The 60,948-nt window shown below is 38.5% G+C and overlaps 4 protein-coding genes, 2 long non-coding RNA genes, 1 other non-coding gene and 2 pseudogenes across 25 annotated transcripts; 3 read left to right on the plus strand and 6 right to left on the minus strand.

Moving 5' to 3' along the window:
• The first annotated feature begins 6,327 nt into the window (after nucleotides 1-6,327).
• Nucleotides 6,328-8,538, plus strand: LOC112168671 (receptor-like protein 2). Its single transcript, XM_024305617.1, has one exon. It carries the CDS (start codon nucleotides 6,328-6,330, stop codon nucleotides 8,536-8,538), a length of 2,211 nt encoding a protein of 736 aa, XP_024161385.1.
• A 361-nt stretch (nucleotides 8,539-8,899) lies between these two features.
• Nucleotides 8,900-10,346, minus strand: LOC112168687 (B3 domain-containing protein LOC_Os12g40080). Its single transcript, XM_024305618.1, has 2 exons — nucleotides 10,065-10,346; nucleotides 8,900-9,175 (listed from the first exon to the last, which is right to left on the minus strand). The coding sequence occupies exons 1-2, from the start codon at nucleotides 10,344-10,346 to the stop codon at nucleotides 8,900-8,902; spliced, it is 558 nt and encodes a 185-aa protein (XP_024161386.1).
• Nucleotides 10,347-23,563: 13,217 nt separating this feature from the next.
• On the minus strand, nucleotides 23,564-28,213 carry LOC112181653 (signal peptidase complex subunit 3B). 19 transcript variants are annotated; one of them, XR_005804776.1, is made up of 5 exons: nucleotides 27,410-28,213; nucleotides 27,050-27,097; nucleotides 25,300-25,383; nucleotides 24,890-24,966; nucleotides 23,564-24,779 (listed from the first exon to the last, which is right to left on the minus strand). XR_005804776.1 is itself a non-coding variant. In XM_040512773.1 (5 exons), exons 1-4 carry the CDS (start codon nucleotides 27,608-27,610, stop codon nucleotides 24,964-24,966), a joined length of 336 nt encoding a protein of 111 aa, XP_040368707.1. In that variant the 5' UTR covers nucleotides 27,611-28,213; the 3' UTR covers nucleotides 23,564-24,727; nucleotides 24,927-24,963. The 19 variants fall into 19 exon arrangements, 9 of the variants coding, with proteins under 9 accessions (XP_040368707.1, XP_040368706.1, XP_024175799.2 ...); XR_005804777.1 differs by having other exon boundaries at nucleotides 23,564-24,727; nucleotides 24,869-24,966; XR_005804775.1 differs by having other exon boundaries at nucleotides 24,869-24,966.
• Nucleotides 28,214-29,083: 870 nt separating this feature from the next.
• On the minus strand, nucleotides 29,084-29,485 carry LOC112192663. Its single transcript, XR_002933569.2, has 3 exons — nucleotides 29,434-29,485; nucleotides 29,241-29,345; nucleotides 29,084-29,143 (listed from the first exon to the last, which is right to left on the minus strand). It is a non-coding gene; the product is annotated as an uncharacterized LOC112192663 (long non-coding RNA).
• A 2,311-nt stretch (nucleotides 29,486-31,796) lies between these two features.
• On the minus strand, nucleotides 31,797-32,574 carry LOC112189274. The gene is made up of 3 exons (XR_002931808.2): nucleotides 32,479-32,574; nucleotides 32,046-32,320; nucleotides 31,797-31,935 (listed from the first exon to the last, which is right to left on the minus strand). It is a non-coding gene; the product is annotated as an uncharacterized LOC112189274 (long non-coding RNA).
• Nucleotides 32,575-36,157: 3,583 nt separating this feature from the next.
• Nucleotides 36,158-37,118, plus strand: LOC112168717 (annotated as a pseudogene).
• A 908-nt stretch (nucleotides 37,119-38,026) lies between these two features.
• On the plus strand, nucleotides 38,027-39,849 carry LOC112168723 (probable LRR receptor-like serine/threonine-protein kinase At3g47570). Its single transcript, XM_040507199.1, has 3 exons — nucleotides 38,027-38,058; nucleotides 38,476-39,206; nucleotides 39,377-39,849. The coding sequence occupies exons 1-3, from the start codon at nucleotides 38,027-38,029 to the stop codon at nucleotides 39,847-39,849; spliced, it is 1,236 nt and encodes a 411-aa protein (XP_040363133.1).
• A 13,806-nt stretch (nucleotides 39,850-53,655) lies between these two features.
• On the minus strand, nucleotides 53,656-55,507 carry LOC112168734 (annotated as a pseudogene).
• Nucleotides 55,508-56,973: 1,466 nt separating this feature from the next.
• LOC112177506 lies at nucleotides 56,974-58,664 on the minus strand (the record flags this gene model as incomplete). Its single annotated transcript, XR_005800702.1, has 3 exons — nucleotides 56,974-57,454; nucleotides 57,582-57,710; nucleotides 58,389-58,664. It is a non-coding gene; the product is annotated as an uncharacterized LOC112177506 (transcript).
• Nucleotides 58,665-60,948: the final 2,284 nt, after the last annotated feature.

The following is a 60,948-nucleotide window of genomic DNA, read 5'->3' on the forward strand; positions in this document are numbered from 1 at the left end:
TGGTGGGGATCTTGTAAGGGGTGAAAAAAAAATTAAATTAAGAGAATCAATATCAGGAATAAATATATGTCAGATGGACGAATAACATCAAATAGAATCACCACATGTACCATGGTCCGGGACCATATAACAATTTTCTTGTTTGGTGTGACTACTCTTATGTGGTTAAGGCTAAGACTTTTAAGGTGCAAGGCCAATGTGTATATCCACTCTTGGTATAACTCTATGTTGTAGGAAGCTTCTCAAAATTCATTGCTTTTGCATAAGTTAAGTACGTGTTAATATCTCCTTTGGTGGCTTGCATTCATTTGCTCTGTATATTTCCTTACAGTCAATCTTAGTAAGAAGAATGCACACAAAAGTGTCATGTTCTATAAGGAACCTGTAATGTAGCACTAGTTAAGCATGGTTGCAAGTCAATTGCAAAAGAAGAAATGTGAAGCAATGGAAGAAAAGATCATGGAGCAATTGCAAGAGATGCAATGTGAGTGCAAAAATTGGGTCAAGAAGTGTGAAATGTTGTATCAAGAAAATGAGAGATGGAAGAAACTGTTAGACTTTGTTTTGTTATAAAAGTCTATAATATAACATATTTTATTTACGTGTACTCTATATATTGGTATATATTAATTAGTCCAGCAGTGGTGAGAGGCCAGGGTTTCACTAATATCAAAAGGAGATTACAATGTATTTAACATTCAAACCCAATTCCCAATTAAACATGAATACACTCACAGAAAGAGAAACACCAAATAGAAAAATGATAACCTTAGATATATATTGTTGCTCACAAGAACAAAAGCAACAAACCAAAGGTAATCTTTCTATAGAACCCGAAACTGTGGCTACTTCTTTTCTCTCATACCTTTTTTGGTGACAGAAAGTATATATTTATATGTGCATGAGGCCGGAAAACTCTAAAACCTAAGAGGATTAGGTTAATTATATGGACTTGGTCCAAAAGATTATTTATGGGCTTATTAATTTAAGCCACAAACCAACAATCTCCACCTTAGCTTAAATTAACCAAAATCTTCTCCAAATGTCTTTTCCATCAAACCCCGAAGGGTACTAACTATGACTAGCAATCAAGCCCAAGCAAAGCTTGAACTTGCAAACATGAACCAGCATGATCAAAATTAGATGACCCTGATGAAGAGACTGAATTTCTCATACAAAGCAACATTGTAGAACCGAAGTTGCTTCTCTTCAATATCACTGACAAAAACAAGCACCTCCTGAGTAGGCTGAATAAAAGTGTAGTCTGACACTTTCTCTTAAGCTTGAACAAGCTCCACTTACTTACTAACACCGTGGCCTGAACCTGCATCAATAGACTCTCCTTCAAATAGCATGGCATACTCTTCAAAGTTCATAACTTGGCCGATTACAAATTTGGGTTACTTAGACTGGACACACCACAAGTCATAATTATTCACCCCATATATATGCAAGTCCATGGAATACAAATTTTTCCTTCCACTCAAGTTTACCATCACTCAAATGAGCACCAACGAGACAACTAATATCAGAATAATAAGCATGATCGAGTACCAAATTGTACCTTAATTGGAGTCTTCATACAAAATGCGGATGATGGAGACCAATCAACCAAGTAACAAGAACTAATAGATTTAGCACCGAAGTCTTTAGACTTATCCAAGTTTCTGTATAAGGGACCCACAAATATGTTATGCGATTTTTCTATATGATGTCTTCAAAGCAGTGTTGTGTCTCACTATCCAATCTTCACATAATTGATCAACCCTCAACAAATACATTTGTACGAAAATCTAAATATGGACTTGATGAAGAGGCAACTAATGGAGCACCAATAATTGTGCTACCCTGAAGTACATAGAGTTATGACAAATCAACTTTCCCTGAATCACAACAAGAGCGCACCTTTACTAACTCTTAAACTCCACCTTAAGATAATACTTATAGCCTTGTGAGTCAAGAGTACCCAAAGATATCAGATTGTTTTTCAAATCTGGGACAATGCCTAACCTTTGTCAAAGTCTTGATAATTTCATCGTGCATCTTAATTCGAATTGTTCCAATCCCCATTATTTTATTAGGAGTATTATCCCCCTTAAAGACATACCTTCCATCTAAAAAGTATCAAACCAGTCTCTATTGAAGCACATATGGTGCGAGCAAGCTGAATCAAGCAACCAAGCATTAACAGAAGAATCACCAGCAGATAAGGCAAAAGCAAAAGTAGACTTATTATCTGCATAATTCACATTATCACCAGAAAATTTTTAAGAAGGCTTACCTTTATCATCAATTTTCACATCCGTACTTCTCAAATAAGATATAAGCTTATTAAACTCATCAATATGGCTTTAAATAGGTGTACCTTCAGACATACGAAAAGTGTATAGTCGCTACTTCAAATATAGTCGAGTGGTCAGGGATTTGGTCATATATAATTTCTCTAGCTTTAGCCACAATTCAGGGGCAGTCGTCTCATTGACAACTTCACGCAAAACGTCATCAGATAGACATAACAAAATTGCAATGTGCGCTCGTTCTAACATGTCTCATTTTTCTTCTTCTAACAAAGTAGTTGGTAAAACATTTACACCTTTCAGCACCTTTAATTAATAACTCTTGCTGAACTAACATGCCTCGCATCTTCAAACACCAAAGATTGAAATCATTCCTCCCATAAAATTTATCAATCTCATATTTCATCGAAGAAACAGACTTCATTATTGAATCCAAAATCACAGCTCAAATTACCAACCCAAAAAAAAAAAAAATCAGCAAATCAGTGATTAGCTCCAAATCAAATAGCCCCAGGCGTAGCCTGAGCTCTGATACCACTTGCTGTGCGGAAGCGTCAAACATGTATGAAATATAAAAAATATGAAAAAGATAAATTAATAGAAAAATCCAGAAGACCAAGGATTTACGTGGTTTACCCCAAAATCAAAGGGTTACAACCATGGGCAGAAACGGTGAAAGGATTCCACTAATATCAAAAGAATATTACAAGGTGTTTAACACGGGAATAAAGTCATAGAAAGAGAAACACCAAATAGAGAAACGACTATGTATTGTTTAGGGTTAAGTATAATTCCTGAAAACAAAAAAAAAAGATGGGAGAGAGCGAGAGCTCCTCTTCCGTGCTGAACCCTAGTGCCGGCGCTGATAGGTGGCTCCTCTGGAGGCTTCATACGCCTCTTTTCCAGCGTCCGCTCAAGCGCACGAGCCTCCCCTTCCATGACTGCAAGCTGCTCATCTTTCGACCGAATTTTCTTCCAACGGTGAGTGATCTAATAGGATGGGTTTTCTTTGCCCTATGGCTTCAGGTCTTGGGCGGTTTGAGGCTATGGGATCCCGGCGGTAAGCTGCTGATCCTAGTCGGCGATTGGTGGAAGAGAGGTCGGATGCAGGCATGATGGGGATTGATGTTGCTGGGTTTCACTTGGATCTGGTTCAAGTGGCGACATCAACATCGGCTAAGGCTGGCTTCTGCGTCCTTGCACAGTGACGGCTGGGCTTTAATTTGGTGGCTGATTTGGTTGCATATTGGTGGCCTGCGTTGACTGCCCAGAGTAATCTGGGTGTTCCTAGTAGGCTGGTGTTGGGCTCACACCAATATGTTGGACAAAACTTTCCCATGGGTTTGGATTTGGGACCCGGGTGACCCTTTGCCAGACTCTATGTTATGTTGGATTATCCCTCTGAGTGTGTTGCGGTTATTTTCAGGTGGATCGAGCTGATAGGAGCAAAAATATGCAAAGTTAATAGCGTTAATCTCTATACTTTCTTTGTTAGTTTAGTGTATTTTCTAGTTATTTACTTTATTTATTTGTTTTATAGATATCTTAGAGCAAAGAAGGAGAAAAGAAGTAAAAGAGGGACTAAAAGGCAAAATTGGCAAATCTGCCTGTGAAGATCAGTCAACTTCAACATATCACTGAGACCAGCTCACAATGATCCATAGGATGATTTTTATATTGATGGAAAGCCTCGGATGTCTAGTTTCCAGATCTTTTTACGGTTTATCAATATCATTTTTCTAGAGGAAGTTATGGCCGATTTTGTACAAAAAGGTCAGGCTGCAGGAGAATCTGAGGTTTGACGGGAATTTAGGTTTTGAAGCCCAAATCACACCGAGAAGCCCGAGGACGAGTTTGTGCTTCATATTCTGACTTATGATGGACAAATGGCACGATGTTTATGGTTGGAATAAGTCATCAAGTTCAAGAGCCAATAGGAAAACTCCACCTAAGCACGTGAACTCTAATTATTTTAGGTTTTGGATTTCCTACACAACAAGAAAGATGAAGGCAACCTCTAAGCATATAAAAGGAGATCAATCTGCAGCAGCTCTCTCTCTCTCTCTCTCTCCCCTTCTTTAGTTAGTTTTATTTCTTCTATGTTTAACTAAGTTTTTATTAGTTAGGGGGCTGCTTGAAGCCCCTAGACATGAACTACAAGATTATTTGACTTTTGATTTTATTTTCTTTTAATCCAAGATGAGACTTTTGTTTACTACTTTTCCCATTGATGAATGCTTGCTTGTATACTTTGAGTGCATGCTTAGTATGCATGTTAGGATTCTACCGCTTTGATTGTTTGATGTCTAGATCAATAGTTGGATTCCTCAAACCTTCTAGAGAAGCAATTGTTAGTTTTCACTATCAAGTAAACTAAGTCCTAGGTTTAGCAAGGCGCTAAATTTATTGCGATGCCTAGTGATGTCTCAAACTCTTTTAGACCTTAATGATCTCTGCATGTGTAATGTAATAAGCGTACCTTTAGGTTGCATTGTTTGGGAATAGTCTAGGTGTAGAGCACTTCCTGCCTAGCGTACGAAGTAAGAAAGGGTAATAGGTTGTGTTCAAGCGTACCAAGCCAACCTGAGCATCTTCATCTAGATTAATTGAATTAGGATTGAACAAATTATCTTGTGTGTGATTGTCCAGGGCGGATGCATCTTCCCTAACCATCGTCATCATATTGTTTTCAAACCATCTTAAAACCAGTTTTGTTATTTTCAGCTTCTGTACTTTATATTTTCGTATTTGTTTAGAATAGTAAATCAATTCCAATAATCACCAAATTTTGTATGCTGGATGCGCTGTGTGTCTAGTACGTTACTGTAAATTTTCATATTTTTCTGAATAGTTTAGATTAGGTTTTTAATTAGATTTCGACTGCTGTTCACTAGAAACAGTGGTCACTTTTGTGACGTTGTTCTGAGTAGTTATAACCATAGTCCTCTGCGGGAAAGACCCTTGTTTACCCTTGCTACAATTGACAATCTTAAGTGTGAATAAGGAAAATCAATAGCTTATAAATTTAGCTATCACGAGCCTTCCTAGATTCTATAAAAAGTCTCTGCATAGTCACGCTGTGAGTACCACAATTGCGTGCATTGGCGAGTAGTGTTCTTTATATATGCTGGGTCGAGCTTAGGTTAATTTGATTGGCCTGCTGGTCTTCTGCATGCCCGGATCGCAAATTCTGATTGTTGGGTCTACAATTTTCAAGGTCATGACAATGGTTCCGTTGTTGGTAATTGTCTTGAGGATGATGAGGATTTACCTTCTGAATTTGCTAGTTTTTCTAGAAAAGTTTCAGAGCAGAGTTTTATTGTATAAGAACAACCGGTTGATGTAGTACATCTTCTAGTTTGTTCTATCTTAGCTCTAGCACCTAGGCGTTTCTTGCCTTTGTACTTTGTATGCTCCCCATTGAGATGCTCTCTTAAGCGATTTCAATTGCTAATTCAATGAAGTTTTCTTTCAAAAAAAAAAAAAAACGACTACCTCAAACATATATTGTTGCTCACAAGAACAAAAGCAACAAACGAAAATGTAATCTTTCTATAGAACCCGAAATTGCGGCTACTTCTTTTCTTTTACACCTTAATTTGTGACAGAAAACATATATTTATATGTGCATGAGGAAAACTCCAAAACCTAATAGGATTAGGTTAATTATGTGGGCTTAGTCCAAAAGATAATTGATGGGCTTCTTAATTTATTAATTTCAGCAACAAACCAACAAGTCAACGTGGATAAGCTTGCAATAATTTTCCACAAATGTACCTTTCATCATCTTTGATCCTTTCTTCCTATTTGCTATTGAAGATTTGTTGATATGGTCAAGATATGGTTAACTTGCAATTTACGTTTGTGCATGTGGTGAATCCTCTATTATTGCAAAGCAAGCATCAGTTTGTGTTTTTCTACAGCTGCTAGTTCACTTCGTTTCTATAATTCGATACACAGTTCTTCCCTTCAGAAATTCAACAAGAATTTTTCTCAAAAGAAAAGAAGAAAAGAAATTCAACAAGCTAGAATGATGCCATTACAACCTAACTATCTTACTCCTTATGCCATCATCTTCATCTTTTTCATCTCATCTGTCGATTGTAGAAGCACTGCATGCAACAAACTGGATCAAGATTCTCTATGGTCCTCTTTCAACATGCCCTCTTCTCCTTTAAACTGGTCGTCGGATGATTGCTGTCAATGGGAGGGCATCACTTGTGATATGAGTGGTCGGGTGGCCCGTGTATCGTTGCCCTCCAAAGGCCTCAAAGGATATATACTTTCCTCTTCATCACTACGAAATCTCACACATCTCACCCACCTGAATCTCTCCCACAATTCACTTACTGGTTCACTAGATCAAACTGGTTTCTTCTTGTCATTGAGTCATCTTGAAATCCTAGATTTGAGCTACAACTTTCTTTCTGGAGAGCTACCATCTTCTCTATCATCTGTTAATATTCGGATGCTTGATTTGTCCAGCAATCACTTCCATGGTGCAATTCCATCTTCATTCTTCCAACAAGCTTGGAACTTGACTAGTTTTAACGTCAGCAATAATATGTTCACCGGGTCTATCCCATCCTCTATTTGTACCCGTTCTTATCCCTTGATTAGGCTACTGGATTTTTCGTTCAATAAATTCAATGGCAGTATTTCTGGTGGAATAGGGGAATGTTCCAAGCTAGAAGTTCTTCGTGCTGGTTACAATAATCTCTCGGGAATACTTCCCGATGATATCTACTCTGCTTCAGCACTTGAAGAAATTGTATTACCTCACAATTCAATCTACGGATTCATAAGCGAAAGAGTTGTCAACCTCACCAACCTCAGAATCCTTGACCTCTACTCTAACGAGTTGAGTGGTGCCCTCCCTACAAGTATTGGTAAGCTATCGAAATTGCAATTCATGCTCCTTCATTTCAACAATCTAGAAGGTTATCTACCTCCATCTTTGATGAATTGCACGAGCATTGTAGAACTACATCTAGGAAGTAACCATTTGGAAGGAAATATCTCTACCCTAAATTTCTCCAAACTTGGTCAACTTACTAAACTTGATCTTTGGATGAATTACTTCACTGGTATCTTGCCACTTAGCCTTTACTCCTGCAAGTCCTTGAAAGCAATTAGATTGAGCAGAAATGACCTTCAAGGACAAATACAACCTGAGATTCGTTCATTGAAACTTTTGTCCTTCCTGTCACTCGGTTATACCAGATTGACCAATGTCACAGGGGCACTACAGATACTGATGGGTTGCAAAAGGCTCAGGGCACTCTTACTCTCATCAAGTTTTCATCTAGCAGAAAAATTGCCAGCTGACTATGGTATGGTTGATTTTGCCGGATTCCAAAATCTGCAATTTTTGGATTTGAGTAACTGTGAGCTCATGGGACAGATACCTATATGGTTATCTAAGCTCAAGAAACTAGAGGTTTTGGAACTCAGTTCTAATAGAATCACAGGATCCATTCCTAGTTGGTTGGGGAATCTTCCAAGGCTCTTTTTTCTGAATTTGGGATCCAACCTACTTTCAGGTGAATTTCCAAAGGAAATCTGTAGACTACCGTCATTGGTTTCTGATCAATCTACGGATCAAGTAGACGATTATCTTGAACTGCCCATCTATGGATCCAAAGATGCAATAATTTTGCAGTACACATTGTCTTACTTCCCCCGAGCGATTGACATAAAGAACAATACCTTTACTGGGAGTATACCTGTTGAGATTGGTGAACTGCAGCTTCTCCATATTTTGCATCTTAGTGGAAACAACTTCTCCGGCAGCATTCCAGAGGAAATATCCAACCTTAAGAACTTGGAAGAATTGGATCTTTCCATGAATCATTTCTCTGGAACTATCCCACAGTTATTGGCAGCCCTTACTTTCTTGAAATCTTTCAATGCCTCATACAATGATTTTGAAGGACAGATACCAATTGGTACTCAGCTCCAAAGCTTCAGTGCCTCTGCATTTGAGGGGAACCCGAAACTTTGTGGTGCTCCACTTCCAAATCACTGCCTACCGATTAATGACAATGATGCAGATAAGAACAGCCAATATATGGAAAGTGAGCAAAAATTTGACTGGTTTCATATATCTGTGGCACTTGGGTTCATCACAGGATTTCTGGGAGTCTTTGGCCCTTTGTATAACCAGGCATGGAGGTATGCATATTTCAATTTCCTAGACAATCTATGGAATAGACTTTATGATCACAGTTTGTACTGCTAAGATACAGAGAAGGGTTAGAAGCTAGACTGTTGTACTCTTTGTTCAAATCATGCATGATAATATGTTTCTGAGTTATTTTCTAGTCACAGAGATCACACTCTCAGATTCGTGTAGAAATGCAGTGCCATTGTAAATCTGTAATCACAATATATAAGTCCCTGCCCCATCATTATGGGATCATTCAAATCCAAACTAGTCAATTATCTCTTTTCAATTGCATTCAAATCCCAGTACAGAACATACCAAACAACAATCACTAATAAACAGGAATAGAAGGGTCCCCGAAATGAAAAATAACCATAAGTAACACAAGATCCTTTACTGAAAACAGACAAGACTATTGCACTTGCAGTGACTAGCTTCAATATACGATATTAGGACCTGTGAGCATCACTTCACATCCCTCATCTCTAATGATGTGAAGCTTCACATGTCCCTTCACAAACTCAAAAACAACGGTGTTCCCTTTCTTAATCTGGTTCGCCTTGCAACAATCACACCAGCCTTTGTTCATAAGTGTACGACCATCTTCCATGGGGGTCACTGTAACAGGCCATGATCTGTTGCTTGGATCCCGAAGCTCTATAGTCCGCTTGCTCATGAGATCTTTAGCCCTGGCTATTATTATAGGAATGTTCTACAATTGGAACATATTTGATATCAGGGGACGAAATATAAGAAATAAATTAACCTTGTAGATGACAAAAGAACAAAAAAGGGAAAGAAAACTCTGCTGACAAGTGAAGAACTCTAAAGAACAACTTCTGATTCACAAGTGATGGAACTTTTATTTTCACTGAAATTACTGAAAATTCTTATACTCACGTACACATTCCATTCAAAAGACAAGAATTACTATTTTTCAGTCATAACAGGGAAAAGACTTTTAGAAGCATTATTAGCTTTTTCATTGCGTATTATCACTTATTACTTACCAGCTGATTGATAAAGTAATTTGGGGTTGACATACAAAACCAATTGGCTATGGATGGAGTGGTCCAAACCCTTATAAACTCATAGGCAAGGTCCCATTTTTCCCATGTGGGATGTATATATTCTCAACATGCCCCCGCACATGTGGCGAATTTTCAAGCCATACACGTGGACAACTTTGGGTGACGTGGAGCCCGTGTGGCCATGAGGCATGCACACGTGGGTAACCTGCTCTGATATATACCATGATAAAGTAATTTGGGGTTGACATCCAAAACCAATTGGCTATGGATGGAGTGGTCCAAACCCTTATAAACTCATAGGCAAGGTCCCATTTTTCCCATGTGGGATGTATATATTCTCAACAATGATACAGTCTGTGAGTCTCCATAGTTCTCTTAAAGCAAAGATGCTCTGATTTGAACTCAATGATTCTGAGTCTTGTCTCCCCAGGCATGACATAATCCCCTATACAGTCCCAAATTAAAACACAATTTCAGAAGAATGTAAATTACTTGGCAGATAAGAGAAAAACTTGATTTTCTGGTCTTGTATACAAGTAAAGCAAACTAGAACTTACTCATTTGACCAACAAAACAGTCAGTACTTCTCTTTCTCTTGGCTTCTTCCATGTCCATTAATTCACATGCACTTTTATCATAGATTGTCACACTGAACAATGAATTGCCATCATAATTGAAAACCAGAAAGTCTCCTTCCTCCAAATAGTTATCCTTCACAAATTTCTTCCAGCCTTTATGGAAGAATAGATCATTGTTTTTCTCTTCCAATTTTACGTCCCAGCATTTTCCATTAGGGCCTCGAAGTTTGCATAGTGCTGGTCCATTGAAGTCGTTGACAAAAGCTGTTGGCATTTTCTACAAAATATAATTGCTTCTCAGAAAACATCAATGTTTTTAGAGCCAATCAAAAATTCTTACATCAGCAAGAATATCATTTGTTTTACAAGTTTAGAACACGACAATTTGGTCATGGAAATAATTCATGCCAAGTCAATGACAATTTGATTATTGACTCATTGAGCAAATTAGGTGAGATCATGTTAGAAATGCCTCTTTTCCCTGAGCTTTTTTATGTCACTACGATTCCATAATCAGTCATAATGTTGATGAATAACACTACTTCAGCTAAGACAGTTGCTATCTACTATATTAGAAAGATATGGACTCATGATTCAGTGTCAAACATTAAATATAATAGATATTGATGAAAATCATACACTTGACATGGATTACACTAGAAAGATATGGATTTGTGAATATCTAATACATTAAATTAAATTTGAGGAGAACTATACACTCAATTTCGGAAATATCTTGAAAACCGAAAAAAGGAGGTCAAGATGTTACCAGTTTCTCAGAGAAATCAACAAGAAGGACCTGGAAAAAGGCGGGCCCTGGTGCTGAACGAGCCATTTGAAGATGGTACCTGCAGCTATTTTGGATTTAGTTTATAGTCTCAAGATTTCTGTCCCAGATTTTTTTTTTTTTTTGTAAACAGTTGCTTCATATACTAATGCTAATTAATTCAAAACTTTCAGCTTTGGGTAAAAACAGCTACAAAATGAAAAGAAGGAGAAACTGATATGCTCATAGAATCGTATCTTTATACAAGTGTGATTACAAGTTGTTCCTACAAGTCGGGAATCTATTTACTATCCAAAATACATATAAGGAAGGCTACAGCTAAATGATAAATCAATCTGCAATAATATGGGAGATATGGCTGATTACTTTCCTTACACTCCCCCTTAAGTTGGAGAGTGGATGTCTTGCACTCCCAACTTGCGAATCATAGGAACAAAGATATCTATCCCCAAAGGTTTAGTAAGAACATCGGCAAGCTGATAAGCTGATTTCACATACCTTGTGGTCACAGTACCATCTAGAATTTTGTCCCTAATGTAGTGGCAATCCATCTCGATATGCCTAGTTCGCTCATGGAATACAGGGTTGGCAGCAATGTGCAGTGCAGCCTTGTTATCACAAAATAGTAGAGCCGGTTCACGGAGGGAGAAACTGAGATCTCTGAGCAGATAACGTAGCCAAGTTAGCTCACAACATGTTCCTGTCATAGCACGATATTCCGCCTCTGCTAAAGACAAAGATAATGTCTTTTGACGTTTTGACCTCCAAGAAATTAAGGAAGGTCCAAGAAAAACAAAGTATCCAGTGGTAGACCTTCTAGTGACAGGGCATCCCGCCCAATCAGAGTCACAATAAGCCCTCAATTTTAGATCATTGGTGGAAGAGAAAAACACACCTTGTCCAGGAGCACCTTTTAGATAGCGTACTACTCTCAGAGCTGCCTCCCAATGCATTTTTCTAGGTTGGTTCATGAATCTGTTAAGAACATGAACTGCATAAGTGATGTCAGGGCGTGAAACAGTGAGATATATAAGTCTCCCAATTAACCTTCTGTACTGTCCAGGGTCTTTGAGCAAATCACTGTGATCAGATAACTTTAGACCTTTTTCCATGGGAGTATCCACAGGTGCAGCTCCTAGTAAACCTGTATCTTCAATAATCTCTAGTGCATACTTACGTTGACATATAAAAAACCCCCGTCTGGAAGTCGAAACTTCAATACCAAGAAAGTATTTTAAGTCTCCAAGATCTTTGAGACGAAATTGACTATGTAAGAAAGCTTTAAGTGCAGCAATAGTCTCCAAATAATTTCCAGTAATCAATATGTCATCAACGTAAATCAAAAGTGCAGTGAATGAATTCCCATGTTTTCTAGTGAATAATGAATAATCAGCTTTAGATTGGACGTACCTAGCTGATCGTACAGCATCAGAAAACTTCTCAAACCACTGCCTTGAAGCCTATTTCAAACCATATAAGGACTTATGTAATCGGCATACCAGATTCTCCTCCACCTGTCGTCGAAGACCAGGCGAAGGAGACATGTAAATTTCCTCAGACAAATCTCCATGGAGGAATGCATTATTCACATCCAATTGATGCAATGGCCAACCACGAGCTGCAGCCAAAGCCAACAAACATCGAACAGTAATGATTTTGGCAGTAGGAGAAAACGTTTTGTGATAATCGACCCCCTCCAACTGAGTAAAACCTTTAGCAACCAGGCGGGCTTTATATCATTCCACAGAACCATCAGCCTTGTGTTTCACCTTATAAACCCATCGACAACCAATAGGGACCTTACCGGCCTGAAGAGGAGTCAGTGTCCAAGTTCTATTGGCTTGAAGAGCCTGTAATTCGGAAAGCATAGCAGCTTGCCATTCAGGATGACCAGCAGCCTCAGAATAGGTGCGGGGCTCGGGAACGTGGCTGAGCATGGCTGTGAAAGCGAGGTGCTGCGGCAAATACCGATGATAGGAAACATAATTGGCCAAGGGATAGCGGGTACCTTTGGTTGGACCAGGCAACAAAGAAGACGATTGGGCCGAGGGAACGATGGAGCAGACATGGTAGGTGAGGCGGTTTGGGGGACGTGTCAAGTGGTCGGAGCGATGGAGGGGAGCCGGATTGGGATTGGGCATGGGTGCTGGATCGGGTATGGGTTCGGGAGCTGGTGGGGGGTCGGGTATATGGTCAGGAATGGGCACGGCAGGCATGGGGAGAGGGGAAGGAAGTGGCGGGAGTAGCGACGGCGGCACTGAGGTAGAGACCGACGCCGGAGGAGAAGGAGAAACAGGCAAAGGAGAGTGGGATGGACCGAGAAGGACGGAGTCGGGGACAGGAGGTTTTGTCAAACGACGACGAGAATAAGTATGGAGAGAGGGCAGTGGAGGCGGTGGGGACGGCGAAGAAATAGGGGACTAGGAGATGCAAATGGAGAGAAGGGAAAGTCAAAGTCAGAGGATGAAGTGAATGGGTCAGGGAGCAAGGGAACAGTGGAGCCCAGTTGGTGGCCTAATGATGAGACCACAGAACTGGGCAGAGTGGAATAGGGGAAAATATGCTCATGAAATTTGACGTCGCGGCTAGTAAAGACCCGCTTGCGGGATAAATCAAACAACTTGTAAGTCTTTTGAACGATGGGATACCCGATGAAAATGGACTGAATGGCACGTTGATCGAATTTATGAGCGGGATTAACGTTAGTAGCGTAAGCTAAACAGCCAAAAACACGTAGGTGGGAGAAAGAAGGAGGTTTTGAATAAAGAAGTTCGAAGGAAGTTTTGAAAGATAGAATGGGAGAAGGTAAGCGGTTGATGATGTGGACTGTGGTAAGAGCACACTCCCCCAAAATTGAGAAGGGAGGTGTGCTTGAAATTTGAGGGCACGAGCCACTTGAATAATGTGTTGATGTTTACATTCCACAACCCATTTTGTTGGGGCGTGTAAACGCAAGAATGTTGGAAAACGACACCATTATCATTAAAAAAGATCGAAGGGATAAGAATTCGCTACCATTATCACTACAGAAAGTTTTAATGCGAGAATCAAATTGAGTGATAGCATAGCTAAAAAATTGTTTAATGAGTGATTGGACTTCAGCTTTATGGCGCATTAAAAAGATCCAAGTAAAACGTTTATAGTCATCAACAATGGTAAGAAAATAATGAGCACCAGAAATAGAAGGAAATCGATATTGACCCCAAATATCGCAATGAATAATATCAAATGGTTTGACGGAAGATATGGTACTAATACTAAAAGGTAGATGACTCTGCTTGGCCAAAGGACATATATGGCAAGCATTATTATTGGACGGAAAGGAAACAAGCAAAAAATTCTTAGCAATGAAACCTAAACAAGAGGATGACACATGCCTTAAGCGGTTGTGCCATAAATTGCTGGAGGTGATGGTAAGGTGACAGGCTGGGAGTGTGATGGAAAAAGAAGGACTGGTTTTAGACTTCTCCATCGCTAAGGCCATCAAATAATATAATCCATTGCGTTGTTCACCCAAATCAATCGTCCTCCTCGTAGCCAGATCCTGCAAAATAAACCAATATAGATAGAAGGTCACTGAACAATTTAATCCTCTCGTCAATCGGCTAACCGACAATAAATCGACTTTGAATTTAGGCACAGATAACACATCATGAAGATAAAACATGGTACTGAGAGGTAATGATCCTTTAGCAGCAATATTAATTTTATCTCCGCTAGGCAATAGAACATGTGGTAATGAGCAATTATTATTTTTGTGTAATAATTGCGTAGATGAAGTAATGTGATCAGTCGCACCGCTGTCAAGGATCCAATTGCGGGAACGACCTTAGACAAACCTGGTTTTGTGACGGCGTCTGCTTTGGAACTTGCGCTGGTATTGGAATTGGGCTGCAAAGTCTGATTTCTAAGAACAGTCAAAAACTGTTTAAATTGGGCCGCAGTGAGTGTCACAGTTGGCCCACCACCATCTTCAACAGTCATGCAGACTTGGTTTGCCGAAGGAGCTACTCTTGGTTGCTTCGAAAAACCTGTGCCTTGCCTCGCTTTGGGGTGACCTGGGGGATACCCAATCAGTTGATAACAAGTCTATACCCAATGTCCTGGATCTCCACAATAGGTACAATGAGGTCTACCCTTGCCGGAGCCTTGTCGTCGTTCAGTATCAAGAGGGAGTCCTTCTTGGGACGCAAAATTGCATTCTGGATGCTGGATATGCCGATCAGTCTTCTCAAAGCGTCCACTTCATCTTGAATTGAAACTGGGTCTGCCAGGATTGCACACTGCCATTGCAGCGCTTGAAGATGATTCTGCTGCCAGATGAGAGGCGCCAAGTGAACGTTGTTTCTCGTCCTGAGAGACAGCTGCATATGCCTAACCGACTGTTGGCAAATGACTCATCAGAAGAATCTGTCCACGTACAATACTGTAAGTATCATTCAGCCCCATGAGAAATTGCATAAGTCTTTGTTGTTCTGCCTGTGCTCCTTGAGATATCTCAGAATAGGAAGCTAATTCATCCCATAAGCCTTTCAATTTTGTATAATAAGCTGAAACTGACAATTGATCTTGTCGGAAACAAGCGATTTCTCGCTAAATTTCAAAAATGCGTGGAGCATTACCTTGGGAGAATCGTTCACGAAGATCTTCCCATACTTCGTGTGCAGTAGGATAGTAGATAACATTGTCGGTGATTTCTGAATCAACAATGTTGATGATCAATGAACCATATCATTACAACGCGACCAAGTCGCATAGCCTTCTGGGTCTGTCTCTTCTGAGGGAGCCTTTATTGTGCCATTCACAAAACCAAGCTTGTTCTTAGAATTCAAAGCTAGAGTCATAGCCCTTTTCCATCCCGCATAATTGTCTCCATTCAGGGGCTTAGAGATTAGGACTAGACCTGGATGATCTGAATGATGAGTGAAAAAGGGATTCGAGAGGTCAGATTTTGACATCTCAGATGTAGGAGGATTGGAGGAATCGGCTTTTGATTTGCTGTGATCCTTGGGTGATGGTGAGAGGACATCATCGTTGCCCATGTTGGCTGGAACGATGAGAGAATGGAGGTTAGGCTACACGAGAGGTTAGAGTGTAGCAGATGAGAAGAGTCGGGATCAAATCCTGCTCTGATACCATGAAAAGAAGGAGAAACTGATATGCTGAAGTGATAATTTCATTAACATAGACTCGTATCTTTTTTTTTTTTTTGAAAGGGGTTTGGAACCCAACCTAACTGGAAGGCTCAGCCCCACTCCCGGTTCTATTTATTATATTAATAGTAGAATTTTGCAACGGGGGGGACATAAAACCTAAACCCCGTGCTACATTAGCAACATTACAAATATCCTCATAGGGTACATCCTGAATAATACCAGGAGTCTCCTCTAACCATACATCATCAAGTCCTACAACACTAGCAAGGTGTGCAAGCCTATGTGCATCACCATTTGCTTCACGGTAGAATCTTTTCTTTTTTTTTTTTTTTTTTTTTTTTTTTTTGAAAGGGGTTTGGAACCCAGCCAAGCTGGGAGGCTCAGCCCCACGCCTGACTTATTATATTAATAATATTAGTGTGCACAGAGGGGGACATAAAACCTTGACCTCGAGCACCAGTACATAAATCCTCGTAGAGAACATCCTGGATAATCACAGGAGCCTCCTCTAACCAAATATCATCAAGATAATTAAGACTAGCAAGGTGAGCCAATCTATGGGCTACACCATTTGCTTCACGGGGAATATGTCTAATCTGAATACAGCGAAAAGTTGTCAAATATGACTTACAATCATCGATAATACGCCCTATGTCAGATAGATCATCCCCACTTTGTTGTAGCGCAGCCACCACAAGTGAGCAATCACTCTCAAGATCAAAAGTGTCCCAATCGTGGTGAAAAGCCAAAAGAGCTCCGGCTCGACAAGCCTCTGCCTCCATATGGTCAGCAGAGAGAACATGAGGGAAATAGCGTGCCATAGCTACAATACAAGTACCAACCTCGTCTCTGACAACAACTCCAATTCCACCATCTCCAAATTCCGGCCTGAAACTACCATCTACATTCACCTTGAGGCGCCCAGGTGGGGGCAGCTGCCATTTAGCCTTGACTCTTGTCTTCTTCTTCAATCCCACCACATGAAGCTTCTTATAATCAGTTAAAAATTGAGAAGCCCATTGTGATACGTTGCATGCATTAAAGCATGCTGACTTCCAAACACAATTGTTCCTCTCCATCCAGATTACCCAAAGGTAAATGAAGAAAGCCTCACGTAGATCGCCATGCAAAACATCCAAAACATTGAGCACCCATTCTTCCAAATTTCTTCCAGGAACATGTTTCACAGTCAAACCCACTGAGCTAATAAGCCAAAGGTCCCCAGTGACATCACAATCTCTAAATAAGTGAATACCATCCTCTATTGCATTAGCACAAAACGCACATTTCATATTGGGGAGGGCAACACGCCTAGCAAGAGAGACCTTAGTGGGCAAAATACCTTTTACAACGCGCCAAATAAAAGAACGTACCTTAGGTGGAATGCAAGCATGCCAAATACCCTTCCAATATGATCTATGGACTCCAAACGAGCCATTAGAGCTAGATGCCCTAGATTCACGTTCAGCAGCTGTACGCGCTACATGGTACCCACTACGAACAGTGTAGCAGCCCATCCTATCATAGTGCCAAATAAGTCTATCCTTCGACTCACGCACACTAAGAGGGATCCGCCCAATGACCTCAACGTCTGATGGGGAAAAGAGAGACTTAAGTAAATCCATATCCCACTCGTGCATATCCAGGTCCAAAAGGTCAGCAACACATAAGTCACCCAAGCCTTCAGGGGGTCTAGTGAACGGTCGAAAACTATATGGGAGAGGTACCCACGGGTCAGACCATACTGCAATATTCCTTCCATCCCCCACTTGGTAGCGCAACCCTAGCTTCAATAGCTCCCTTCCATGAATTATACTCCGCCAAGCATAGGAAGAGCCATTCGGAACCTTCGCATCTAAGAAACCACAATTTGGAAAGTATTTAGCTTTAAAGAGACAAGCAATTAGAGAAATAGGATTCTGTAATAGACGCCAACCCTGCTTTGCAAGTAAAGCTTGATTGAAGAGTACCATATTGCGAAACCCTAAACCTCCCTCTTCTTTAGATACACAAAGCTTCTCCCATGCAAGCCAATGAATCTTCTTTTCATCCAATTTATCCCCCACCAAAATTTGGCCATTAGACTATGCATCTCCATACACAAGTGTTTTGGGAGCTCAAAGCAGCTCATGATGTAGGTAGGAATAGATTGAGCAACAGCCTTAATCATGATTTCCTTACCGGCAATACTCAAAGTCTTCTCTCTCCATCCGCTCATCCGCTTCCTAATCTTCTCCGTTAAAAAAACAAACGCCTCAGTCTTTGAATAGCTAATTTCAATAGGTAAGCCCAGGTACTTGTCGTGCTTGTCAACTCGCAAGACACCCATGATTGCAGCGAGTTCGTCTTGCTTGTCTCGCCCAACATTCTTGCTAAAAGCCACGGAGCTTTTCTGATAATTGATCATCTGACCTGAAGCCTCTTCATACCGCTTGAATATATCTTTCAAGACAAAGCACTCTTCTGGTTCTGATTTGAAGAAAATAAATGAATCATCAGCGAAGAAAAGGTGTGATATGGAAGGTGCACCTGGACAAATTCGGATACCATGAAGTTGACCCGACTCCTCTGCATTCAATACCAACCTGGACAAGGCCTCCGCACAGAATAAGAAAAGATATGGTGAAATAGAATCCCCTTGCCGTAGGCCTCTAGAGGGCACCACCTTACCTCTGGGTAAGCCGTTGACGATAAAGGAGTAAGACACTGTAGATACACACCTCATTACCCAATTGACCCAGATAGGGCTGAACCCCAGTTGTAACAATACCGCCTTCAAAAAACTCCACTCAACACGGTCATAGGCCTTGCTCATATCAAGTTTCAATGCACCAAAACCATTGTCCCCCCGTCTTCGATTCTTCAAGAAGTGAGCTATCTCAAAAGCTGCCAATGAGTTGTCGGAAATTAATCTACCGGGAACGAATGCACTTTGGAACGGGGAGATCATCTCATTCAGGAATGGCTTGATTCTGTTGGCAAGAACTTTAGACCCAAGCTTGTAAAGAACATTGCATAAGCTAATAGAACGTAATTGAGAAATATTCTCTACGTCTTTAACTTTGGGAACCAAAGTAACATTCGTCCCATTTATTTGCTTCATCATAACATCAGACTCCAGAAAGCGGCACACAGCCCTAGTAACGTCTGCTCCCACCAAATGCCAAAAGTGCTGATAAAAGCACGGAGCAAAACCGTCCGGACCAGGTGCTTTGGCCGGATGCATTTGTTTCAAAGCACACCAAACCTCACTCTCAGTAACCTCACTCGCCAACACCACATTCATATCATCCGAGACACATCTTGGGAGAACAGTAGCCACCTCATGGACGCCACGGGGCTGAGAAGTCGTAAAAAGAGATCTGTAGAAGTTAAGAACAATGGCCTCTATTTCACTATCAGCAGTACACCACACCCCACTCTCATTAAAAAGACCCTTAATTCTGTTCTTCTTCCTACGATTGCTAGCACGCTGGTGAAAAAATCGTGTGTTCATATCACCATCAGTCATCCAAAAAACCTTGGACCTTTGTCTCCAGAAGTCGTTCTCTTTCTGAAGTAGATCGTTCAACTTCGCTTCCAATTCCAAACGCACCTCCTCCGGAGGTGAAGACAGGGAGAAGTCATAGAAGATAGATAATTTTTCTCGTAGGGCAGCAATATCTTTATGCAAATAGGCAAACTTTTTTTCACTCCATTCAATAAGTACCAGCCGAGTTTGCTTAATTTTGTTGCAAACGAGACTGAAAGGATCTGACCCCTCATCATGCTTCCATCCCAACTCCACCATTCTACTGCACTCCTCCTCTCTCAGCCATAATTCTTCAAAACGGAACCGCTTTTTCTTTTTCTTTTTTTTCTTCACCGGTCTAGCATCTCGGACCTCAAGCACAATGGGAAGATGATCCGATTTGTTTGGGTGTTGGTGAACAACCCTAGAAACAGGGAAAAGATCAGTCCAACTTGGGGAGGCCAAACAACGATCCAACCTTATTCTAATCTCCTCCCCCCCACGTTTCCCCCTCCAAGTAAACCAAGTCCCATGAAAAGCAATGTCCTTTAAAGACAACAGCTCGACTACATCCCGAAAGCCATCCATCTGACGATCACTCCGCAATGGGCCACCTTCTTTCTCATCGACCCGTAGAATCTCGTTAAAGTCACCCCCTAGCACCCAAGGTAGAGAGCATTGTAGTCCTAGGGTTTTAATTAGCGCCCAAGTCTTATGTCGATCTTCCACTTTGGGGAACCCGTAGATACCCGTAAACCTCCACCGTTTCGGATCCTCCGGCCTACCAACAGTAACATCCACATGATTGTCAGAGTAACTTCGTAAAGAAATCGGAAAATCCTCATTCCACAGAATACACAAGCCACCAGCTCTACTTACGCCCTTACCCTTCTTTCTCTGTTTAAATTTACATGGGACAGCGAACGCATTCCGCCACCCAATCTGCACCTTAATCTCAACCATTTCATCTACCGTACATCTAGTCTCTGATAAGAAAATTAAATTGGGATGAGTTAGGGAAATCAACCCTTTAAGCCCTTTCACTGTCCAAGGGTTCCCAATCCCCTGGCAGTTCCAACTTAAAACATTCATTGCTCGTGATGGGTCGAAACCGGACCCATCACGGACGAGCGTTCACGAGTACGCCCATTACTCTTCTTCGGAGAAATTGAACCCACACCCACCTTACTCATCACATACCCTTTCCTCGCCACCTTGTTAGTACGTACAGAAGATGCATGGGATGCATGGGATGCATGGCCCCCACCCTTCTGCCTACAATCATTAACCACTTCTAGCCCAATCTCGCTGACTTTCTTATCATCAAAATGAGAAACACTCTTTTTTGTTCTCGTGGGCCTCGCTGCAGATGAAGACCCACTCAACCCATTAACATTCAAAACCCCATAGTCCCGCCTAGGAAAATTCAAAAAAGACGCAATGACAGGCTCAATCACAGATGGTGGACGCACGGGATCCGGATCTAGACAAGGGACATTAATCAACTCCACCCCAACCTCACGCTTCTTCCCTATCTCAGTCCCCCCAATAGGGAAATTAATTAAAGCAGACTCCACATTCGGCGCCATGAACACAGGCACATCCCTCAAAACATTCCCAGAATCATGATTCGCCGCCGTATCTGAATTCCGGTCACCCAGCGCCACCGTTTTCCTTTTCTTTGCTACCGGTTGTGCCGGCTCATCCTCCTGAGAGGCCACCAGATCCACCTCCATTGCTCCAGCGGAAACAGACCCATGCTCCGACACGTCGGAATCTTTTCTTTATACAAGTGTGATTACAAGTTGTTCCTACAAGTCAGGAATCTATTTACTATCTAAAATACATATAAGGAAGGCTACAGCTAAATGATAAATCAATCTGCAATAATATGGGAGATAAGGCTGATTACTTTCCTTACACAAAATAGATATAATGAACCTCAAGGATGAATAGAGGTAAAAATAGCTTTGAAGGTAGTGGCTTCATATGCTTGGGGACTAAAGGTAAAATAACAGATTTAATGAACCTCTCTCTGAGTGAAATTTATAGTTATATACGTTGCTCTTATGCTATACTATTTTCCAAAGCATTTGTTGAGTTTTGACATTATAGGCTCTACTCTTTCACTAGTTTCAAGCCTTGAGGCTTAGCATTTTCACCAAAATAAGGTATAAACTTGGTACAAAACAGAACCAGATTGGAGTAACAAAAATGCAAACCCCAACAAGAGAAAAAGACTGAAAGAGATACAATAAACTAAAGAAAGAAGAGAAAAGACTGACCTTGAAGCCTTGAAGAGGAATAGGAAATGCAGAGCTCTCTTAAGTGTAAACTCTGAAAGTTAAAATTAGAATTCCTTTAATTAGTTTGTGCTAGTTCCAAGGAAATATAAAGATGAAGAAGAAGAAGAGTAAGAATGAGAAAGTAAAGTAGCTACATTCCAGTCTGGTATACATAAACTACATCAAATCACATAACATATTTATATGCTACTAAAAAAAACCTCGTTTGCACAGATTACTAAAACTAAATAACAACAGAAGCTCTTATTTTTGAACTTGATCCATGCCAAAGTAACAAACTTGAAACAAATTACATTACAAATGTAAGTCCCAAGCAATTCATCAATCCAAAATACACATAAAGTTTCTCTCTAATCAAGAATAAATAAATCAATAACATTCAAGATTCCAAATAATCGAATATCACAAAATTGTCTATTCCAATTTTATCAGCAGAATTAATCCAGCAATGGAATGAGAAAAAAAACTATCATAATTTTTCTGGTACACAAAATTAGGTAGGGGGTGCAGATTACATAGTTTCCTAGATTAAAACAATGATCAAAGTAGTGCAAAATATGGCCAAAAATTGAAAGTGAGGTCAAGAGTTTCATACCTTTTGGGAGTTGTTTTTTAGCTCTGAGGATGGTCTATTTGTAATGTAAATACAGTAAAGAACTAGAAATTTTGCCCGCACTTGCCGCGGGTTTTGGAGCTAACACAATGTTATTTAAGGACTAAATTCAAAAGTATAGAAAATATAGTTGACATGATCATTATATTAACCATGAAACATTCCATGTCCGAGTTGCAGCTTAATGCTAAGAAACCAAAACATTTAATAAGGGCAGCAGATTACATACCTATCATAGATAAATTTTATTACCTCATCTGAGATAAAGTCCTCACACTATGCCAAAAAGTTAATCAGACGACAGAGTTTATCTGTCGTCTGATTGCATGATTTTCTGTCGTCTGAGGCGCTGCCGTCTCTTGTGCAATCAGACGACAGATAAACTCTGTCGTCTGATTGCACTCAGACGACAGACATGTTTTTGGTCTTCTGTTGTCTTATTGATTACTCACATGTAAAGGTGTGTGTTATGAAGATTTCAGACGACAGAAATGTGTTACCTTATATATAAACAGACATCAACAATCTTTATCTTCTATTGTTTAATAGCCATTTCAAAGACAGTATTCATGATCTTTCTATGGTATGAATGAACTGAAGTATTAGGTGCTGAGAACTTATTTGTTGTCTGTAATGGTTATAAACTACAAATAATTGTGGTCTTAAGTATGTTTCAATTACATATACTGCAGTCTGAAAAGATAAGAAACATCAATTATTTGTTGTTGTAGCTACATATATAATTCGTTTTTATGTTGTCTGAATGTGTATAAAACAACAAATAATCCAACTATTATGTTGTCTATGTCTATTAAATATAACAAATATTTGTCGTGGTTTTTTAGTTAAGATTACATTTTTATGTTGTCTTAACCAATATAGGAGGATACTTATTTATGGTTCTATGTACCTTTGAGCGACAACTATCTGTTGTCTTAACCAATATAAGAGGATACTTATTTGTGGTTCTATGTACATTTGAGCGACAATTTTATGTTGTCTTAATCAATATCAGAGGATAGTTATTTGTGATTCTATTCTATTGTTTCTCAGCTGTTCCAACAACATATTGTTTTTCAAGTTTGTTGTTGCCTTGTATTTCAGATGACACATATAAGTTTGCTCTTGCCATTCTTTGATGTTCACATTCATTCTGAAAACTCCAATGTCATTACAACCATCAAAATACATCTACAATAGTCATTAATTGTTCCATGAGACCTAACTATTGAAGCTAACTAGCAAAATAATTTACAATGTACTCTAGAGCTTGGCCATTTGTTTTTTCTTCTCCTCCCGTGGCTTGGCTGTAGAATATATTAAATGCTCCTAGCTCCTTCAAGATGCCAATCACTTACCTTCAGAGTTTGCATAGAATTTTTCACTGCATATGCTGAAACTACAAGGTATAAAGCAAAACCCAAACAATTATCAGGCTAATGATATCATCAAAAGAACAAAACATGGGCATGCTTGATGCATTTTTGAATGAGAACCAAACATTCCAGCAACTATTGTTCCATGACTGAGAAATCTAATCAGATATTTACATACGCAAATGAAGAACAAATGTTTTGAGCACTAAGACCCAATATCGTCTATCAGCTCTCAATGTGTTTTCTGTACCTTGAATTTGAGCCATAATCAAGGCCATTGGGCTCAAAAGACATGACAATACAGTTACATTTTGCACAGCCTCTGATCAAAACTTGTCAACTTATGTCAAAGAGAGCAGTCGCATATATATATATATATATATATATATACACAGAAGCAAATTAACATCATAACCATACTTTGGTAACCTGATGTGCCCAAAATTTCATACCATACCAAGCTCTGTGTAAATTATGTTTTATATTCTAATATGTGGGACTGTAAATACTTGATTTTGGACCAGAAGCTACTCAATACATATGAAGAAAGAAGCATCAAGTGATTAACAGAATAATCTGAAATTAAATAAGGCATCTCCAATCAATATAATTAGAAAAACTTTACATGAAATGAAGAACCCAAAAACAAAACAAAACAAAACGCTTCTATTAGCTCAACTGAAAAACAAATAAGATTTCAAATCAAGAAAACAAAGACAGATTAATTTCCAATCAAATAAACTGTTTAGTCTATTTGGGGTCCAAGCACCATACCTTCCCTTTCGAATAATGCTGATGCTTTTGGAACCAAACATAGGGAAGCCTTCCACCAAAGCCCCAGTTGGTAATGAGTTTACAAGGGGTTTCTTCAAACTAAAATTACAAGTATTCAAGCTAAGCCCAAGACTGCAACAAGCCATAGTTGTCAAAATTTCTACTATAACTGCAGCATGACTTCCTACGAATGGAGTGAATGTGTAGCGTGAAAATAAACTCTGTGAGGAGGCATAGAGAAAAAGCCTAACGCAAAGAAAGTACAATAAGTACCATATTTTCATGACACTTAACTAACTGAATAGCATACTTCATGAAGCTGAGTACTGACCAAGTCTTCTTCACCGGATTCAACAATGGCATCAATATTACTGTATGGTAGAGGACAAAGAAACCAATTGTCAGGGATGATGTAAAAATAATTATTTAAAATATGCTTATTTGAGGATTGCAGAACTAGCCCTCATATAGGATATGGTTTTGGTTTACATATTCTTGTTAACTTTGGGATTAATTTCTCTTTAATTTACCTAAAAAAATTAGGGTTTAAAGCCTACAGAAAGGCCTACTATTTTGGATAACATGAAAGCAATGAAGTATTGACATCCATAAGTACTTTACAAATATACAGTAGCTCGTACGTAATAGATTTGATTATAGTTCAGGAACATATATCTAGAAAAAGAACAAAAGCAAAGGCTTGCCTTCTTTCTACTTGCAGCTCGTTCTTCAATTCTTAAGTTGAATGAGGCAGATGAAGAAAGAAGCGAAAGCTGCACTGAAAGGACCTTGTGACATCCAAAATAATATTCAACCAACAAACAATGTCACTATTAGCTTAACTTCCTGTACATAAAATTGTTGAGCAACAGTTCAAGTACATAGTAGTGAAAGATCCTGCTATAGATACATTTAACTATAGGAGTGTAACCCAACATTTTAGTAAGTAGTAATTATAACATGAACATGTTCTGTCATTTATGATTAGGAACAGAATAAATGATGACTTTTGATCCTTACTGAGATATCTTTCACCTCCTCATCACCCTAATCCTATAAAGGAAAATACTAAAGACCCCTTAACACCAATGATTGAACTCCCTATCTGCAACAAAATGCAGGACATTATGTACTATACGAGAATGGGAGCTTACTGGGTTGGTGAATGATAAGATGTTGGCCATAGCTTGAATTGTTCTTCCCACTCTTCTTTTGATAATGGACCATACTTGCAGTTTTACAATCGAGTTGATAGAAATGTGAAACATGGCTGGTTCTTCTAAAGGAAAAGGAAACAAACACAATCATAGCAAGTCTGGGAGATACAAGCTCAAGAGTAGGCTATTCCAAAATAATAACAAATAATCTCAAAGTAAAATGTAATAGTCAAACCAGGTAGCAAGTACAATTGAAAGGGATACATAAAAGAAAGTTTAACAAGGATGCATGGCATTGAATTTACAAAGCAGTGTCTGGGGTAACTTGTGAAAGAAAGTTTAACAACAAGCTCAGCAAACTTCTTTTGGTAGGAAACTCGACTAGAGAGAGGGTGTACACTTCATCTATAGATTACAGGAGAGGGAATCCACCTTCTCCTATCAATCTATTCTAGATGGGACAAGCATCACTCACTCGATTTAAGATAATAGTGTAATGAGTTCCTCAACTTACAGGTCTTTAGGTTTATCGAAGCCTGAAATCCCAACTCAGAGGAAGGACATACATTATAGGAGTTGACACACATTCTGGCAATTAAAAAACTATCATTTTTGAGATTATCTGCAAATAACAAAAGGAATGAAAGAAAAATATTCCCCCCAACCCATTTCTCTTCCCAAAACCCACTCTTTCCCCATTCCCTATTTACGAATCTCATTCACTGAAGCAGTTATAATTGCTAATAACAATTGAAATTTTCAATCAAGGAAAACTTAAAAGAAACAAACAGTCAACATTAAAGCAACTGCTAACATTCCTTTCCATGCCATCACATTATAACACACAGAAGTTGACACACTTTGAAATAGAAACAAAGACTTCTACTACATGACTTTTTCTGTGGGAAATCAGAAAGAACCAAAAACCATTCATATTTACTAGATATGAAAGTCATAACAAACATTGCGGGTTTCATCAAAGTCCAATTGAGTTTGTACAGCTCACGGAAACCAAAATATGCACTGAAATTCCACAATTTTCATCCAACACCTGGAATTAAAACATAGAGTGGTGGTTTTGGACCCCAAAACCACCATTCCCATAGATAATAAACCTCAAAGTTTCAACCTTTAAACTCAATTCAGAACAGACAACTAATAACTTGATGAGACTAAACCAATCAAAATCAAAAACCCATTTAACCCAACACCAAATTGAAATCACATTCAGACTAATTTACACACACACTCCACCAAAACAAAAACCAACAAAGAAAAAAAAAGACCCGAAATTTACCTCGTCGTTCCCATTTGGTTGCTTCTGAAACCAATTGATATTCAGCACCTAAACAAACAAAACAATCAAAATCAGAACCAAAAACCCAACTGGGTATTTCAAATTCACAATCTTTGAATCCTAGATCTACCCAGAAAAGAAAAAAAAAAAAAAAAAAAACCTGGACTTGAGAAGTGGGAGATGGGGTGTTGAAATTGTCAGACATGGAGGCCATGGCGCACATGAGGGCGAGAATTGTGACTGCGAAGGTGAGCAAAGCATTGGCTCTGTACCCAAAAGAATTGTGACTGCGAAGGTGGGCAACATACATAACAAAAATGTTGAAAGCACATCATGATAACAAGTCCATTGAAATAATACCTCAGGGTGGTACTGCAGCCCATAGAACCTCCACTCCCTGGCGGCCACCACTCCCTGCTGGCTCTGCGCCATCACCCGGAACCCCTGGGGCAACTTAGCCACCTCATCCCCATGGCTCATCCACACCACCTGCCTATCCCCAACCCTCTTGGGCCTGGAAAATCCCCGAATTGCTCTCCACCACAATCTCCATCTTGCCATACTCCTGCTTCTCCCCAACCCTAACCACCCCGCCAAGCCTCTGCACAATCAGCTAGCTGCAAGCCGTAGCAGATTCCGAGGACGAAGAAGCCATGGACCTCGGCCCACTCGGTGAACCCGGCGGGGAAGCTGGGGGAGTCGTCGGTGCGGACGGAGTGGGGACTGCCGGAGAGGATGACAACGCTGGGGTTGAGGTCGGTGATGGCCTTGAGGGGGCTGGTGCAGGAGATGGTGAGGGAGAAGACGGAGAGGGATCGAATGCGGAGAGTGACGAGGTGGGTGTATGGGAGCCATAGTCGAGGATGAGGACCAAGTCTGATTTCACGGCTTTTGGGTCTATGGCAGCGATGGTCATGGCTACTGCAACTAATCTTAGTTTTCTACGATTCTAGGGTTGGACGAACATGTGACCTAGCGAGAAAAGAGAAAAAAAAATGTAGTTGGGCCTTTTGGATTCGAGTACCCAAAAGCTACCCTAGTTCCTTGTTCATAGATCCGATGAGGGAAAGAAACAGCTAGAGCGGAAGAGTGATGGAGAAGGGGTGAGTGGGTGACCTAAGGAGAAACTCTACTCGAGACTTGAGAGTTTTACACCAAATGAAAAAAATATCAGGGGGCAATTAAAAAAAAAAATATCAGGCTTAAGGACATGGGACTTTCAAAGGAAAAAGAAAAAAAAGAAAATTAATTGATCAGACAACACAATTTCTTTAAATCTGTTGTTTGAATGTTACTGGTCTTTTGACTCAACTAGGTTTTAACCATTTTGAGAGGGAAATGGTCAAACGAGCATGGAGGGAGAATTCTAAAATTTCAACAATCTATATTCAGACAACAGAATTTTCTTATCACCGTTGTCTGAATATGACTACCTTCTCGGCTTCAGATGAATGAAAATGATAGCTATATTTCTATCTTGAGCTAAGAACTTTATTATGTTGTCTGAATGCCACCCTCTTATTCAAAATGAAAAAAGTGTGTTTCAGTGAGTATTTAGACAACATAGTTACATTTTTATGTCGTCTAAAAAATTGAGACGACAAAAAATTAGGCTTCTGTCGTCTGATGTGTGTCGTATGATTAACTTTTTGGCATAGTGTCAACAGTGAAAGGACTTTATCCCACAATGGCTCAGTTAATTACATACCTATCATAGATAAATTTTATTAGCTCATCAGTAGCCACTAAAGCTGGCTCACCTAATTTGATGGCCTTGTGCAAATATTTCAAATGGCTATATTTTGGTTCCCTGGTAGTCTTGGAATAAATAGGAAAAAGCATGTGTTAGATAAGTAATAGACTTCACGTAAGATGATGTTAGGTTTATAACCAACTCCCTTACTTTACACATTTAACATTAGGGAAATCTTAAATATGTAAAGCAAGGGTTATGAGCCAAAATTTACAAAGAACCTAGTCAAGATGCTAATCCTCTATTTGCATACCATATTCATCTAGAGGTGCATCATAGTCATAGCTAGTTGCAATGAAGAGACAGCCAGCAGTTAGGCCAAAATCCGTTCCTCCATGGTACTGTAACAAAATCAGAGTAAAAGATGGTTAAGTCAGATCATTTTACCAACATCAGCAAAGATAAAATTAGCTTTGAAATTTAGAGGAGAATAAGTACCATGTAGTAGTTGGCAAAAGAACCACCATTTGTATAAACCTTGCAATTGAAAATGCCAAGTCCTGTGCAAGTCTAGTAGGAACTGCTCCACGAAATTCTGTATACCTGTAGAGTTTACATAAAAGAGTCAGAATTAGAAAGAGAGAAAGAAGGAATAATGGTTACAAAAAACAAAAAAACTTGAGTGAGGAACCATGACTGACAAACCCAAGCCCAAAGCCGTTCTCTTCTCCTTTGCTCAATCACTAGTCTGCTGCAAATTGAAGCACAATCAATTCTCATACTAAATTCCCATGAGAAAAAAACATACTTAAACACAGAAAATAGCAATTAGCATCACAGACATTCTCACTGACCATAAAAAAGGAAAAAGAAAATTGAGAATATTAGCTGCTTCAAAGCAAGAAACTGTGCAACAAACCAAAGGTTACAAATGTCCAAACAAAATCTATTGTCCAAAAGTGAAATCTATCACCCAAAACCTATCCCTGGCTCACATGTTCCTTTCTAATCATAATACATCAGTGCCCTTGTACTGTCAACTTCTAATTACAACATATACTTGTAAGTCTACTTGCCACAAAGCCCATCACAAACAAAACTAAGAGAAGAAGAATATCTTCACACACAACTAGAAGGCTATATCAGAAGCATATATTCACTCCCTCACTAACCAAACAGAGCTCCACACACAATCAAATCCCTCAAATCGAAGATAAAGCCGTAGCAAATGAAAACAATCCAAAAAATAAAAACTATTTGAACCCAATAATAATGATAGCGATAGTGATTTGAATCAAGCAATCAAAAAAACCCGAAATTTCAAGCTTCTGTTCAAGTTCTAGTTTCTAATCACATCAAAAAGCAAAGCAATCAAAAGACACACAGAAAACCTAGAGGGATAGAGAAGAGAGAGAAACAAATCAGCATACCTTGTAAGCTAAGAATGAGCAAGTTTTGTTGCCATTATTACTAATGGCCTCCTCGAGTTGGAGTTGATATCTATGCTTCTTATATGCTTCAGTTTCCTGCAAAAGATGATGTTGGTAATGAGATCAAAAGCCAACAAATTTTGTAATGTTTATGAGTCTCAGTAAAAGCAGAGATACAACTCACTGGGGGAATAAGTATAGTACTTACCCCTATCGGAGTACCTTGATGTGTCTATATTTACGATATCTTTTACAGGAGATGTTTAATTTCATCATCGAGCACTAACTTGTTCAATTGTTTCTGAAGATTCTCTGAAACCTCCTCCATCGCTTATGCCTTGATAACAATATATAAGATCAGTAAATAATTCAACTCAAATCAATATACTATAAAATATCAAGCAAACAAATGATAAAAGAGGTGCTGGACATATACCTCTAAAGTGTAACCGAGTGAACTCTAATCAATGATAAAAGCCAATACCTCAAAGTTCTCATTGGGACTTATTCTCCACCTTCTCCAACGCTTTAGCTTCAAGGGTTTCTGAGTTCAGTATTATTTGTTTCATTCCTTATCGAAGCATATTGCAGGCATATCTGGAAGCAAGATAAAGAAAAAGAAGCATGTGACTACATTTCAAGAAATATTCATATACAGTACAGTACCCTTTGAGTCTCTTTCACCAAATGTATAGATTATGTTTTCTCCATCTATTATTCTTATTCATGAAGTAGGTAATGAGGACACACACACACACACACGATATTTCTATACACCAAGTAATAAGCCCCACAATCATAATCTAACCACAATCTAGAAAGCATACCTAAAAGGCGGCTACTATGTCAGATCTATTGCGTTGGAAATGCCCAGGCTGCAAGAAAAACATAGAGAAGATAAATTAAACATAATAATAATTTCTAAAAGATAGACAATGTAATAACCCGATTCAACTATGATCTACAATCACTAAACCCCAATCATCATATAAGTACATAGTAAAAAGAAACTGAAATAATTCCAAATTATCTTAGCTCAAAGTCACCAAGTTCATTGATAAAGGAACCAAAGACAAATATCACTTTTCATAATCCTATAACCAAAGTATAGATCCAAAAATACCAAAGAGAATAAATTTTGTTTATAAGCTTGTAATATCCAGATAATATCTACCCCTATCATATGCAAAAATAGTTTGATAAATGTAGGCTGGAGTCGACCATCTCATTTTTTACTCATCCTATCAAAATCAACCTTATTATTTTAAAACATATTGAAAGAGAAAAGGATTGATTACTAACCATAAAACAAAAATCTTTTCAGGAGAAACTGAAAATCCATAACACATGATAATAAAAAGCAAAGGCAAGTATAAAATCGAAATCCAAACTGGACAGGGAGATCCTCCTCCTCAACGTACCTACTCAAATGCAGGTAAAGTATATAACAAAGGATCAAATATGAAAAGGTCACCAGAATATCATTAAATACATGCATAATTAAGGTACAATTTCTCACTTGGAACCAAGCGGAGCAACATTAAGGAAAATGCCATAGGCAGCAGCAGTTGCTTCCATCTCACTGGCAATCTCTATTCTGTTCACCCCATTCATCGTCCAACTCAGTATAGGAGAAGGTGGACAGCCTTGCAGAACTAGAAAAAGCATCCACCAATACCTCCATGGTCCTAGCTAAAACCTCATCTAGCTTCATCTTCAGAAGCTTTCCAATATCAGTGTAACAATTTGAGTGCTCACACGTTCTGGCTCAAAGTACACCAAAAAATTACAGGAACAAACCATCACAACAAAGCACAAAAGCCAAACAGAAACAAGTCAAAACCAAAAACTCTATTCCTAAACTCTAAATCACCTGATAGAGATGAAGAAGGCAGAGATTCGCATCGAGATTGTAGGTTCGTGACGAAACCTAAAAATTGAAAATAGAATTCACTTAATTCAATCAATTAAAACCAATTAATCAATGAATCGAATCAAATAGAAACAAGCCTTGCTCGTAGACGTAGCTCAAATGGATCATCATTTGGGTCGTCCAATCACCACTGTGGTCTCCTCCGCCTCCTCTTTCGAAATTTACGTTGACCTCAAAGTACTTCGACGCTGTGTTCTTAACCAAGTGTAGCAACCCTAAAACAAATAGAGTGAATATCAACTGAAGGACCCAGTTCAGATCCAAGCTCACTCCGGCGACATGCATGTATCGCCTTTCCCAATTTGCTGTCGATTAAACAATAGAAGCTCAAATTAAACCCGAACCTGAGATCTCACCATGTGACATGATTTACCTAAGCGAATGAGGCTGATTGAATTGACAAAGGAGAAAGAGAGCGCAGATGTATTCCGATATAAGATTTTTTGAATTCTAATCTACGGTGAGAGCAGCTGAAGAGCAAGCGGATGAGGTTTTGGTGATAGAGAAGGAAATAAGAGAGAGAGAGAGAGAGAGAGAGAGAGAGAGAGAGAGAGGAAGAAGAATACGAGGAGAACTGTGGAGAAGTGAGTTTGGGATTTTCTTTGTTTTTTTTTTTTTTTTGTTTTAAGAAACTCATACATCATGAGATGATTTTTCCCTTTAGTCGCAATTTGTCTGAAATTATGCGACGACAATACAAATTCCGTTGCAAAAAATTGTAAGCGGTACTACGGAAAGATAACCGTGGCAAATACAATTGCAAATCATGGCTTTCGCGACGGAAAGTCATGTCGTGGCAAATTTTCGAAGCAATTGCAATTGTTTTTAGTAGTGGCATTTTGATTTTGGAATCGAGGGGGAAGGCCAGTAGGATCGGGTTCTGAAGCGGGTGGCCTGCAACCCGATTTGCCCCTTGAATCTGCCCGAATCCAGGTTTGATTTTGGAATGGCAATTGGGGTCGGCGGCGAGATTACGGTGGAGAGGGTTGAGAATTGGTGGAGATTTGCGGCACTGTGTTTGTGGACATTCAGGCTCTGTTTCGAGTTTTTGATGAGGTTGATGGGGCTATGAAACTTGTGGGTTTGAAAGAGAGTGGGTTCTTTCACCTCTTGCCCAGAAGAGAGAGAGAGAGAGAGAGAGAGAGAGAGAGAGAGAGAGAGAGAGAGAGAGAGAGAGAGAGAGAGAGAGAGAGAGAGATCTGGCCCGGGCCAGGGGAGGGCTAGCACTTCCGAGAGCTGAGCGACGGTGACGGGGCCGTAGAAGAGGTACCCAACTTGGATAATTTTGGTTGTAGAGAACAGTGTATGTATGTGTGTGTGTGTGTGTGTGTGTGTGTGAGAGAGAGAGAGAGAGAGAGGACCTTGGTGGTGGTCTGAAGAGAGAGGGGAGGGGAGAAAGAGAGAAGAAAAGACCCGAGGGTGTTTTAGGAAGTATAAAGAGAGAGACATGAAATATTATTTAAAAAATGAAAGGTGGGTGTGGTTTGCAATTTTGGGGGTGAAAATTTCACCCCCCTTGATGAAATTCATTCCCAACTCGGTTTCATGTCTAAGCTTCAGACAATTGATTTTGACCATAATAATTTTACTGGAGAATTCCTTCCTTCCTTTGGGAGTCTTTCTCCTCTTACGCAGCTCAGTGCAACTGTTAACTACTTGGTGGGTATCATCCCTACGTCGTTAGGCTGTTGGAGAGGAAATATCTCACATTGGAAAAGTGACAAATAAAATATAACTTATAAGTGGGTGACTGTTATCCAATTGTACCGAAGCCTTTTGTGATTAAAAACCCAACACCTATTGGGTGATTAAGTTGAGACAGTATCGGTACAACGATGGGCTACGGGCCACTCTTGTCGCTGTTTAACTTGGTATCAGAGCAGGTCCCTCTCTAATTGCGTCTCCAATTATCATGGGCCTGAATTTGGGTTCTTTATATTGCCATCGAAATATTCCGATTGGATTATTACCAAGTGTCCGATATCGGCCTTGGATTGTATTGACCAAGTCTCCGATATGAGGCTTGTGTCCCAATTAGAGCTAGGTTGCACGTGAGGGGGTGTGTTGGAGAGGAAAGATCTCACATTGGAAAAGTGACAAATAAAATATAACTTATAAGTGGATGACTCTTACCTAATTGTACCGAGACCTTTTATGATTAAAAACCCAACACCTATCTGGTGATTAAGTTGGGACAGTATTGGTACAACGGTGGGCCACGAGCCACGCTTGTCGCTGTTTAACATAAGCCAATTGAAAAAATTAACTTTCTTTTCATTGGGTGGTAATATGCTGTCTAGTACCATGCCTCCCTCCATTTTTAACCTATCTGCCATTGTTACTTTTTCCATACTACAAAACCAAATTCAAGGAAATCTTCCCTCAAACTTTAGTAATGCTTTTCCAATCATCAAGGTCTTTAGCATTTCGGGAAACAAATTTACTGGAGGCATTCTTTTGTCAATATCCAATGAGTCTAGTGTCCTTCGAAGTCTCCCGGAACAATCTAACAGGACAAGTGCCCAGTTTGCTATAACTTCATTACCTCATGGTTTTCTTAGTTGCAGATAATCATCTTGGAAGTGATAAAGAAGGTGACTTGAGTTTTGTCTTGGAAATGATCAATGCCACACAGTTAATGTGGGTGTTTTGAGCTTACAACAATTTTGGAGGGACATTTCCCACATCAGTATCTGATCTCTCAACCAATCTTGAACAGCTTTGGGTTCAAGGAAACAACCTACATGGTAGCATCCCAAATGAGTTGGGAAATCTTGTCAACTTGCAATCATTGTGTATGGAGGAAAACTCCTTCAAAGGTAACATCCCCAATAACATTGGGAAGCTTATAAGGCTTGGGGTATTGTTTCTTCATAGCAAAAAACTATCGGGGAGCATTCCATCATCTCTTGGAAATTTAACCATGTTAACCTTTCTTTACTTGCAAGGAAATAATCTTATGGCACCATCCCTTTAAGCCTTGGGCAATGCTAGGGGTTACTTGAATTGGATCTTTCTCAAAATAACATTGATGGCACAATACCCCAACAACTACTTATTGACCTCCCTTTTTTATTTCTTTGAACTTATCGAAAAACCACTTTTATGGTTCTCTCCTATTGGGGATAGGAAATTTGAAGAATCTAGGTGCATTGGATGTTTCAGACAACTTGTTATTCGGAGAACTTCCTACTATCCTCGATAGTTGTAAAAGTTTAGAAGTCTTACACTTGCAAGGTAACTTATTTCACGGGCTTATTCCTTCATCTATGAGTGAATTGAGAAGAATTCAAGATTTACACTTTTCTCCTCGCAACAATTTTTCAGGATATTTCACATTTCCTAGAGGCCCTTAGTAACTTGCAGAATCTGAACCTGTCCTTCAATGATTTTTGGGGAGTAGTACCAATTGGGGGTGTTTTTAAGAATACAAGTTCCATTTCAGTTGTGGGAAACATTGGGCCATGTAGCGTCACTGCTAATCTTTGACTTCCTTTGTGCAAGTCTAAGGAGTCTAAAGGAGGAGGATTCTCTCGTAGAATGAAAATAATGATCTCTTTAGTATCCAGATTTATTCTTTTGGCAATTGCTGTGGTGATCTATATTTATTTTGTTGTTCAAGAAAGAAAATGAAAGAAGGGCTAAATACAAATTACTACCCTGTGGTTTAGGTCCAAAATCAATTCAGTCCCTGAACTTCTAATTTCATCAAAAACACCCCTGCACTTTCAAGTTTGATCTAATAGGTCCAATTTGTTAGTTTTCAAACAATTGAGTTATTTAACTTGTTAATGTGGCTCATATATGGCCTATGTTTTATGATGTGGTGTCGAGGTGGTCTGCATAGTCAATTTAGGAGTGAGTCCTACTAATAAAAATAAATAGTTTTTCAACAATAATCCAACTATAACTTGAACTCATAACAAAATATTAACGAATTGGACCTATTAGATCAAAATTGAAAGTGCAGGGGTGTTTTTGATGAAATTAGAAGTCCAGGGACTGAATTGATTTTGGACCTAAACCACAGGGTACTAACTAGTATTTAGCCCATGAAAGAAATTGAATTGAGCACTTTGGGGAACTCTATGTTGCAAGTTTCATATGCTAGTCTCCTAAACGCTACTGATGGGTTTTCTTCAACTAATTTGATTAGCATTGGCGCTTTTGGGTCTATGTACAAAGGAATTCTTACTGATGATGCACTTACTGTTTCTGTGAAGGTGTTTAACATATTACATCGAGGAGCTTCTAAGAGTTTCATCTTCGAATGTGAGGCATTATTGAGAAACATCAGACATCGAAATGTGGTCAAGATTCTAACTGCAGGCTCAACTATTGATTTCAATGGTAATTAATGATTTTAAGGCTCTAGTTTACGAGTTCATAGACAATGGGAGCTTAAAGGAGTGGTTGCATCCATATACTGGAACCGAAGAGCTAATAGAATCACCCAAAAGTTTAAATCTTTAAAGGTTTGACATCGCCATTGATGTTGCTAGGGCATTGGATTATCTTCACAACCACTGTGAAACACCGATTGTTCATTGTGATCTTAAGCCAAGTAATGTTCTTTTGGACACTGACCTAACTGGAATTGTTTCCAACTTTAGGTTGTCATGGTTTCTCACAAAACGAACCACTAATGTTTATGGAAATCAGTCAAGCTCCATTGAAATTAGAGGATCGGTTAGTTATGCTGCCCCTGGTAATTTTTCTTATATGCTTCAGAATTTTCTCTTTCCTATTTTACTCTTACATATTTCAATTAGAGCTATTTGATTTATGCACAGATGTAGTTACATATTTTTGTGATATATACTTTTGGAATTGTAGATCGAGTATGGTATCGGAAGTGAGGTGTCCACATATGGGTATGGTCTACAGCTTTGGGATTATTCTGTTAGAAATGTTTACTGGGAAGAGACCACTGATCATATGTTCAATGATAGCTTGAATCTTCATAATTATGTGAAGATAGCTCTCCGTAAACTTGTTTTCAAGATTTCATAATCAGTATTAGTTCTACAAGAAGGCACCGCTAATGTCACTGAAGCTCACAGCCAATTAAGTGTGAGAGCACAAAAAATTGAAGAGTGCTTGACTTTGATATTTGGAATTGGAATTGCATGTTCTACCGGCTCCCTAACAAACCAAAAGGATATCAGTGATGTTGCAGCTGTATTGCAGTCCATTAGGGACAAACTTCTTGGCTAAGAAGGTTTAAAGTTATTACTGTTTTGTGAAGGCTTTTAGACAAGTTGACGTATTGTTGTATGCTTCAGATCGATATCTCCTTTGTTTTTCAGTTGTCATATGTTTTCTATGAAGTTTTCTTGCTGATATTACAATGTCTGAAGAAATTACAGGTTATTACGGGAACGTACTACACCTTGTACTTGAACTATCTGATTGATGCCTTGAGCTAATTAAGAAAAGATTTTATTACTGCTACATCTTGTATAAATTTTGGAGGTAATTTTAAAAGCATCTCCTATGGAGATGTCTTTAGGCTTGCGTCAAATTCCAATTTGACATGCGACATGACAACCTTCATTTTTTGTTAATCTTACTCTAATCAATATGTCAAAATTGTATGTTATTTTAATATATTCTATTCTATTTATTTTTGTTTTGCTTATTTTGTTTGGGCTTGTGTAATTAATTTTTATCAAAATAAAATAGCAAACAGATCGCATCCTCCTCAACATTCAAAGGCTTTTATATAAACAGAACTGAAAAGAGAAAATTTGACCGAAGGAAAAACCACAATGCAAAAAGAGGCCTTCTCTTTTCAGTAAATAATGATATAATCATCAAGGGTTAGCATCTCTCATAGGTAGTACAAGCTACGATCTTTGGCATTAACAACTTTTGAAATCTCATATCAGCTGGGTAGCCATTTCGTTACTGCGGCAACCATGGCCTCCTCCTCGAGTTCTCTCGATGGAGAGTGAAACTTAAAAAATATGTTCTTTTTGTTTTTTACAGAAACATAAAATAAATGGTATGTTTTTTACAGAAACATAAAATAAATGATAAATGCTAATGGGGGTTAAAGCCTGTTAACATAATTGACAGGTGTCGAATTTTGATTGAATTGACTTTTTATAATTGCAGATTTAGGAAGAAAGATATGTTCAACTGTTGTATTCTAGACTTCTTGGAGTCCGCAAATTAAGTTGTCAACTCAATTTATGCAAGTCAAGTCTTATTTTAGAATTCCTCTCCTGTTAGTCCTGTATATTTAATTGGCTACAAGTCAAGTCTTCTATGGAAAAGTCAACCTGCAACTGTTAAGCGAACCTTTCTAGCTCCTGTATAATATTTAGTTATATATGAATGCGCGCATCTGATGGAACTAACCAAGTCCACAACCAAAAATATCATCTGTCTTGAACTCACTCTCTCCACCATCCCCATCCGATGGTGCTCTCTTCGTTATTTCTTTGTTTCATAGGAAAGAAGAACAGAACAACAGGAAAAACTATTCTTACTTCTTAAAAGTTTCATATGAAACTCTTTCAAAAGCAACCGATAGTTTCTCTTCTGCAAATTTGGTTGGTGTTGGTAGTTTCGGGTCTGTGTATAAAGCTGTTCTTGTCATGCCATCCCATAAAGCTCAACTTGTTGCTGTGAAGGTGTTTAACATGTTACGCTGGGGAGCTTCTAATAGTTTTATAGCCGAATGTGAGATGTTTAGAAATATCTGGCATCGCAACATCGTTAAGATTGTAACATCATGTTCAAGTGTTGATTTTAGTGGTAATGATTTCAAAGCTCTGGTTTATGAGTTCATGGAGAATGGAAGCTTGGAAGAGTGGTTGCATCCAACATTTGGAACACAAAATCCGGCCAAGAATTTAAATCTTCTTGAGAGGCTAGACATCGCTATTGATGTTGCTTGTGCACTGGATTATCTCCACAATCATTGTAAAACACCGATAGTTCATTGTGATCTCAAGCTGAGCAATGTTCTTTTGGATAACGAGTTGACTGGACATCTTTCTGATTTTGGATTGGCGAGATTTCTCTCGAAAACAAATAACGTTGCTGCAAATCAATCGAGTTCAAGGGGGTCTGTTGGTTATGTTGCGCCAGGTAATTAGTTTTCTTCATATTCTGCACTACTTCCTTTCTCCTTTTGCTTTGGCTGAATTTGCTTTACTGGTAATTAATAATCAACATTGACACTTAATGCATGTTACAATACATGGTCTAATACTATTTGCAATGATCGATAGTGACAAGTTCTAATTTTTGAATGGTAGAGTACAAAAAGGGAAGTGAGGCATCAACATATGGGGATGTCTATAGCTTTGGCATTCTATTGTTAGAGATGTTTACAGGAAAGAAGCCCAGTGACCACATGTTTCGTGACGACTTGAACCTTCATACTTTCGTGAAGATGGCTTACTTTGAGCGAGCTATAGAGATTGCAGATTCAAGACTATTTCTTCAAGAAGACAACCATAATACTACCACCAAGTACTGTGAGAGATTCTCATCGGAAATTGAGGAATGCTTGTGTTGGATATTTGGAATTGGAATTGTGTGTTCTAGCAAGTCTCCAAGAGAGAGAATGGATATGGGTTATGTGGTAACTAAATTGCAATACATTAGAAACATTCTGAACGCACTACATGGTTGTGCAAGGTCGAATTGCAACTGCATGGTTTGTCGACGCAAGATGAACGAACTAGCCGCACGGGCACAAAATCGTCTCAAACTTTTTTTTCTTTGATAATAAGAGGAATAGCATGTTTCATAATTGTATGAGAGTATGATTTCTTCTCTATTCTGTATAGTTGACTTGCGTTAATGTAATTAGGATTTCTTATTGTTACTGGTATCTCTGTGCATGAATACCTCTTAACGGAGAAGAATACATCAAAAAAAAATTAATTAAAAAAAATCAGTAACTCGTTTGATAAATTTTTCAAAACATAATATGTTTTTTTTTATTTGGTCAAAACATAATATGTTGATTTTGTCGTTTCAATGATGTCATGACACCATCAATTACAAGACAAACTCACTACCACAGCGAAGGAAGATCCTTATAGTCAAAATCAAAGCAATATCTTCTCTTTTTGGTGTGACAGGTTGATAGACATTATGTTGTGTTTCTTACTTGTATGCTTGTTTGAATAAACGAGCTTAGAAGACTTAATGAGGGGTGTTAATCACGTCTTTTGTTTTGCTTGGTCAAGAGACATGATCCAAACCGTGGAGTTGATGTAATACGACGTTTTCAGGTCTCTATCAATGATAGTATTCTCTTCATCTAAAAAAAAAAATATATATATATATATATATTTATATATATATATATATATAATTTCAATGCTCTCATCTATCAACTTTATATAATGGACTAAATATTATTTACTTCCTATACTTATAGGGTCTCGACGTTTCAATATCTCGCTTCTCAATTTCAACCGGATACTCCCTAAACGATCTCTAATTTCACACAATTTGTCATTACCGTTAACCTTCAGTCAAAATCAGAGTTAAATCGCTGACGTGGTATATATTTCACGCTAAAAAGTCTATTATACCCTCACTTACTTTTTTTTTTTTTAATCTAGTTTTTTCTACTCTTTTTTTTGGGTGGTTCTATTCATACCTCACAATTTACTCTTTGGACCTCCCATTTTAATTTTTACCATTAAACTTCTTATTTTACCCTTATGTTCATTTTAATTACCTTTTCGATCTTCGTTCTATGACTTCTATCGACCTCCACATGAGTCACCAGCCACCATCCTTATATTACCTTCTCAATTCGATACAGTAGGTGCGAAATGATCAAATGTTGTGTTGAGCAAAAATAGTCCTTGATTAATGCATGGAGGAGTCGATCTGTTCTACTGCAAAAGAAAATATTAATCCACATGAGAAAACCATTTCCTCAAGACTCAAGCTGAAGCTCCGTTCATAATACAAAGTTTCCCTAAGATATGCCAAGCTTTCCGTATTAGATATGTCATAATTACCCAAGATCAATTAAGTCCCACAAGGCCGGAAGCCTAGAACTTCATAGTTTATAAACAAGTCTAAGTCTTCAACAACGAGAAAATAATAAATTTCTATCCATATAGTTTGAAATCTAGAAAAAATTGCATTCGACAACTGATAAACTTCCACCTTCCAATGATAATTTAAGCTTCAATCAGAGAATGGGGAGAGGGAGAGAAGATTGTTGCGCTGCTTCTTCTGTTATAATCTTCATTTTTTTTTTTTTGCTTGAGGGATAAAATGGAGATTAAATTTTTACAAAAATTAAGAGAGGTCTAAAGAGAAAATTTGGAGGTCTGACTAGAATCACTTTTTTTTTTCTTTTTCTTTTTACCTCTTCTTCTATCTCCTCCGCAAAGTAGTTCTCTTCTATTTCATATCTCCCGATCTTTCTCTCTCTTCGATTTCGTACTTCGTACACACAACAATGGGTACCTCACTACCTCCCAATCTCTCTCTCTCTCTCTCTCTCTCTCTCTCTCTCTCTCTCTCTCTCTCTCTCTCTCTCTCTCTCTCTCTCTCTCTCTCTTCGATTTCGTTCATTGTTAACCTATTTTCAATTTTTGATCTTCGTTCTTGTTGTTTGAATCTGTAATAGCCAGAATCAAGGTACACGAGCTCAGGTAGAAGTCAAAGGCTGATCTTTTGGCCAAGTTCAAGGATCTCAAGGCGGAGCTCGCCCTCCTCCGTGTCGCCAAGGTCACCGGTGGAGCACCCAACAGGCTGTCCAAGATGTAAGACCCTAATTCCGTTTGTTTTCGGTTTTGATTTCTATGTTTTTGTGAATTAGGTGGGTTTGATGTGTTTTGCAGTAAGGTGTACAGCGATCTGGCATAAGCAGAAGGCGGAGGTGGAAAAAAAAAAAAAGGTGTTTGGTTCTGGGCTGGGTTTCGGGTAATCGGAGAGATGGAGAAGAAGAGCTGTGGAGATTGTAGCGGAGAAGAAAAGAGTGAGGCGGCTCCGATCAGTGCGTCGGAGGTCTGGGTTGAAATCTAGGTGAAGAATCAAGCCTAGAAGAATAGGGATTCATGAATCCAATGAATTGGCAATTTTGGGTTCGTGTAAATTGTACTTATGGTGCTGTAGTTCTCGTTGTTTCTGTTGTTAATCGGCCTTGATTATGGAAATCGAAGACCTGAATTATAGAGGAAAGTCTGTAAGGGATGAGGGCAATGAGAGAGATATGAAGCAACCCAGATAAGAAAACTAGCGGCTTCTAATTCAAAGACATAGTGGTGAGTCGCTCAACTCAGTTCAATCTTAGTCCCCCTTTTTTTTTTTTCTTCACCTTGCGATATATTTAGTTTAATGTTTGAGGAGTAGTATAATTTGTTGGATTACTTATGGATTGGAATTCTCGTTGCAACTCTGAATTGACTCTGGCAATTTGTGATTCTGAGATTGAGCTGGTACTAAGAGTAATCGTGAACCTAAATGATCGATATTTATTAATTTAGATCTTGTCTCTGGAAATTTGGTGCATTTGTTAAGAGTTTAATTTTGCAAGAACCCGAAGAGCTAGAAATCATTCATCAGTTTGTTTCAATCTTCAAAGAAAGCAAGGAACCAAGATAGTTGTTTTGAGAGTTCAACGAGAGGAGGGGAGATACGTGGAAGAAGAAGAGCTAAAAATAAAAAATAAAAAAATTAATTAAACAAAAAAAAAAAAGTAAGTGAGGGTATAAGAGGCATTTCAGTGTGTGTGGAATGCCACGTCATCGATTTAACTCTGATATCGACAGAAAGTTAACAGTAAAGGACGGATTGTGTGAAATTAGAGACTTTAGGGAGTATGCGGGTGAAATTGAAAAACGAGGGACTGAAACATCGATACCCTATAAGTATAGGGAGTAAACAGTATTTAGTCCTTATATGTGGATCGGGTCAAAATTGTAAGGACAAATTTCGGTTTACTACCCTATGGTTTACACTCAACATCATATTAGTCTTTCCCTTTTAATTTGATCTGCAACACCCATATACTTTTAATTTCAATCAGCTGTGTCCAAATTTTTTTGAGGCATCCAAATCGGACATAAAATGGTGATCTGGCAGCGATCAATTGATTCAGTGGAATCACTGTAAGGGCTAAATTTGACATTTCACTCAATTTTTCTTCCAAAACTCACGAACAACCTAACCCAGTTGAAGGAAGAGGCATTTTGCAGAACTCATAACAGCCAAAATGAACACACTCTAAAACTTGGAATAACCCATTATCCATTATTCAGTAATTCAAAACAGACTATTGGGTATCCAAAGCCCCTAATTTTTGATTAACCTAGAGTCATCTCCACGCCTTCCATCACCGAAAACATGGTCCTCGCCGAAACCTCCAACTCCCTCGCCACTAGCTCATGCGGCGGCGGCAGCTCCTCATCCCCGTCGTCGTCGTCATCGTTATCGACCACGTCAGCAAGGTGCCCGTGGTTTTTGCACCGCTCTTTCATCATCGCCTTGGACATCACATTCATCGACGCTGAGTACTGCTGAAACCTTCTGAAAGGCACCGACTGGGTCTCACTGCTACCATCGGAGGTTTCACTCAGCAGAGACAGCCTTGGAATCGAAGGGATGGGTTTGGAGGAGGAGGAGAGGGAGGGAAAGGAAGAAGCTTTTCTTCTCCAAAAGCTCGATTTGAGATTGTGAGTGTTGAAAGAGATCTTTCTCTCTATACACAATTGTATCGCTCTGCAGATTGGAGGCTTTTCTCTATTGGCTCCGTAGGTATGTAAGTGTAGCTCTTTCTCTCTGTCTCTATCTTGCTCTCTTTCTTAATTCAATTTTGAGCTTTTTGGTTCCGGGGTTTGGGATTTTGGGGATTGGATTTTACTCCAGTATTGGCACATTTGTTTCAGAATTTTGTTGTTTGTTTTTCTTGTCTTCTTATGAATACAGGATTTTGTTTTGGTTTGTGTTTTGGAATTGAAAGCAACAGTCTTGAGTAGAATTTGGTTTGGGGTTTGGTTGAAGTTCACAAGCTCGCCGCCAAGCTTAATCTCAGAAATCTACAACCGGTGTGCTGACTAACCGCTTGGCCATCGTGGTTTTAAAAACCCAGAAAGAGCTTGCAGAGACGACATGTTGAATGGTTAGTTTAGCTTGTGGAGTGAAATGTCAAATTTAGCCCTATGGTGGGCCCACTGAATCAGTTGATCGCTGTCAGATCACCACTTAAGGTTCAATTTAGATGCCTTAAAAAAATGGAGAAACTACACCCACCTCCTTGACCAAACTCTAAAACACAAAAAACTCCACTACATTTGTTTTTAGACACTTAAGGACATTTTGTCTTTAGCAAGTTTCACTTTCTCTTCAAGTTTTTATCTTCCTTTCAGTAAAAAGAAAATTGACGGAGCGTAGTGGGCCCATGCTTTTGAATTTGTTTGTTTAACCATATTGCAGGTATAAATCCATCCTCTATACTCGAAGGTAAACGGTTATTTTTACTATTCATAATTTCGATTGTTGATAGACTTGAGTTGATAGCTATCTGCAAAATTACTACTAAGGAACTGCAAAAGGAGAGAGAGAAATTGAGAAAATTAAAAATCTATAGAGATAATCTTAGTAGAGATTCTCCCAATTACTGGGATATTATCTATAGACTACAGACTAGAATCTATAGAATAGAAGAGGAGATAGATAATCTCTTAGAAGTTCTGGAAGAGGAACAAAAACCTCTTGATTATTTGAGCATTGGTTAGATCCGCACATCACTGGTATCAGAGCTTGTAAATAGCTCAAGGAGAACCCCTCCTAAATGGGGACAATGTCAGAATTGTTATTAGAGAAAATAAATTCTCTACTGAAATCTTCTGATGAGAAATATCAGAAGCTGTTACTAGAAGTATCTAGATGTCAGTCGACTCTAGAAAAATTACCAGCTATAATCCACCAATTAGAAAGATTGGAAAACAAACTGGATTATATCAAGGATCTTCCAAAAACGGAAGAAGAAAAACTAACAAGTGTTAGTAGAAAAATCAAAGAACAGCAAAAAATGCTAGATTCTATACTGAAGGACAAGAAAGTGCCTACAGTAAAAAAGAAGACTAATGGATTCAAACCATTAGAAAAACCAGACACAAATCGTGTTCCAAACATGATTTTTCTGGAACCATCTACTAGTCAGACTAGTATCCGGTATGAAAACCCGGAAAAAAGAGAAATGAAGATGTTAAGCATCTTTGGAAAAAAGAAAGGAGTACAGCTCCTTAATGCTGAAGAGTTCGAATTCAACGAAATTGAACAAGAGGTAAAAAACTCCTCCATTCCAAAATTAGATTTCAAACAAATCTACAGAAAAGGAAAGTTTGATTTGATGGATAGCCATCATTTTAAACTACTAGAGATTACAACTCCAGCAACAGCGGGTGGAGAGACTGATCTTCTACTAATCACTCCAGCAGAAGTAGCCAGAGCTCAAGCAAAGAAGTATCAATTTATGCATATTGGAGCAGTCCAAGTAGGCATAAATCTGCTTGCACGCGAAGGCATAAACTGTTCGGTCCTATGTGTTCTACAGGACAACAGGTTAACAGACTTCCAAGCTAGTCTGTTTGGGACACTTGAAGCATCCTTGTGCGATCAGATAGCATATTTCAACTGCTTCCCCAACTTCACCACCAGCCTGAAAGATGCAGCTCACTGTCTCCGACTGAGAGTCAAGACAGATGGCGTATCCATGAAAGAAGATATGCAAGAACTTGCAATAGTATATAGAATATACTATAAATTGATGAGTACTACAGTAGCCCCTAAGACAAGGATAACGAATATCCCAGGTCTTACTACTGGATTCCTCACCAATCAGAAGAACCATTCACAACAGATCCACAAGGTTACTTGGAATGAAGTGACTTTTCCTCTTGAATGGAAATTATCCGGTCCAAAAAAGCAGCCAGAAAGAGCAAAAGCAAAGATCTACGAGAGTAGAAAGACTGGAGAAATTAGTCTTAATTTTGACAGTCACAGAAAAAGTGATGTCTGTCCTGAGAACCTCAGGATAAACAAGAATAATCTTCTGAGAAGAAGCTACAGCACTAGGGAAGCTAGTGTTAGTGGTATAAAACCCACTATTGAAGAACCAATTTCTGAAGAAGAATTGGAGGCTGATCTGAACAGACCAATCAATATGTTCAGAGCTGAGAGGCTCTATGAACTCTATAAAGAAGCTGAGAATTGTGAAAATTCTGAACGATTAGAAAAACTAATCGAGGAAATGAAAGAATTCAAAATCAGAAAGACGAGAAAAGTCTTTCCTTATCAGGATATTGAAATGGAAGAAGGAGAAAGCTCCAGAACTTTCATTAGCAGAGAAAAAGGGAAGGTAAAACTCCCATTACAGAAAGCCCCCACGGGTAAAAAAGGAGAAAGAAATTCCCAAAGATTTGTCCCAGAGGACAATCTGCCTAGAGTTCCTATCACTAACTACGGCATCTGGTTAAATCTAGATAAGAGTCTAGATAAAAGAAAAACCATTGACCAATGGGTAGATAGCCTGATGATGGCTTCTGCACTTACCCTTGGCAAATTTGAAGCACCAGACCTGCAGGTGTACTATGAAACTACTCTCACTGGAGTAGCAAAAAAGTATTACCTATCCTTCAAAGAAACTGCCAGAGGAAGAGACTGGCTTGAAGAAATCAAAAATTCAAAATCTCCGTATGATTTTGCAGTACCACTGTACGATCAGTTCTGTGGAGATCTTTCAAATCTGAGTGAAAAAGCCAAAGAAACGGCAAAATCGAATATCTATGCTCTCAAGATCTGTGACATGAGATATTTCGAAGAATACCTTAATGAGTTTCAGGAATATTACTGTACAATTGGTGAACTAGAAAATACTGATCTAGTTAATCTGTTGCACAGGAAACTCCCTGAACCATGGAGAACAGCTGTGAGAGAAAGCATAGCTGAAAAACCAATTGAAAGATTTTCAGTTGGAGGAATTGCCGACAGAATCCGGCAATTACTGAAGGAGCAATGCAAAGCCAATCTTAGAGCTAAGATGGCCAAGAAACAACTCAAAGGAGTTGAAAATTTCTGTTATGGAATACTGGATATGCCCACAAACTGGGGATGTCATGAATCCAAATTCCACAGAAAAAAGAAAAAAGAAAAATATTACTCTAAAAAATTCAAAAAGAGTAATCAGAAAAGAGATTGGAAATTCAATAAGAGTTCCAATTACAAGAAACAAAAGGATGAAGATCCTAAAAAGAAATTCTTCAAGAAAAAGAAGAATACTAATACTCATCAGCATAAACAACCAAGCAAGAAAGCTTGCAGATGTTGGTTATGTAAAGCTGAAGGGCACTATGCCAATGAATGCCCTGAAAAGGGTAAAAGATCTACTAAAGCTCTCTTCGAAGAATATGAGCAAATAGTAGAGGTAGCAAACATGAAAGGCTACGAAATAGCCTATTCTGATGATGAAGATGATGACAGGTCAGTCTACTCTGCCTGGTCTGAAGAAGAAATTTCATCAGATGAGTCTGAGATCGATTCTGAAGTAGAGTACTTCGAATCCAGACAAATGAATGTTTTGAGAATCAAAAATTGGGAAGAAAGCAAGACAGAATCCTTCATGTCTTCTTATCAGGTGAACCCGGGTACATTCGTTTGTGACTACTGCTTATGTCATGAAAAGAATGGTCTCCCTATGTTTTGTGAAGAGTCTAAGAAGACTTATCATAAAGAATGCTTCATAGCTGAAGCAAGAAGAAAAACCAAAAATGGTCTTGTCAGCCAGTTGGTTGAGCAAGAATATGAAGAATATTTCGCTGAACAAAAGGCGAAAGAAGTGGAAACTCTGTTCCAGGAAACCATGGAACCATCTTCCTCGAAAAAGGAAGAAATCATCGATGAAGAAAAAATCAATGAAGATATTGAACTGGTTGAAATACCAGAAAATAGAGAACTGGTGAAACCACCAGAAACTGTTCATCTCTTAGAACGACAAGAGGCTACTGAAACATGGGATCTACTTGGCCAACCATCAGGCAAGTTTGATTATAAAGTCAGATATGACCCTCCGTCATGGTTCAGTGACCCAGACATCAAAGAGATAATTCCTACAAACTGGGATGATACAAAACCTTCTAGTTCTGATAAATCACCTCATCCAGAAAAAGTTCCAAAAGAAGAATGCAAACCATTCATTCCTAAGGAACAAGCTCAGGAAAATGAGCTTCATCAATCGAAAGTCGTCTCTACAAGTAGATACAGCAACTACATAGAGATTGGACTCAAATTCCCTGATTACAGAAAATATCATCTACATGCCTTTGTAGATAATGGATCAGGTTTTACAGTTGCAAAAAGATTTGCAATTCCAGATGAACTCTGGAGAGAAGATAAGAAAAAGTCTGCTACTGGTGTTACATTTGATGGAAGCCATCTCACCATGAAAAAAGTAGCAAAAAATGTTCATATCACCATTGGTGGAGGAACATTTATCATCCAGAATGTTTGGCAATCTGAAGGCCAAGGATCTGATTTCTTGTTGGGAAATGATTTTATTCTCCAACAACGATTCATTCAGGATGAAGAAGCGATAGGCTTCAGGAAAGGAGAACGGGTGTTCTGGGCAGACCGCCTCACACAAGCCAGAACTGTGGTCGGTCCCGGTTTTACTACTCAGTATCAGAGATCGCAACAGAATAGTGGTGATCTTACCCCCTACAAACCAAAATTCGAACCCATACTCCAAATCAAGCAACAAGAAGAATTACTTGTTGAAGAATCTTCTGAAGAAGAAGAAGAAACTAGTGAAGATGAAGAAGCTAGTTTCATCCATGAGCATAACCTCAAACACTTTCAGAACAAGCTTGAGTCTCAGCAAATTCCCACTCTTGAAAAAATCAAGAAAACACTAGAGCAAAATGTGGATACAAATCCTCAGAAGTTTTGGGAAAAAGACCCAGTGGTCTGTGAATTGAAATTGCATGACATGAATGCTATCTGCCATGTCAAAGCCATTCCTCATTACAAAGAGGAAGATCAAAAAGAATTCAGAAAAGATATTGAAGATCTCCTGAACAAGAGATTAATTCAACCTTCCACTAGCCCTCATCATGCTCCAGCATTCTACGTGAGAAATCATGCAGAAAACCTACGAGGAAAAGCTAGAATGGTTATTGACTACAGAGATGTCAATAAAAAGACTGTCAAAGACGGTTATCAAATTGCTCAAGTAAGAGTATTGATTAACCAGCTCAGAGGAGCCAAAGTCTTTTCGAAGTTCGATGCAAAGTCGGGTTTCTGGCAAGTCAAGATGCATCCTGAGAGCATACCTCTCACTGCATTTGGAACACCACAAGGCCATTACGAATGGCTAGTAATGCCTTTTGGTCTAAAGCAAGCTCCCTCAATCTTCCAAAGAAAGATGGACAACATCTTCAAGCATGTGGCAGAGTTCTGCGTCGTTTACATAGATGACATCCTAGTCTTCTCCAAAACCAAAGAAGAACACATGAAACACCTCCATGAGGTAGTAAAGCTGATAGTTCAACATGGAATCATCCTAGGTGAAAAGAAAATCTTCTTTATCCTTGATGAAGTTGATTTCCTAGGAATAAACATCAAAAATGGAGTAATAAAACTCCAACCTCATATTCTTGAAAAGATCTGGAAGTTCCCAGACAAAATTCCTGATGCTAAGAGTCTAGAGAGATTCCTTGGTGTCATAAATTATGGGAGAGATTTCATCCCAAAAATCTCAGGGTTAACAGCGATGTTATCTCCTAAGACAAGTTCCAAAAGAAAATGGAACTTCACAGAAGACGATGAAAAAATCGTGAAGCAGATAAAAAATCTCTGCAAGAACCTCCCTCCTCTGCAACAACCAGAAGAGAATGATGAAATTATCCTCCAGACAGATGCGAGCGATAATTATTGGTCCGGTGTGGTTCTGGCAAAGACGCCTGGAACTAACATTGAAAAGATCTGTAAATTTTGTAGTGGCAAGTTCAGCCCTGCAGAACTAAATTATCCCACAGGGGAAAAAGAAATTTTGGCTGTCAAGAAAACGATTTTAAATTCTCCAGCTTTTCTTGGAAAACCCTTTACTGTCCGCACCGATTGTGCCAGAGTAAAGAATTTCAAAAATTTCAAACTTGATAAAGCTGCTGATAGAGGAAGATTAGCAAACTGGCAATTATTTCTTAACCAATATGATTATAATGTTGAATTAATTGCAGGAAACAAGAATTATCTTCCAGACGCATTGACCAGGGAAATGGCAATGTTCAGCCAGAGAGAAGACGACGAAGGTCGTAATCCCAGAAGCAGAAGGACTGGGAAAGAACATGAGCTTCAAGAAGATCCTATGGAAACCAAAGAAAAGGTTCTTAAAAGGTTTCTGCTAAGTCCTAAAGGACTAGCCTCAACTGATCAATCCCAGGGTAAAGGATTGGCTAGCCCGTCTCAAACGGCAGACGGTAAAGGCTCATCAAGACCGTTGATGGCTGCTGCTTTGCCAAAAAGCAGACCAACTCCAACTGGAGTCATAAATGTTTTTAATTATGAATTAAGAACTTTTGACACTCCTGTGTTCAGAACTGGCAGGAGACTAGCTTATCACCAGAAGGCAATCCTGGATAATCTCTTATTTGCTTTTCAAGAAAGAAGCAGTGGTCTAATGTTCCCGGCACTCTTTGCACTAGCTGAAGAACTATATGAGAACGCCAGACCACAATTTGAAGAAAGTCATATACAGCAGAGTGCTGTAAGAAAAGAAAAAATTCTCTTCCTTGAAAGTCCAGAAAGTGCTAGAGTTCCTGTCATGGCACTTAATGAATCAGACTGGCATGAATTCCATAGTCTGATAGGAAGACATAATCCAGAAGACCTAGTTCCTCCAACTCTCTTTATTGTTTCAGGTCCTTATGTTGGAAGATACCTGGTTAATGTTCAGAGTGAACATCCTCAAAAACACAAGCTCTGGCTTGTTGAAAATGGTTTTGTCCATAATCTGTGGACTAAAACAAATGATGATCTAAAAGGTTTGCCGCCTATCATTGTCAATACAGTCAAAAATGTAAGAAAAAATGACTGTATGCTTCGACTGAAGTTCAGATCCACTCCTCCAGAATGGATCCAGAAGGCAAACGGTGAAGTTGAATATATTCCTCCTTATCATTATGTAAGAATTATTCAAAGGAAATATCTTCAACCAGCCTGTGTAGGGTACAATGGCCAACCAAACTCAAGCATCCCGTGGATGAAAGCCATGACTCTAGAATATATCAAAAAGATCATCTCTGAGGATACCTACAATACCTTCCTGGCAGCAGGAGAGAAAATTATCATCACTGCTTACGATCATCCTGACGTAGTCAGCAGTGACTTGTTCCTATCTCTTACCAGAAAAGAGATAGATTCGACACTGGCATGCTTACGATGGGTGGAAAAACTTGAAACTGACAACCACTACAAGATGTATGTTGATACAGATGTCGAAGACAATGCAACAACAGTAAGGATGGCCCAGGCAGATAACGACTCGTTTGTCCTTGGTCACAATTCAGAAACCGACGAGAACATGTGAAGCAGCAGGTGTAGAAAACACCGAAAGTCCTTTTGGATTTTTCCTAAAAGTGACTTTTGCTTTTCAAAAAGCAGGTGAAAAACATTTCACCTAAAAGGAATCTGCTTTTTCCCCGGCCGACCTCCACCAGCAGGAGCACTAAGAAAAGCAGGAAATCACAGAGTCGTTCTGTACATTTTGTTGTTTTGAATTGTAATTTGAGTTCCGCTCCCTATATAAGGAGCTTTAGCTTCCCTTAGAAGGCATTCGAAGTAGAAAACATCAGTCTAATATTCGAAAATTGAGCAGAATCAGATTCTCTCAAAAATAAGGAAGCCATAGTAGCAGCAGTAGCAGGTTTTATATAAATCTCTTTATGCAAGTGTGCCTCTGATTCCAAGTAAGTATTTGTAATCAAGTTATGAGTAGCTAAGCAGCTTCTAGCTGTTTGCCCAAGAGTGAGGCTCTGGGTTCTGTATCTGTATTTATGTTTGAATAAATAAATTCAGTTTGTGCTCAGTACCCCGTCACAAAAATATTTTGCTGTTTCTGCATTTATGTTTTGGTAACAGTAGCAGTTAGTAAGCAGTAGCAAGCTTTCTATTTTATTTTAAAAGCTGACTCTTATCATACTAAGGCAGCAGTGATTCCGCCCTGATAGTAGCCGCTTAGACAGGAAGTCGTTAGGCGAAGTTGTGGCATGTTGAAGGCTAGTCCTTAGGCTGATACTGTGTTTAGTCTGGAAAAGTAAAATATAAGCTGATACTGTGTAAAGAACAAAAAAAAAAGGTAAAAGGAGAATAGTGTGTGTCCTTAATTGTATAAGGGAAAAGGTTGTGGACTTTGTTGTCAAAAAATCTATTGTCTGGTAGTGCTTTGTAGTTAACCCTAAAAAAATTTGGTATGGTTGATTGAAATTGAGAGCATAGAGGTGTTGCTGCTCAAATTAAAAAGGGACGGACTAACATTTGTTAAGTGTAAACCACAGGGTGATAAATTAAAATTTTTCTAAATTGTAATACCTCACCTCAATTTCATTAAGGTTTAACATCACAATTAAAAGAGAGATATATAAAAAATATGAGTGCCTACATTTTATTATTTCAATAAAAGGAATTAAGTGGAGAAATAAAAATTTAGCACTGAACCAATAAATTTATCGCAATTAGCAGCTGAAGCTACTGCTTTGTAAACCTTTGCTAAAGTTTCAATAAATTTCTGACTTCTTTTCCTTCAAAAAAAAATTGATGAACTACTTTATTTTGGTTTATAAAGATTCTCTATTATAAGTGCGAAAAAAAAAAAAAAGTAGTTCATCAATTCAATTCAATGCTAAATTTTTATTTCTCCATTTAATTTTTCGTACTAAACTAATTAAATGTAGGCATAATTTTGCAAAAAAAAAAAAGGTTATTATCACAAATGGTACCTAAACTTATCATCTATTTTATCGATGGTACCTGAACTTCAATTTTGATACAATCAGTACCTGAACTTTTTCGATTTCATTTTAAATGGTACCTAACGCCACATTCGATCACTATTCCGGCCAAAAAAGCCAAATCTAAAAAAACAAAAAAACAAAAAAACAAGTTCAAGGCAAGTCTATTACCAAAAAATCATCACTATATATGATCGCAACCCTCGAAATCATCAAAAATCATCACTATGATCGCCTCCCATGCCGTTTTTAGTCGTAATAGAGATCGGAGGTGGCTCTAGGTACCATTTAAAATGAAATCGAAAAGTTCGGGTACTGGTTGTGATCAAAATTGAAGTTTAGGTACCATCGATAAGATTGAGGTATAGTTCAGGTACCATTTGTGATAATAACCCTTTAAAAAATGATTATCTTCCACTAAGCAAGAGAAGAGTCAACTTGAATCAATCTAAGACCATCAACCATTCACAACTGCAATCAAATTCCACAACAACTTCAGTAATGCTTGAGCTCTTTTATCTGCAAAAGTTAAGATTCCTCCGTGCAAAAATTTCTGCAGGACGTACATGAAAATCTCTGGATCTATCAATGTAAATGTACATTATAATATGAAGAGATTGTAATTTGCCGTTTGCATAAATTAGCACATTCGCAACTGAATAGGGAACAACAACGGCAAGAACAGAGGGTCAGAAGCTACTTCAACTTTGTGCTTAAGTCAGAAAGCTGAAGAATCTGAATCCTGGAGATTCTAGCAGCTTCGTCTCTCTCTTCCTCTGTATTGTACCCCCAATCCCCTAATACAATTAAACCAGAATCAGCTATCATAGGCGAATAAAGCATAAACAACAATTGATGACAGATAAGTGAGAGTAAATGTGTGATAACACAGGGTAGAAAGAAGTGTGCCTAGATACAAGCTCCAACCATCCAATTCAGGTTCTTTGATAACATTCTTTAGGGTTGCCAGTCTATCTTCCACAAAGCTGACCAAAGTTGAATATTATTGATCTCATTCGAAGGTACTAGGTTATAGTAATAAGCATTAACCAGCATAGAATGCAGAATGTCAGGTCTCAAAACACTCTATCGCGGTCACAATCATATTAGAACATGCTCTGTTATGTTAAATATTTAGCAGAAAATTACGTACGGCAGTTTCAGCCCTTGATGTTCTGGTTTCTTCTGAAGCATCTTCAATACTTCTACCTTAGGACTGGAAGAGGAGTTTCATATTACATGCACACATACTAGAGAGACAGTAAAGTTTCATGGTATGGCCACAGGTTAAGTGCCAAAATACCAATAACAGACTAATATCAAATTAATACCATACTCAGAACCAAGACCAAAGATTCTTTCAGGTGGTATTGTAACTCCTGCAAGTTCTCGCAGTACTAAAGCGTCAGCAAATCGGCCCTGCAATAGGTATAAGAACAGAAAATAAGGGGATGGGAAGATGATAAAGGCAAACTGCGTACTGTACCAGAAAGTCCGCTAACTGCTGGTTTAATATAAAATCTGTGAATAAAGAATTGAGGGTCCAGAAAAAACAGAAACTCTAAAAAAAAGTGCTTGCCTCAGGTTCATACGTGCTTTGTGGTGACTATATATATTGTCGAGCTTGCAAATCTTAGAGCATCAGATACACCTGTATATAATCTGCACGCAAACTGCCTTCTACTCAGTTATGCATAGGGCTCTACCAGCAACTTTGAGAATACAGTAAAACTATGCTAGACAAGAATCCATTTAACCCAAATTTTGAAATCATACAACAGAAACGAATGCTATTTTCTTTGCTTCAGATTTTGACCATGCAATCTCAAGCAAAGACACATCAAACACATATATATACACGATCACTTTGCAAAATATCCGAATTGGGTACCTAGTTGCACCAATCCAAGTATTCAAGTCCTGATCCATCCACTCATCCCTGAACTTTCCAAACAGATTTACCAGAAGATCCCTTTCCTCACCCCATTCCTCCATAATCACAGGCTTCAATGCTTATCCCCTTAACTGTAAGCCCTTCTGCAACTGAGGACTTTCTTATAGAAGGAATTCTCATCTCCAGAAGTAACCTCACAAGTAAAAGATTCTCATACCCAGTTTCCACCACAGGTCTCACGAATATTCTTCACTATCAATCACTCAATTCCTAATATACAAAATGGTTTCGAGACATTTTTTTTGTACAATTCCATTTACTTATTTACTCATTCATTCATGACATTTTTTTTTTTGGTTATTATCACAAATGGTACCTGAACTATACCTCAATCTTATCGATGGTACCTGAACTTCAATTTTGATCACAACCAGTACCCGAACTTTTCGATTTCATTTTAAATGGTACCTAGAGCCATCTTCGATCACTATTACGACTAAAAACGGCATGGGAGGCGATCATAGTGATGATTTTTGATGATTTCGAGGGTTGCGATCATATATAGTGATGATTTTTTGGTAATAGACTTGCCTTGAACTTGTTTTTTTGTTTTTTATTTTTTTAGATTTGGCTTTTTTGGCCGGAATAGTGATCGAATGTGGCGTTAGGTACCATTTAAAATGAAATCGAAAAGTTCAGGTACTGATTGTGATCAAAATTGAAGTTCAGGTACCATCGATAAAATAGATGATAAGTTCAGATACCATTTGTGATAATAATCCTTTTTTAAAATTCCCTTAACCTACACTGCCTATGTCCTTCAAAAGCTTAGCAGAAAATCAACCTAAATTTGATACTACTAGGGGGGGCGCAATTTTTTATTAGAGGGTTTCCTTGAAAGAACAAACTTTTAAAAATTTTACGGTAATAGTCGATATTCTAATTATTCTTGTATTTGAATAAGAAGAAACGTCAATCTGATCCATTGAGAAGTCTACCTAAATATTACCATGAGAAGTTCACTGTGGCCTGGTAGATAGAAAAGGGAGAGTATCCTCTCCTGAGCAAAGTTTTCACCTGAGCTTCCTGACCTTTTAATCAGATGAAGACACGTGTTATTGTTTAATCCAAAGGTCTACAATTACTCTGCCACTCCTACCACTCCTCACGTGTCCTTTTCCTCTGCAACTTTCTTTTCTTTCCCTTCCTCTCTCCTGTTCTTCTTTTCCTTCTGTTCTCTGCTCTCACCACCATCAGTGATTGACCCAGACAAGCACTAAATCAATCCAAAATGCTAACCCCAAATTCGAGGGATGAAGAACAAGCCCAGAAAAACAGGATAAAATCAACCAAAAATAATCAAACAAATTGAAGGATCTTGAATCTTAGACTGAAAATCTTACCTGGTGAGAGAAGCTTCAAAGAAGATCTTCTCGCAAATAAAACTGGGTCAAAATCATCGCAGAGCAAGACACAACGACCATCACGGCATCACCAAATCCTGAGAAGAAAGCTCGATACCTACTCCAGTGAGTCCATTCGTTGGGAATTAGCTGATGCATCTTCAGATTGAGATATATAAAATGTTCTCGTGTAGAGCAATTGCAAAAATTCTTTTACCCAATGAACTCTTTGATTTTTTTTTTTTGGGTGAAGTTGAAATCTTAAATTAGGAACTAAAAACATCTAAACCACAGATGATTAAAGCTTTACTGAAAAAGGAATCTCAGATTATTTTCCTCGAAACAAAGAAAATTGAAGGATCTCAAATTTTCTTCCTATCCCCTTTATTTGTCAAGTCAAGTCATAATAAACCTTTTGCAATTCGATGTTACAAATAGTGGGATCGAATTTCTTCCATGCAATTTTGGTTTGTGAGAGCAAAGAACAGAAGGAAAAGAAGAACAGGAGAGAGGAAGGGAAGGAAAAGAAAGTTGCAGAGGAAAAGGACACGTGAGGAGTAGTAGGAGTGGCAGAGTAATTGTAGACCTTTGGATTAAACAATAACACGTGTCTTCATCTGATTAAAAGGTCAGGAAGCTCAGGTGAAAACTTTGCTCAGGAGAGGATCCTCTCCCAGATAGAAAATGGTATGTATATGACCTACCTACTCATGTCATGAACAGCTCTCTTAGTTCGTTTAGCCAGTTCCGAAATCAGCAACCTAATTCATAAACACTAATCTTGTACCCCAAGTTACACAAAAATGTATGCATTTGCTATGAGTTACATAAGGGGCCATTCCATTGCATTTCATAAAATGTGGTAACACAAAAATACAGTTCCTCTTTCACTTGCCTATTGCTCTCTGTTGAACCGTCATTCTCGATTCTCGTTCTCTCATTCTGGAGCTTCTCAACGACTTGGTCTAAAGGAGGATCTCCAGGTCTTCGAAAAACTTGATCTCCAATCTTTATCTCGTAGGCCTCTGGTTGGTTCAACACGAACTCCTTCAACTAGTGAATAGGGAAAGAAGAAAGTAAGAGAACATATTGCAAGAACAAAACAGAGCAGAACCTCACGATCAGTAATGATCAGGTCATCAACTCAGGCAGAGAGGAGAGGGAATTAGAAATATCTTACCTCTGCCATGTCTTGGCCTCTTTCCATGGTGACCATGATCGTGCTCATATCAACACCCATGAACCGTACCCCAATAGATCCAGTTCTCAGAACTTTACTCCATTTCGTAGCAATCTCAGCCACCATATCCTGAGAGTGGAAAAGAAACTTGCATAAAATTTACCATTCATTTGAAGTAATATCAAAACAACCTTCATTTCCATAGCAATCAATCCTCAATGGTTGCAAATGAAAAACAAGCATACAACAACGCCGTTCCTAATACCTAGAATCCATCAGATCAACCATAAAGTATAGTTATATCAATGGTTGCTAATGGAATACAAGTATAGAACAACTTCGTTCCTATTACCTTGAATCCATTAGATCAATCATAAAGTATAGCTATCTCATCGCAATAGGAATGAATTAACAGGAACCCTATACAATATGTTCCAATCCACAAATTCATTGAAGTATTACTTATCAGTAACTTTTCACACATTAGTCCCAAAACTTCAAACTAATGTAAGTTCAAACTAGTATGGTTGCAGTTAAATCATTCGAATCCTTCTACCACCATTGCCATCATTACCCTAATTCTTTCACATATTCCCAGTTAAGTTCACAACAGAGTACCATTTGACTTTTCATTAATACACATTTGATTCAAATTCATGCTCAAATAGCTCATTTCACACACCCAATTATCCCATTTAGGTTACTCAGGTATGAAATATTATATCAAAAACAATACCCAATAACAAACAACAGCAAAGACAAAGACCCAATTCACATTAAAGCTGAAAAGAGTAAGATCGGGATTACCCGAGTCCGTTTGACGCCGAGTCAGAGCTTGATGAACCCGAAAACCGGCCCGGAATGCCGCTTCATCATCTCGGCCTGGATCTCCGATAACTCCATCTTCGACAAGTCGTTCGGCGGCGGATCGAAGGTTTGTGAGGATTTCTTGCCCCATTCTTTCCAAGTGTCGTCCTCTTCATCGTCTACGACGTCGTCGAGGTCGTCGGTGATGTGGACTCGCCGCTTTCCTCCCTCGGCGAACAGGACGTACCGAGGAAGGGAATGTTTGGCATGCTTTGTGTGAAAGCATAAAGAGAAGATTATTTATTTGGGGTGTCTTTATAGGTTTTGGCCGTTTTGCGAGGAGTGATTTTGTGTGCTCTGTAAAAAAAAAAAAAAAAAAAAAAAAAAGCGCCAATTTCGGTTTGCATGAATCACAATAGCCACTAACCAGAGCATCTCAAACAGTATGAATTACTTTTTAGTTAAATTTAGTTAAAGATGTGAAATATACCTATTAATTTAACAATTTGCTCCAGCAGTAGTAGCTATTGTAAATAAAATACTAAATTTTATCGAATCATAAACTGACATGTGGACAAAAGAGAAGAGAGAAATATAACTTTTGCTTTAGCTATGCAATATTCTCTAGATATTTATAGCTAGCCATTTTAGCTAAAGCTAAATTTAACTTGGGTATAGCTAGTCTGTTGGAGTTGATTTTTGCTTTAAAAATAGTTATATATAGCTAAAAATTGAATTTAGCTAGTCTATTGGAGATGCTCAAGGTTTGTGTGGTAAGGTAATTATTCTAGTTATGGAAAATGGTTTATGTGATGGAACTACCCTTAAGAGACGAGCTGGCCTGATTTAGTATTGATGTGAGAATACTATATGAAGTATGAGTAGTCGTGAGAATATTCGATCAGGTGTAGATGGTTAAGTACAAGTTTCGAGAACGTATTGCTTTGATATCATAATAAAATACAGATAATCAGACTCACATAATTATACATATACTAAAGCCCCTAGAGCTAGCACTGTTCATAGCACTGTTTGGATGAAATGACGGTTTTGCCCCTTTTTTTCCCCGTGATTTATGACCTGCCATTGCAGTCTATCTTTTTCCGCGAAATCACCGCCCTTCTCAGACCTAAAACAATTTGGGCTCATTAGTTGGGCTTTTTGAAACTGCAATTGCTGCTGAATACACCGAGTCACCGACAATGATTTTTGTTTTTGTCCATGTGGGAGGATAACTTTAGAATGATCGAGAGATAGTAGAGAGAGAAAAAGAGAGAGCGAGACAGAGCTTCAGGCTGCGTTCTATCTATCTAGGGATAGAGAGAGAGTTTGAGACTGAAGAAGAGGGAGGCGGGAAGAAGTTGATGGTTGATTCGAACATATATTGAGTGAACTGATCATCCCAGGTATTCTATGATGGGTTCGAATTTGTTTGATTTACTTTTTTGTCGGTCTCTCAGCTTTTCCATCATAATACATCACCGTTTTGGGTTTTTCCTGTTCAAGAACCAATCTAAGTAGGTTTCAATTAACCTGGGTTTGATTAATTATGTGGCAGTTTTTGATTAAGTAGTTCTTACAAATAAACGTGACAATTTTTGAATAATTATGTGTTTTGTGTTTCACAGCAATTTAGGGACCAAAGAGAACGAAGATCTTACTGCCGGTACGCAAGACTCTGTCTATTAGTATTGTTTTTGCTAAATACGGCTAATTTGTTTTTGTTGTGATATGCTATGGCTCTTTTACTTTGTTTGTTTATTTCTTTTGTGATCCTTTAAGGCAGAAACTCATGTATAAGATCCAGAAATCAAAACGAAGGTTGAGCATATATATAACCACCACCATTGCTGCTGTTCATTATCTAACATGCTAGGTTAGTTCCTATATTCAGTTTTTTAAATTTATAATGAGTTTGACTTACTCTTGCAACAGTTTGGACTGTATTGACATTTCATACGTACCTAAAGTTCATTTATTTTGGAGATATATATATATATATATATATATATATATATATATTAATTTTGAGAAAGTTGTAATGACAGTTTCAGCTCTCTACTCCTTCACTTTAACCAAAATTGTTAAAGTTCTTTATCTCATTATTGTGTGCAGTAAAATTACAAACAGATCGAGAGCTTGAAAATCTGTAATAATTTGGTTGGCAACATGGTAAAACATCTCTGTTTTAAATTCTTTTCTTTATATTATTATTATTTTTTTGGCTAAAAGTAGAGTTTCTTATTATTATTATTTTTATGTGATCTTATTTGGTGTTCAATTGATTGGATGTGCTCTATGTGTGCTGAATAATTTGGGCATGTGTATGTGCAGTTTAGGGAGGGAGAACATGCTGCAGCTGCACCTCATAATCTCACTGGGATGTTACGTGCAGGTTATTTTCTGATGCATTATAGACAAATAAGTAGAATATAAGTTCCTATCATGATGCACGTGAGGTTGATTAGGGTTGCTGTAATCTGTTAGTAGTAGTCACTTCTAGAATATTGATATATGGTTTACTTCATCGCTGTATAGTGTATGATATATTGTAAAATTT

This window comes from Rosa chinensis, chromosome 1 (genome assembly GCF_002994745.2).
Source record: "Rosa chinensis cultivar Old Blush chromosome 1, RchiOBHm-V2, whole genome shotgun sequence".
Classification (NCBI taxonomy): Eukaryota; Viridiplantae; Streptophyta; class Magnoliopsida; order Rosales; family Rosaceae; genus Rosa; species Rosa chinensis.

Bases quoted from the DNA above. Each gene is read 5' to 3' on its own strand.
- LOC112168671 (XM_024305617.1), top strand. From the start codon at position 6,328: ATGATGCCATTACAACCTAACTATCTTACTCCTTATGCCATCATCTTC.
- LOC112168687 (XM_024305618.1), bottom strand. From the start codon at position 10,346: ATGCCAACAGCTTTTGTCAACGACTTCAATGGACCAGCACTATGCAAA. The intron at 9,176-10,064 runs GTTGGTCAAATG...TTCCAATTGTAG, and splicing joins AGAGAAGTACTGACTGTTTT to AACATTCCTATAATAATAGC.
- LOC112181653 (XM_040512773.1), bottom strand. From the start codon at position 27,610: ATGGCAAGATGGAGATTGTGGTGGAGAGCAATTCGGGGATTTTCCAGG. The intron at 27,098-27,409 runs GTATTATTTCAA...TTGTTTGTTTAG, and splicing joins GGCTGCAGTACCACCCTGAG to GTGCTGAATATCAATTGGTT. The intron at 25,384-27,049 runs GTAAATTTCGGG...GGATGTCACAAG, and splicing joins AACCAAATGGGAACGACGAG to GTCCTTTCAGTGCAGCTTTC.
- LOC112168723 (XM_040507199.1), top strand. From the start codon at position 38,027: ATGGCCTCCTCCTCGAGTTCTCTCGATGGAGA. The intron at 38,059-38,475 runs GTGAAACTTAAA...GAACTAACCAAG, and splicing joins TCGAGTTCTCTCGATGGAGA to TCCACAACCAAAAATATCAT. The intron at 39,207-39,376 runs GTAATTAGTTTT...TTTGAATGGTAG, and splicing joins TGTTGGTTATGTTGCGCCAG to AGTACAAAAAGGGAAGTGAG.